Source organism: Tamandua tetradactyla, chromosome 6 (genome assembly GCF_023851605.1).
Source record: "Tamandua tetradactyla isolate mTamTet1 chromosome 6, mTamTet1.pri, whole genome shotgun sequence".
Lineage (NCBI taxonomy): Eukaryota > Metazoa > Chordata > Mammalia > Pilosa > Myrmecophagidae > Tamandua > Tamandua tetradactyla.
Genome location: NC_135332.1, coordinates 133,003,651 through 133,075,739, shown reverse-complemented (window position 1 = coordinate 133,075,739; position 72,089 = coordinate 133,003,651). Strand labels below are relative to the sequence as shown.

Below are 72,089 nucleotides of genomic sequence, written 5' to 3'. Positions count from 1 at the left end.
CTTTTCATTAAATTACCTCCACAGAGATGTGACACACCCAATTGTGGGTGTGACCTTTGATTAGATGGAGATGTGAGCCCACCTATTCCAGATGGGTCTTGACTAGTTTACTGGAATCGTTTAAGAGGAAACATTTTGGAGAGAGTCAGAAATGACAGAAATAAGAGAGCCAACAGAGAGAGCGCCAACAGAAAGTTCAGAGTTGACAGAAGAGCAGAGACACATATGTGATGCTTGGGGCCCAGCAGATGTTGCCATGACGTGTTAAGGAAGCCAGAACCTAGAGAGAGCCAAAGGAAGCCAAGAGGTGAAAACCAGTCCCAGAGAAGCAAGTGAGGAACCCCCACAGGAATAGAGGCTGAAAACACAGAGTTTAGGAGCAAGGGACCAGCAGATGCCAGCCACATGACTTCCCAGCTGACAGAGCTGTTCCAGACCCATCAGCCTTTCTTGAATTAAGGTATCTTGCCTGGATGCCTTAGTTTGGAAATTTTTATAGGCTTAGAGCTGTAAACTTGTAACTTATTAAATTCCCTTTTTAAAAAGCCATTCCTGTTCTGGTATATCGCATTCCAGCAGCTTGCAAACTAGAACAATTCCCATTTTTAAGATGGGAAAATTAAGATGTAAAGTATTGCAAGTAAGTGGTAAGTGACAGAATTGGAAGTTAAACCAGATCATCCCATTCATGTTCATTGCATTAACAAGAGATCCTTTGTTAATTTAGTCTGTGATAGAGTATCTTAGAGTCACTGTAAAACTCTAACCAAAAGTTAGAGGCAAATATCTTAACTTTGCAGGTTTTCATATATTTTCTCTGGGATGAAGGGTAGATTCATTAGAATAAAAGTATGTTTCTATTTAGTGAGTACTCAAATGTATTATACATCTGAATTAAATATTTGAGGTAATATCTCAATCACTAAGCATCTTACATTAGAGACATGTCAGAGTATACATACGTATATGCACACAAATATTTAACAGAAAAACTGTAAAGAGATTTATTAACATTCATTTTAGCGTGAGAAGGGTTTCTTGGGAGGTAGTGAATGAGAAATTGAATTGGCAGTATTTTATAGGATGTAGATGATTGGGAAAAACTTCTGTAAGGAGGTGGAATGAGAGGACCACTTTGGTTTTGCAGATAGGAGGAAAGTTGTTTCCAGAGCCCACATGGTACATTTAGAGAGGAATACAAAATGCGAGGATGAGAGCTATGTCTCTCTGGTTCACCAGGGGGCCTGCATAGCTACAAAGGAGCAGTGACCATAGTGAATCAAGTTTGCACCCTGCTACACTCTGGAGCAATAAAATGTTTTTAGTTGAGCAACATATTATAATTTTTGTGGTTTATTATCCATAATTGGATAAGTGGGCCAGGAATGAAAATCAGCATAGCGTTTGTGTAACCTTTAGCAGACATGTGAGAAACAAATAAATATATTAACAGGACTGTGTACAATTTCAAGTCGTCTCTAATTTTCGCACCCATATTACCCATCCTTGCTGAATCTCAGTTTCCTCATTTCTAAGGGTTGTGGGAGAAGTGAATGAGATGACACATATGGAAGGGCTCTGTGAACTGTGACATAATTTTCGTTTTGAATCCTGGCTCTGCTCTAAGATTTTCTTTATTGCAGTTTAGTGTCATTTGAAGGCTAACACCATACTAGGCACATGTAGACAAACAGGGTGTTTCCTGCTTTTCAGTCGTCCCAACATTTGTCAGAGGCTTGATAATTAGTCCATTCTTGGATGTTTTCCTGTTCAAATAGTTTATAACATTACTCACCTGTGAGAACTCAATAAATAGTTCTCCACTGACTAACACTTGACAGGCATATCAGGTATTTGGATGTGACACTTTCATTCACATGATACAGCGTATGATTTTACACATGGAAATTGGCAAAATATGTAGTCACCAGACTGACTTTCAGGAGTTATCTGTGTCAGTCTGTTTTGGTTTATTACTTGCCCTATACCTGCTGAGACTCGTGTTTGTTTATATCATCATATGTATAAACTCTTTTAGCAACTTTAACACCCTGGCTTTGAATGCAGTTAAGTCACAATATGATTAAGGTATCTTTTCTTGGTCAATTCTTTGCCTCAATCTCAAAATATTTAGAGAATTCTAAAGCCTTCCATTTGTCTCAGTTACTGCTAGTAATGCTGACCCCCCAGGTTGGCTGCCTAGGTGTTATGGAGTACTTACTTTGATGGTTCGGCCTTCCAGTACTACAAATATAGTGAAACAGTGGTAAAGCATAGATTAGCCAGAAAGTGCAAAGGTTGGACATATTCCCACAAAACGACTAAGTTATCTCATTAGTTAGCTCTGAAAAACAGCAACAAGAAAAAACTAGATAAAAATAGGATGTCTGTTGATCTCTGAGTTAAAAAATTCCTTTGCATTGCCCACTCTTTTGCAAAGATAGACATTGATGCCTATATGCTAGTGGCCAGTTGGAGCCTGAGGTTCAGAGGTTGGGCCAGGACCCTGGACTCGAGTGGTTGGGGTGTATAGGCCTTGTGACTCTATTATTAATCATGAATCCTGTGGGCAAATCACAGCACCCCGTGAATCACAGCACCCCGTGAATCAGTTTTGACATAGATTCTCATCCAAATTGTGCAAACATAAAAGTAGTATAAGATGTCTGGGTACATGCCTTCTGGGAGCTAATCCTTTAAACAAGGTGGATAGGTTTAGGCCTAAGGAGAATTTTTTAAGCCAATGCTTAATTTTTTAGGCAGAATAGGTGTGTAGTAGTTTATCCTGTGTTCTTAAGATTACCCACCAAGAGCAGATGCCTGGTTTTATTTTATGGCACATTAGGCCAGTAAAGATAGTCTATTTATATGTACAGCTCATACATACGTGTTTGTATACTACCAGCTCATACATGCACAATGTATAAAATTTAGAAGACACAAAAGGAGATGCAGTAAAAAGTTAGTTTCTACTGCCTTCCTGTCTCCCAACCATCCAATTTCCCTCCTGAAAGGTGACTATTATTACCAGTTTCTCACCTCCTTTTTCTCCTTTTTTGGGTACTAAGACCAGTTAATCTGTGTGAGCCCACACATTACTGCCCAGAAGTTTCCATACTCTGTATTTTCCTCTCTGGTTATATTTAACTTTACTAACTTGTCTTTTCAAACCTCAATGCTTTATTTATTCTCCTTTAATTAATCTCTTTTTCCAGTTCTTCCTAACGAGTTTCCTGTGTTTTATCCCTATATGTACTTGTTCTTATTTCTCAGACATCATTCATATTCTTAGCTTTTCTCTAGTTTATCAGAATTTTCTGATTACTTTGAGATTGAGGTCAGACCTCATTTCTCCTGCCTGCTCCACTCTCATCAACTTCCTTCTTCTCTGAACTAGTTAATCATTTCAACCTGGGACGGTTCTTTACGCATCTTCAAAGATGATTGTGGGAGTCCCTGTTTTCAGTATTCCATAATGAACCCTAAATATGTTAAGTACAATTTAAAGTTGTGTTATTTGGGCTGTAACTATGTAAGTTCAAAATAGGCAAAGTGGTTAGTGCAAGCTGTCAGATGCCACAATTAAAAGTTAAATATGTCTTTGGTTGATTAAACGGTTTTGTTGATATATAGAATCTTTCAAAATAGGGTCCTTGGAGGGAAAAATGTAAAAGAGTTTATGAAGGGGTAAAGTTGTAAATCATTAATGTACATATATTTGGTACTTAGTTATGTTTAGTAAAACGTTTGAGAGCGTGATCTTTCAAGTCAGGCAGACCTGGGTTTGCCCCTTTCTATCTGTGCATAGAAAAATGCAGTCGCATTTTGCGTGATTTTTTGAAATCTTGGTTTCTCATCAAGGAAGTGAGTCAAGGCAAGTAAAGCACTGAGCACGATGCCTGCCATATGGTATGTGATCAATGAATATAATGTGTTAACATTTTTGTTGTTTTATTTTATATACTGTTTTGTGTGATTTGCCTCTTGTGTTGGCAGAATACTGCCTTTCTCCCCCAAAAAGATATCTGCATTCTAATCCCTGGAACCTGTGAATATGCAAATTTACATGGTACAAAGGACTTTGCAGATGCTAATAATTTTAAGTTTCTTAAAATAGGGAGATTATCCTGGATTATCAGGATGGGCCCAGTGGGATTGGAAGAGTCCTTAAAAGATGGAAGAGGGATATAGAAGAGTCAGAGAAGATGTTACATGAACTCCATCCCAGAGTAGGAGTAATTCGATGTGAGAAGGATTTATCTGCCATTTCTGGCTTTGAAAGTGGAGGAAAGGGGCCATGATCTGGATAATGCAGGTAGCTTCTAGAAGCTGGGAAAGGCAAAAAAATGAATTTTCCCTTAGAACGTCTAGAAAGGAACGTAGCCCTGCCGACACTTTGATTTTAGCCCAGTGAGACCCATTTTAGACTTCTGACCTTGTAAAATAATACTTTTTTTTTTTCAGTTTAAGCCACTATGTTTATGGTAATTTGTTGTTGCAGCTACAGGAAACTGATACATCTCTCTAGCTGGAACCCTTTTTGTACAGCTCATACTATCCAGCAGTGTGACTAGGAAACATAGATCGATAAACACTGGATTTCCTGGGATTTCTGGCAGAATGGCATAGCAACTTATCAACTGCCCCTTAACAGTGAGGAGAAAGCTAGAATTAACCACAAGTCAGCTCTCTTTCTCAATGTGGATTTCCATTACAGCACAAGTTAAAAATAGTGGGGAAATTCCCCATTTCACTGCCAAGGATGGATTCTCACTGGTAATAAATCCATCTATAGCCCAATGAGAGTTTTCCTTTTAGTGTCTCTGCCTTGGGCAATTATAGATAGTTTACAAGGTCAATAATAACAACTGTCGTGTGTTGAACACACCATGTGTTCCAGGCATCGTGCTAAATGTTCTGCTTTCATGATCTTATTCTCACAAAATACTAATGGTGGTGAAAAAGACATGAGGCATTGTTTTACAGACTTCAAGTCATGACTCTCAGTGGATTTCAGAAATCAGTTTGGTGGAGGGTGAACGACAGTTTTTAACCAGTAAAATAGACTAGAAAATATCAGTACATTGCTACACTGCATGAAGGTAAGAGTAGGTACATAATTTCATAAACCTGTTTTCAATTATATACATGTATATTCTGGGTTGTGTTTTAAAACATATTTCTTATTATGGGTAATAGCAAAAATATTTCTCACAGTGGGTCATAGTAAACATTTTGGAAAAACATCACTAAAGTGGGTAAAAGTACAGGCTCTAGAAATAGGGCTACCTAAATTTAATCTTAATTTGTTTTCTTACCAGCAATGTGATCTTGAGCATTGTTACTTATTTCCTCTCTCAGTTTCCTGGTTTTAAAAGGGGCTGATATTACTTGCCATCTCATAGGATCATTTTGAGGATTAAATCAATGAAATGATGTTGAAAGCATTTTAAACAGCGTCTTAGTCATACTTAGTTAGTGTTACTTTCCCAGCATTGCAATGTTAGTAAGTGACAAAACAGGGCAAATTCCTGTTCTATCTGATAACAAACTATATTATATATTCAACTGCATGCATTTGAAATCTAATGGAATTTCATTCTAACTTAGATGTCTCCACCAGAACAAACACAACGCAAGATAACACAAGTCACTTTTTTCAATAAGTGCTACCAGCAAGTCAAAAATACTGAGACTCTCCTCTTCTCAGGATATTGTTCTTTGTTGGCGTAGTCTTTTCTCTGAGGGGACACAGGTTTTGAAATTTGTGCTGCTTCAGAATTTTAAGACAAAAATCAAAGTCACTGGATTGTGAAGTTGCACATATAGAACAAACCGATGATTCAGTCAAGCCTCGTTAGTAGGGGTCCCATATAAATTATTACATCTTAAGGAAACCAGGTCAAGGAAGAAATCCAGCAAAAATCTGGAGGGAGGACTGTGGTCTAAAAGCTTACTAGGTGACTGGGGTTTTGACTTTTTTGCTGTTGTTCCTTGTTTGTTTTGTCTTTTGCTTTTATTTTTGTCCTGCTCTATTTGTTCCCCTATGGTCCATCCAGCAACTTAGGCATTTTATCACTCTCCAAAAGCATGTTTTGGCTCTACCTGGTACCAAGTGATTTGAATATTGGTAGAGTATGTATAAATACATCAAGTTAGGCTGCATTGCTCTTGCAGTCTGAAAACTTAAGAACCTGAGGACCGTCTCTGGACTATTAAGCTGTTGATTTTAATATTCAGCTAAAATCCAATTGTAAAAAATGTTCTTTTATGAATTATAACAAATGTACCATACTAATGAAAGGTATTAAAGTTACAGTGGTATATGGAAGCTCTGTATTTTATGTACGACTTTTCTCCAAACTTACAACTTTTCCAACAACAATAAAAATTCTATACCACTTTCAACTTGCATGTCTACAGAGTAATTTTGTGGCTAATTAATGAATGTATTGCTGGGAATCAAATTTCTAGGCTCTAAAATTTGGGAAGCATGTGAACCAAACCCCTGCACAGGGGTCTGGCAATTAGATTTCAGTAAAGAAGGGATAGGACGGTGATATATTCAGCATCCCTACCCTCACATCAATGCACCCATTTCCTCATCCTAACAGTGTAACTTTTCATTTATTTTGTTTGAATGTTGTTTGTGTCACATGATCTGTACCTTAAGTACTCTAAGAAGGAAAACAATGTCAATAGAAGTATGCTTTGAAGAGACCCACCCTTCTCTCTTTTTAAGTCTATGCACAATCGTTGAGGTCCGTGGCTGTCACTTAGTGGGTATGTCTTTGCAAGCAGCTGCCTTGAATATTTAGGTATTCAGTTTCAGCAGGTGATTCCAGATTTCTGCAACCACATCCAAGAAGTATTTGTGAAAGGCCTTGAGGAAATGAACTGTTTGTCTCATTGGTCTCAGGTGGGTGGGTACACAGAAATCCCAGCAGGAACTGGGGAAGAGGTCTCACAAGGAATCACATTGAGGTCTCTGATCCTCTGAAACACACTGATCACCAATGGCTTTGTGAAAACAAATAAAATCAACTTAGGCAGATATTTTGTACACCAATGTTCATAGCAACATTATTCATACTACCCAAAAGGTGGAAGCAGCCCAAGTGTCCATTTGTAGAAGAATGGATAAATAAAATGTGATATACACAGGACAGGCCACGGTGGCTCACTGGCAGAGTTCTTGCCTGCCATGCCAGAGACCCGGATTCGATTCCCGGTGCCTGCCCAGGCAAAAAACAAACAAACAAAAATGTGATATAAACATGCAGTGGAATATTGCTCTGCTGTAAAAAAATGGAGTTCTGCAACATGCGACAACATAGATTTACATTGAGAATGTCATGTTGAATGAAATAAGCGAGACAGAAAAGTACAGATCTTATATGATTTTAAGTTATATGAAATAAGTAGGATTTGCAAATTTATAGAGATGGAAAATAGATTACAGGTTACCAGGGGTGAGGGGTGGGGGGAATGGAAAGCCAATGCTTAGTAGTTAAAGGGTTTTTGTTTGGGATGTTGGAAAAGTTTTGATAATGGATGGTAGTAGTATTAGTACAGCATTGTGAATATAATTCATGCCACTGAATTGTATGCTTGAAGTTGGTTAAATTGGGAAGTTTTATGTTGTATATATGTTACCACAATAAAACAAATAGACAAGCAAAAACAATGAAGAAGCAGAAGTATGTTGGCTTCCAGGGAGAGCTCAGTGTTCCTTTCTGACAAACATGATAGCCCTTCACACCTCTCAGGACAGGGGTATTTTATTGAGCTGCAGATACTCTGACAGGAAAAGAGTTATCTGAGCCCATCTTTGGGGTCACTCTTCCTGCTGTGATCTTAGAGAGGTAAGTGAGAAGGCTGCAGTGATTTCATTGGATAGATGCTCTTTACTCATGGATGTTAAAGAGTAGTAGAAACCTGTACTCTACTTAGTGTTGCTTTTAAAAACCAAATAGTTTTTTAATAAAGCAAAGTTTTAAAAATAAAAATCTGGGAGTTTAAGGTTAACCAATAAACAGTATCTTTCTTTCCCTCTTGAACTTGGGGCCAGGTGAGAGAGGAACTCAATAGTCAGCAGATAAAGATCAAATGCCAGCTGTAGTGCTGGTCAGCCCTGGATTGGAGAACATGCCCTAGGAGGGCAGGCACAAGGGCCTTGTAAAACTGATTTCATCTCTGAATTGGATGTATGAACTGGCTCAGTCACTAGCATGGCCAGACAAGTGCCATGTGATGAAGGCCAGGTGGTAGAGAGCAGATAGAATATATTAACTTGTTTAAAAAGTATTGATTCATTGAACACCTAGCATGTGCTAATTAAGCACTGTTCCATGTTGCTAGAAATAGCAGCACTGAACAAAAGAGAAGTCCTTGCTGTCTTGGGGTTTTACATTCTTTTGCTTTGGGACTTGGGGACAAGGCCAATAAAGACAATACATATATGCTGTAGCTCTTTTCAGAGAAAAAGAGCTTTCTTTCTTTGAGAAAGGCCTGAGCTCAGGTATCTTGGATCTTTGTCCTAATCTAGCTATTGGATAATTCCTACAGCATAGCCCATAAGGGAAGACAGACACTGGAGGAATATTAGTATAGTCCTTTTAAGGAAGCATAAGGCAGGGGAAAGGAGGTTCTATCCAATAAAAAGTAATGTACATGAAATTCATCAGATGTGGATAATGTGAAAAGTGAAAGCCTTCCCTAATTCTCCCTGTGTCCCTCCTTCCATCCCCATAAAATAACCACGGTGAACATTTTGTTTTTCATCCCTAACTTTTTCTGTGAACATAAAACACACACAGTATGCATATTTAATTATATAAAATATTTGCTAGGTCAAAACGTAGAAATTTAAAGTAGAAAAAGATTAAACAAATAAAGGAGCGGGGCGTCTACGTGCCCTTTATCACTATTCTCCTTAGCATGGACTTTTCTTTCAAAACATTTTTATTTTTCTTGCATCTACTGTCCTTCTGGGCCTTGGAAAGTCTTGAGTCCATATCTTATTCATCAGCTATTGATTAAATTCCCACTAGTCACCAGACACTGTGCAAGGGACCAGAGATGGAAAGATTAATAAAGGTGAATGTTCTTTTTTAAAAAAATACTTTTATTGAGATACTGTCACACACCAAACAGTTCATCCAAAGAATACAATCAGTGACTGACAATATCATCACATAGTTGTGTATTCATCACCATGATCATTTTCAGAACTTTTGCATCACTCCAGAAATAGAAATAAAGAAAAAAAAGAAAAATCCCACATATCCCGTCTACTCAATTTTTTTTTTTTACCCATTATTCCCCCTTATTATTTATTTATTTCTTCTTTCAAATTTTTCAGAGCTACATAGTCCATAGCCTGGGTAAAGGGGGCATCAGCCATTTCACAATAACGTGGTCACCTTGTAAAACCTATGCGGTTTTTCAGTTGTCTTCAAGATTCAAGGCTACTGGAATACAGTTCATCAGTTTCAGGTACTTCTTTCTAGCCACTCCAATACACCATAAACTAAGAATAGATATCTAATGCACATAATGTATAAGAATAAATGCAAATAATGTATAACAATAATCTCCAGAATAACCTCTCAACTCTGTTTGAAATCTCTCAGCCACTGAAACTTTGTTTTGTCTCATTTCTCTCTTCCCCCTTTTGGTCAAGAAGGCTTTCTCAATCCATGATGCCAAGTCCTGGCTCACCCTTGGGAATCCTGTCCCACATTGCCAGGGAAATGTACACCCCTGGGAGTCATATCCTATGTAGGTGGGAGGGCAGTGAGTTCACCTGCTGAGTTGGCTTACAGAGCCCACATCTGAGCAACAAAAGAGATTCTCTGGAGGTAACTCTTAGGCATAATTATTAGTAGGCTTAGCTTCTCCTTTGCAAGAATAAGTTTCATGAGGGCAAGCCCCAAGATCAAGGGCTCAGCCTATTAAGTCTCCTTTTAAAGCTCAAGTTCTGTCTTGTCTGTGCTTCCAGGACAATTGCTCTCAGCTGGGCTGCTGAGACCCCTTTCAGGGTGCTTTCCTGTGTTCCGTGTGCACTGAGAGCCCTTCCTGGAGGGCTGTCCTCACATTCCTGTTGCTGAATTCCAGTAGTTATCTGACACTTCTCTCAGTACAAGTGCTTACAGCTCTCCAAGAAGGATTCATGTCACATCTCCTCTACTCCATGTTCTATCAAACCTTCTCTTATTCTCCTAGACAGAAGAATGGTGAAAATATCTTGCCATGTTAACTCTTCCTTTCTTTATAAGATCTGCAGGACTTTGCTCTTTTCATCAAGAAGAAGTTGTGTATCAGAAATATTGTGCTATCTTACCTCTTTCAGTTGAATTGTTTAAATTAGATGAAAGGTTATTATGCATGGAACAACTAAAAATTGCTCTTTAAGTGGTTTTCAAAACATTCCAGATTTTGACATAAGATGTTTTTAAATTCACTAAAGCTTGTGATTTTTTTCACAACAGATGATTAAAATAAGACTCATTCAAATCTTGTGTCTTTTTCTTTCCAGTGCTAAATGTGGGCTTTGTGTTGAGAGGAAAACTCAGTTTTACCTGTGGAAAATTCAGGAAGAACTGTAAGGAATTGGAGAGACAGACAAGAAAGTTTTTTTTGTTTTTTTTTTTTTTTTTTTTGTCAGCACTAATGAAGAGTAGAAGAGAGGTTCTTTACAAACTCTGGAAAGGTACCTATGATTTAGCCAGTATGGTACAGTTGTGGCTGTACAGCTAGGACTAAATGTACATTCTTTGGTTTCTGAAAACTGAACAAAGTTGAAGCAGGGAAACAGTAGAGGCAAAAAGAAACTATCCAGTATGACCAGTTTGCTTAGATGGAGTCCCTTGGAATGTGGACTAAGAATATTTTTTCTTTCCTTAGGAAAGACTCGTCTCTTTTCCTAAAGACTCATGCCGATTCTGCCTTCATTTTGTGACTTATTTTCTGCCCCCACTCCCATCTCCTTGTGCTGCCTGACAGTTTTTGGAATTTATATTTTTGTCTTTAGTTTCTTATTCCAGCTCATTTCTTGGATAGTTTTCATTCTCTCCATTTGTTTTGGTACCTCATCCTCAGAATTTCATTTTCCTGCTTCCATAAAAGATTAATTTAAAGATTTCTAAAACAGTAAATAAATATTATTTATTTATTTATTTTTGATATTTAGTTAAATGTGTCCAGTGTTATATGCTATGGATACTCATGAGAATACCAGTGAGAGTGCATCTACTCAGACCACATTTTTTTGTTGTTGTTGTTGTTGTTTGTTTGTTTGTTTTTTCATATTCACTGAGACTCTTCTGATCTTCTGTTTTTGCACTCCTGAAAATGTGGAACAGGGACCAGCAACATGCCATCATCTGGGAGCTTGTTAGAACTGTAGGATCACAACCCCACACAGACCAATTGAATAACAATTCCTGGGTGATTTACAAGCATAGTAAAAATTAAGAAGTGCTATTTTAGAGGATTTACCAAAAGCCCTGGGACTTTTCTTCTCCAGGGTTTCAACATGGTCCAGAATTTCATAACTAAATGCCACTAATTCAGTACATTAGAGCACAGAACCAAAGGTTACCTTAGTAGCTTCAAAGTATTAATATCTTGCAGTGTAAGCTACCACCTAAGACAGTGACTTAGAAGCAAGTGAAAATAGAACATGTTAAATGTTTGGGGATATTTTTTGGGGTGAAGGGACATTAATATTTCTATATTTTAAAAGGGTATCTGTTTTTACAGCCCTGCATAATGTTAGAAAACAAGTATTGTATTTTCTTCATCTTTAATGTCTGACTGGTTGGAGAAGCTAGACATGTCTAACCAGTTTTGTCTTAGCAATCAGGGTCAGAAAACAGTATGTAAACTTCCACCTAGTTCCTTTTCTCTGTGAGGCCTCCTGTGAGCTTGGTAATGGTGCAAACTTAAAGAAACTGGTATGAGTCCAAAATTCTTTGGGTGCCTCTTTGAATCACTTTACCTGATCATATCTGTACCTTCATATAATAATGGCTTTTAACATTGAGGAATATTGGGGGATGAAAAGATTTGAGTAACTGAGCCTATTAAATTCTAGGTTGATATCTTTTATGAAGATTTACTTTCCTGGTACAACATGTTTTCATTACTGTTTTTTATTTGATTTAAATTTTGGCTTAGATTTTTGAGCCCTCTATTCATGAAAAGTCAAGCATAATTCTTTACATATGCTGCTTTGTAATTAGGAATGCAATGTGATGCCAGTTATTCAGCCACATCCCTGTGCAGGCCATGCATGATTCGGGTGATTTAAGCTTTATTTTCAAGTAACTTGATCGAAAGGTTATGGTTTGATTAGGGAATTGTATTCACAAATAAGATCCTGTGGAAACATGGAGGGAGCCAAAAATGCAAAGACATTGCATCAATCTTCTTTTTTTTGGGTGCATGGTCCAGGAATTGAACCTGGGTCTCCCACATGGAAGGCTACCACTGAACCACCCATGCACCTCATTGCATCAGTCTTTAAAGAACTTCGTATAGAACCAGAACAATGAAGAATAGGGAAACCTCTTTTAAGGAAACGTACAAGCTTCCTTTATTAACAAGCAGTTTGACTTTCCATGTTCAGCAAAGGAATGAGTACCTGCCTGGGAAGGGGCAACTGGACCTTGCACCCAGGGCTTCTGACCTCTGCCCTTTGGAGATCTGACTGCTGTGACTAATGACCATCACCATGCTGTCTCCAGGGAGCACAGTTGTATCTCAATTTTTAGCACCTAGGTGTAGTTGTGGCCACACAACCCTTCCCTGAATTCCCCTCAGTGCACCTGACCATGCTGTATCCCTTAAGGAAAGATTACCAGTGGTTCAGGGATAGCAATAGAGAATTATAAAATAATGAGTAACGAACAGCCATCTCATCTACTCACCAGATATGGCCTGTTTTTCCAAGCACAGAGACCCCATCCTCACTTGACAGGAGTATTTGGAGGAGCATAGCAATTTGAGAAGATCCCAGTTTTAGTCTTCCCAAAAAGCTGTCCTTGTCTGTTTTTAGCTCTTTCCTCTCCTCTCATTTGGAGGAGGTGGGTCCCTGATGGTATACATTCACAGCCTTGCACTCAGAGGCTTATATGGGGAGAGAAGCATAATAAAAACTGCATTGTATGAAGTGATGAAATAAAATATTTAGCGACTTTAGAGAGGCTCCTACCACTGCCACTCTCAAAGGGGAAGCTCAGTAGGCTGCTATATTTAAAAAGCACATTAACAAGCAAATCAACAAACACCACAAGTCCAGAATAATTTGCATGCTAGTGCTTTCACATGCTAAAATTTCATAATTAAAAAAAATTCTCAGGACATGTTTTCTTATATGGTGTTATTGGTGGGGGATGGTGATAGTAGTCGTGGTGTACACTGCTTTTTTCTCTATTCATTTTCCTCCAAATTTTACTTGTCTTTTATCCTTTCTCCACTGTGAACTAAAGGTGTGTATGCTGGGTTGTATAACTTTTTCATTCATATTAGTAGGTTCAGTTGTGCATTTTTATGTTCGGTATTATGCATGCCACCTTCTGGTCATTATTGAGAATGTACTTAAAATGAAATTGAAAGACAGGAAAATCAGTGAGAGCAGTTTTATCTTGGAGAAGTCCTTTCCAAAGCCTGATTCTTCATCCACAAGAGTGAATTTTTTTGGGTGATAGAAATGTTTTATATCTTGTTTGTGTCGGTGGTTATGTGGCTGTATTAACTTGTCAGAATTTCAAGAAGGAGTCGATATATTTGTCAGATACTGTTGATAAGGAATAAATAAATAAAGAAATATGAGGAATAAATGTTTACTTTTGGATATTTGGAATTCATATTTGCCCTTGTCAAGAGCACTTTGGCTGGGACAGCATGGAAATGGTTCAAAAGAGAATGAGTACACATAGAATGGTGAATATAGACAACTCCAAATTAGTAGTTTTGTTATAAAGGGAAGGAGTATAATGGATGGGTAGTGAGATAATAAGAGAGTTTATTTTTCAGATGATAGCAATGTTAGCATGTTTTATGCTTATGGGAAAGAGTCGTAGAGAGAAGAATTTATGGTATAGGAGAAAGAGGATATTTGCTGGGGCATTATCCCTGAGAAGGGAAAATTTGATGGAATCTAGTAGACCAGTTGAAACCTGGGCTTTGAATAGGAATATGAACAGTTCATGCATGTTAAAAGGAGAATTTTCAATGTATGGGAGCATATATATAATGAGGTGGTACAAGTTGTAAGGGGAGGCTTTGGGGGTTCTCTTCCGCTTGCTTTGATAGAGCAAGCAAGATCATCAGCTGAAAATGAGGACGAAAGAGAAGTTGGAGGTTTGAGGAGAAAGTAGAAGATATGAAACAGTCATCTAGGGTGAGAGTATGAACAAACTAGAGAAAGAGAGTGTGATTTGGGCAGCATTAAAGGCCCACTTGAGCAGCCTGACCATCACTTTAGAGAGACTAGTCACCATGGCAGAGTCATTCAGCTACAGAGATGCAGGCATAGAGTACATGGAGAGATGAATTTACCCAATTGTAGAGTTTTGCCAGGAAAGGGTGATGAGATGAGAGAGAGGCAAAGGAGTTGAAAATATTTATAAGGGAATAATTATAATGACTGTGATACATAAGTTGTGAAAGGAATGGGGACACGAGAGGCATAAAGAGCAGTGGAAAGGTGATAGGATCAGTGGATTTTAGGGTCCAATAGGGTATAAGATTTGTTTAAGTCAGGATACTGGATGGAATAAGTTAGAAACATGGGAGGCAGATATAAAATCTGATCATTTTATATGATCAATAAATGTCTTAAAATTGCAAGATGGGAAGGGGTAATGACAAAGGTAGAGTTTGACTATGAGAGTGAGTTCTGTGATAGAGAACTCGATCATTGGAAGACAGGAGGTTGTAGCTGATAGCTTTCAGGTCTTGGGTCACTTCTTGTATAATTTGAAATGGCCAAAAGAGAATGGGTATACATACGATAGGAATAGTGAATATGGTCAACTCCAAATTAAAGTTATGTGTACCCCAGAAAAGCATGCTCCTAGAGCTAATCCATTCCTGTGGGTGTGGATCTATCGTAGGATCTTTTGATGAGTAGGATGTCAAGTGGAGATATGACCTATCACATTCAGGGTGGATCTTAATCTTCTTACTGGAGTCCTTTATAAGAGGGTAAAAGAGAGAAATAAGGGCCAGAAAAAGGCCCCAGAGAAGCTGAGACAGAAGCAGCCAGAAGTGGGAAAAAAATGAAGCCCAGGAGGGAGAAGAGAGACCGGCAAACGTCACCATGGGCCTGGCCATGTGGCAGAGGAGCTGACAACTGCTAATAGCAGTTTTTTAAGAGAGCGTATCATCTGTTGGTGTCTTGAGTTAAACATCTTCATGGCCTAAGAAATGTAAGCTTGTAAATTAATGAATCCCTGTTGTGAAAGCCAACCCATTTCTGGTATATTGCATTTCATCAACTTTAGCAAACGGAAACATTTCCCCTTAGTCCACCTCTCATTGGAGCTGCAGCTGTGGAGGTTACTTCCCTGAGCACCAACTTTGTCCCTGCTTTTTTTCCTTCTGTGAAGGCTCGAGATCCCCTCAGTTCATGTGTGCTGGTTTGAAAGGATGTATGTACCCTAGAAAAACCATGTTTTAATCAAAATCCTATTTCATAAAGGTAGAATAATCGCTATTCAATACTGTATTTTTGAAACTGTAATCAGATCATCTCCCTGGAGATCTGATTTAATCAAGAGTAGTTGTTAAGCTGGATTAGGTGACATGTCTACCCATATGGGTGGGTCTTGATAAGTTTCTGGAGTCCTATAAAAGAGGAAACATTTTGGAGAATGAAGGAGATTCAGAGAGAGCAGAGAATGCTGCAGCACCATGAAGCAGAGAATCCACTAGCCAGTTCTTTGGAGATGAAGAAGGAAAATGCCTTCCAGGAAGCTTCATGAAACAGGAAGCCAGGAGAGAAAGCTAACAGATGACTCTGTGTTCACCATGTGCCCTTCCAGCCAAGAGAGAAACCATGGCTGTGTTCACCATATGCCTTCTCACTTGAGAGAGAAACCCTGAACTTTATCAGCCTTCTTGAACCAGGGTATCTTTCCCTGGATGCCTTTGATTGGACATTTCTATAGACTTGTTTTAATTGGGACATTTTCTTGGCCTTAGAATGGCAAACTAGCAACTTATTAAATTCCCTTTGTAAAATGTCATTCCATTTCTGGTATATTGCATTCCAGCAGCTAGCAAACTAGAACACCATGCAAAGTCACCTGGAAGCATGAGGGAGTTTATATTTGACAACAGTTCTCAACCAATTTCAAACAGGAGTTGATGGATGAATGCCTCAAGTCCCTTCCTTTGAAAGGGCAGTTCAGTTTCACATGGTTCCTTAGGGGGTTTTCAGCAAGAGTGAGTGCCTATGGCCTATTGTGGAAGGTAATCTGCTAACATACACTTTCTCTGTCTCACTCTTCCTGCTCCTTCACGGTGACTTCTGGTGATCATTTCTCAAACTACCTGCATTCAAGTGCTTGTCTGGAACTCTGCTTTGGAGAAAACAAAGTTAAGGACCTGGGAAGCTAGGTTACTCAAAGGGCCATTCAAATAGATGTTTGAAAGATAATAATCATGTTGGAGAGCATGAAGTAAGGTAGGAGTTACAGTTTGAGGGGGAGAAATGAAGGGGAGCATTATTCAACACATAGCCTAGTGCTTGGCATTTAGTAATGATTCAGTAAACATTTGCTAATGAACGATGCATGGACCACACTGGTCCTTCACAGTCCCATTTTTGGGCATTTCAGTTTTCCTACCAAAGGAGCTCCTTGAAGAGTCTTTTTGATGCTCACTGTGTCACATCCGTACCACAGCAACCTGACAAATTAGGAAAAGTGAGACAGGTCCAAAGGCTGAGGCCAGAAACTACCACTAAATGGGGAGGTCAGTCATGCTGCTTTGAATTTTCTGTGGAAGAAAAGGTCGATATATTTACTGAAAACTGTTAAATTAGAGCCAGTCTGTATAACTTGGGAAACTACAGCCAAATTCCCCTAGCCAAGTCATGATACCATCATCTTTCTTACCTTTGTCTTCAAACTGTACCCAGAAAACCTCTTTTTGGGTGTAGTTACTTTCACAGGAGTGTTTTTATTGTTGTACTTCTTTTGTATCAAAGAACTCTAAATTAATGGAATGTAACTATAAATTCATTAAGAAATAGGTTTACAGCTTTAATCTTAGTGTTCCCTAATATGACCTACATGGTTCCTGAAAGTCAAAAATGGTCTAGGCAGTTGATTAACTTTAAACATGATCTCTAAATGAAACGTAACATAGTTATAGGGGAAGACTTGATTAATGTTGAACAGGAAAATGAAAGAAACTGATGGAAATATTCACCAAGGAGTTATACCTGAGATACTGAGTTTCTAAATGTAATGCCTTTTCTTATCTATATAATGAAAATTGTCATTTAGAAGATGGCAATAGGTTGTTATCATTGGTAATGAAATAAGACATGAAACACTGGAGTGTATATTCATAAAAGTGCATTCATTCATAGAAGGGAAAATGGTCTCATTTATGTTTTAGTGAAAGACTAACTTATTTGCTAAACAGAGAAGATTCTGGTATATTATTCTAATACTTTTAAGCATATGTATAGAGTAGACCATTTGCTATCAATTGTTGAATACCATGAAAGAGAATACTTTGCAGTTAAAATTTTGGTTTTATAGTTTCATAACTTACAAAATGGTACAGACCCATAAATATGTAATTGGTACATCTGTCTATTTAATTGTTACCTTCTATATCTGTCTATCTATCATCATTACTGTTATTATTATTGTCATCATCTACGTATCTATTATTTATATCTATGGAGATATATCCCTGGTATCTCAATTTATTCATTGTAGAAAACATGGAAAATACAGGTAAATAATGTTGAAAAAATTATACCCACGTAAAATTCTGCTCCAGAGATCATTACTATTATCAGAATATCATATTTTGGGGGATCAATTTGAAAATTTGTATCAAAGCCAACTTGAAGCAAAAGATATACCTAGTACTTGACTCAGAAAGATATTTACCTTAATAAAATTGTTATGGATAATTATTGCATGTGTCTTATAATAGTTTAGAACTTGAAATATCAAATACAAAGTTATTTGTTAAGTTCATCATGGTCTATGTGCAGGTTTGAAACTGTCGTGTTCCCCAGACAAGCAATGTTCTTTAATCCTCATTTGGTATTGCTGGGTGGGGTCTTTTAGATTGTTTCCATGGAGATGTGACCCATCTAATTGTGGGTCATAACTTTTGACTAGATGGTTTCCATGGAGAGGTGTCGCCACTGTTCAGGGTAGGGTAGGTTTACTGGAGCCCACAGTGCTGACAGAGCCAGACAAGCCAGAAATCTTTGGAGATGCAGAAGGAAAATGTCCTGGGGGAAGACTTATGAAATGAGGAGAGAAAACCAGCCGAGGTTACCATGTGTCTTCCCAACTGAGAGAAGTGTCCAGAGGCCAAAGACCCCAGCACATGCCAGCCGTGTGCTTTCTCAGCTGACAGAGGTGTTCTGGATGGTATCAGCCTTTCTTGAGTGAAGGTAACCTCTTATTGGTGCCTTAATTTGGACATTTTCATGGCGTTAGAACTGTAAATTTGTACCTTAATAAATTCCCTTTTTAAAAGCCATTCCATTTCTGCTATATTGCATTCCGGCAGCTTAACAAACTAAAGCTGTCTGGCTAGGCAATCATACACTAAATAGACAATACAAATGGAATTGTAGAAGAATATTTAATGGCTTAGAAAGATCTTCACTATATGTGGTTATGTGAAAACAGTAGTGTCTAAAATAAATGTGATATATATCTGTGTGTACATACACACACAATTGTGTTTGGAAAAAGACTATAGTTATACCCACGTTTTCATAGTGATTGTCTCTGAAATCTCTGGGCAGCTGGCATTTCATTTTGTTTTTGCTTTCTGTATTTTCAAATTTTTCTACAACAAACACACTTCTTATAAAAAAGGAAACACACCTTTTTCACAACAGGTTTCTGCCAGAACACAGGTGTCGTGAAAATCGTTGCTATATCTTAAGCCAAATTGGGAAAGGAAAAGACTCATATCAACATGTCATTATTGGACACATAGATTTGGGCAAGCCTACCATGACTGGCCATCTGATCTACAAATGTGGTGGAATTGACAAAAGAACCATTGAAAAATTTGAGAAGGATGCTGCTGAGATGGGAAAGGAGTCCTTCAAGTATGCCTGGGTCTTGGATACACTAAAAGCTGAATGTAAGTGTGATATCACCATTGATATTTCCCTGTGGAAATTTGAGACCAGCAAGTATTACGTGACCATCATTGATGCTCCAGGACACAGAGACTTTATTAAAAACATGATTACAGGCACATCTCAGGCTGACTGTGCTGTCCTGATTGTTGCTGCTGGTGTTGGTGAATTTGAAGCTGGTATATCCAAGAATGGGGATACCTTAGAGGGTGCCCTTCTGGCTTACCCACTGGGTGTGAAACAACTAATAGTTGATGTTAACAAAATGGATTCCACTAAGCCACCTTACAATCAGAAGAGATATAAGGAAATCAGCACCTACATCAAGAAAATTGGCTACAACCCTGATACAGTAGCGTTTGTGCCAATTTCTGGTTGGAATGGTGACAACATGCTGGAGCCAAGTGCTGATATGCCTTGGTTGAAGGGGTGGAAAGTCACTCGTAAGCATTGCAATGCCAGTGGAACCACACTGCTTGAAGCTCAGGATTGCATCCTGTCACCTACTCGTCCAACTGACAAGCCCTTGCTTCTGCCTCTTCAGGATGTCTACAAAACTGGTAGTATTGGTACTGTGCCTGTGGGCTGAGAGGAGACTGGTGTTCCCAAACCGGGCATGGTGGTCACCTTTGCTCCAGTAGACTTTACAACTGAAGTCAAGTCTGTTGAAATGCACCATGAAGCTTTGAGTGAAGCTCTTCCTGGGGTCAATGTGGGCTTCAATGTCAAGAACGTGCCTGTAAAAGATGTTTGTCATGGCAGTGTGGCTGGTGACAGCAAAAATGACCCACCTATGGAAGCAGCTGGCTTCACTGCTCAGGTGATTATCCTGAAGCATCCAGGCCTAATCAGTGTTGGCTCTGCACCTATGCTGGATTGTCACACAGCTCACGTTTCTTACAGGTTTGCTGAACTGAAGGAGAAGATTGATCACTGTTCTGGCAAGAAGTTGGAAGATGGCCCCAAATTCCTGAAATCTGGTGATATGGTTCCTGGCCAGCCCATGTGTGTTGAGAGTTTCTTTGACTATCCTTCTCTGGGTTGTTTTGCTATTCGTGATATGAGACAGACAATTGCTGTGGGTGTCATCAAGGCAGTGGACAAGAAGGCCACTGGAGCTGGCAAGGTCACAAGTCTGCCCAGAAAGCTCAGAAAGCTGAATGAATAGTACCTGTAACACCTGCCACCCCATAACACCTGCCACCCCAGTCTTAATCAGTGGTGGAAGAACATCTCAGAACTGTTTGTCTCAATTGGCCGTTTAAGTTTAATAGTAAAAGACTACTAATGGAAACAATGCATTGTAAACCTTCAGAAGGAAGGGAATGTTTTGTGGACCATTCGTTTTCATATGGCAGTTTTAAGTTATTACGTTTTAAAATCAGTACTTTTTAAATGGAAATGACAACCAAAAATCTGTCACAGAATTTTGAGACCCATTAAAACAAAGTTTAATGAGAAAAAAAAACCAAAATCACAGACATTTTTGAGTAAGAAAACACAGCGCACACAAAGAGAAATTTGAGGAAGATTTATTCTATTTATTTATTACACATTTATTGAAGGTTTGATTATTTTATAAAAAATGTTAATCATGAAATATAACACAATATCTGAATATTTCTGCTAAAATCTTGGCTCAGAAACTGCAGAACTACACCTGGGAATAGGAGAAGGGCTCAGAAAAGAAGGTGTGGGGATAAGCAAAACAATATAATTAAAAATAGTATTAAAACTAGACCTAATTTTCTTATCCTTTTCACAGACAACTGATAGAAAGTGGCTCCCTTTTAGAAATGGGTTTCAACAGTTATGAGTGACTCTGGCTCCCTGTCCCCTCCACTGTTCTTCTCCAGAGAGTCTGATAGAGGCTGGGAAGACACTAACAGGGCTGATGGAGCTATAAACAAATTAGTTTTCTTCAGTTATTATTTCTTTACTTGAATTTCTTTAATAAGCTCCTCTCTTAGAGACAGAGGGATTGAATTTAATAGACAATCAGAATTTACCATGAAATACTTGATCATATAATCTGTTGTCTGCTTTTACTTAAAATAGATGAAAATGAGTGTTTTATGTGAGAAAGTGAGTGAACAGAGCAGTGTAAGGGGCTGACAATGGTGATGGGAGCAGCAGGGGCCTTTGTCAGCCGCAGGAGCAATTTGACACCTGGGGTCAAGGAGAGAGGATACCAAAAATTGAGAGAGAGTACAGCCTGGATTGGCAAATATTTTCTGTAAAAGTCCAGATAATAAATATTTTAGTCTTTGCAGACCATGTGGTCTCTGTCAAAATGACTTGGCTCTGTGACTATAACACAAAAGCATCTGTGGACAATGTGTAGACAAATGAGCATGGCTGTGTTCCAATGAAACTCTATTTACAAAAATAGGTGTCAGGCCAGATTTCACCTGCAGACTGTAGCTTGTTGACCCCTAGTCTAGTCTTAAGAAAGTGATGGTGAAAATGTTAGTAATGCAGATTAACCCCCAAAAGTTGTCTGTACTCTTTATAGAGTGACTAGCACACAGAATTGAGAAAGTATTCTTTTAGTGCTTGGAAAATATTATCTCATTCAGCAAAGAAATGTTTCTCATTATTGATAAATCAGTAAAGCTCCAATGTAAATCTCAGTTGTTTCATTTTTTAATATTATTTTTATTAGAGAAGTTACAGTCTTACAGAAAAATTATGAAGAAAATGCAGAGTTCACATATACACCCCCTCCATTATTAACACCTTGCATTAATTTGTGTACATGTAACAAATGATAATTGTGTAATAAACAGTTATTTGCTACAGTTGTGAAAGAATGTTATTATAATTGCACTTTTAGCTATAGCCCATGGTTTACATTAGAGTTTATTGTATTGTACAGTCCTATGTGGGGTTTTTTTTTTTTTTTATGTACTGAATGGTGGGGTCACATTTCATTCTTTTTCCATGTGAGTATCCCGTTATTGCAGAAACATTTGTCAAATTTTTTGTTGTTTTTGTTTGTTTATTTTGCTTGTTTGCTTTTCGGGAAGTGCATGGGCTGGGAATTGAACATGGGTCTCACACATGGCAGGTGAGAATTCTACCACTGAACTACCTTTGCAATCCCTCCATGTGGTTTTTTAAAAAAATTTATTCTAGTAATATATTAGGTTGTTTATATGTTTTTTCATTTTTGTCTTGGTCATTAATGTAAAAAGAAATATCAATAAAGCTAAATGTACTAACATTTACTCATAAATATAAATAGAAAGATTGGTCAACGTTTATACCTTGGAAAGCCAGCACCGCTGTTTTTCCCTTCCTCTCATGCCTTTTACTCTGACCTGCGCTGACAGCTCTGATTGCCAAGCAGGAGAGGGCTGTTTTCTAAAATGAGACTTTTAAGAGCTGCTCCAGGGTGATTTTCCTTTTCTGACTATTGAGAGTATGGCTGATGGTTTCTTTCGTTGAAGAAATAAAGTTTAATTTCTGATAGTTCAGCCTACTATATCTAGGTATACATGAGGAGAAAATGATGGTGTCAGAATTCCTTTAGGAAGAGTCTTTTATTTGAAAAAATCACTTTGAGGAGCCACTTGTGTTACCATCTGAAAACACAGTCCTAAATACTCAGGCCTGCCTGACCCTGCATCAAACAGAGAAACAAGTCTCTTCATCTTGGTGAGAAGGTGAGTTAATTAAAGGTTCATCACCAAGGAGCTGGAGGAAGAACTTTCCAAGACTTTCCAAACAAAAATGTTTGGAGTGGGAAGGGTGGTTTGGGCTTTTAAAACCCTAGACAAAGAAATGGCCAGGATCCAGAAGAAAGCAGAAGAGAAAAAACAAACAAAAAACAGAAGAGGAAAAACTGTTTGGTCAACATGTCCTGTTTATCTCGTAGGCTCCTCTTGTTGACTATTTGGGTTTTTGATCTTGTCTTTTGAAAGGGTGGAAGGTGCTGATATTAGTTCATATCATGTCTCATTCCTGCAAGCAGAGGAAGGGAGAGTTTCTGGGAACAGAGAGTAAGTTTTTGAAATTAAACCAACAGCAAACTATTTCAACAAGGGCTCTTCATGTTTAGAATAACTTCAAGTCTGCTTGAGTGAAGTGATCATAAGAAAAACATTTTTCTAGCTACTGAAGACTATACCAAGTATTTTTATCTAGAGGGTTATATTGAATATTTTCTATTTATTCAGCTATCACTTGAGTGTGAAAAGATGGGGCTCGGGGCATGGTACGGTAGGAGAGAATAGAAAAGGATGGACTGAACTGCTTTGAATGAGTAAATGAGAGAATTTTGTGGCTACTTCATGCCAGATGCTGTTCTAGCCATTGGGGATTCAGTAGGGAGCAGGACATAAAGGACTCCTGCTTCTAAGTAGCTTATTTTCTAATCTAGTTAGAATGAGAGTGAAGGATAGCTGCAGGTGCAGAGAACCAGAGAGAACTCAGCAGAGTCAGGATGTTATAACAAGAGGTGAATATGATAAATTTAAGCACTACAAGGATCATTTGGAAATATGGGTAGATGGAAGAGATCCTAGAGGTACTGCATTTCCTAACCTATGGGGCTGGGGGCTTGAGCTAATTTTCTAACAAAAAAGGGTATCCCAGAAGATAAGAAAACATGAAGACAACTGACATTGGGCTATGCACATCAATGCAAGACAGCTGTTATATATGTGTGTGTGTGTGTGTGTGTGTGTGTGTATGTGTGTGTGTTAGATTCAGTTGTCAACTTGGCCAGGTGAGCATACCTAGTTCTGTTGCTGCGGACGCAAGCCAATGGTACCTGAACCTCATCTGTTGCTAATTACATCTGCAGTCGGCTAGGAAGCGTGTCTGCTGCAATGAGTGACGTTTGACTTAATTGGCTGGTGCTTAAATGAGAGAGCGCAATGTAGCACAGCCTAGCAGCTCGGCATTCCTCATCTCAGCACTTGCAGCTCAGCCCAGGCCTTTGGAGATGGAGAAAGAAGTCACCCCGGGGAAAGTTGTTGGAACCCAGGGGCCTGGAGAGAAGACCAGCAGAGACCGTCCCGTGCCTTCCACGTAAGAAAGAACCTCAGTGGAAAGTTAGCTGCCTTTCCTCTGAAGAACCAACAAAATAAATCCCCTTTTATTAAAAGCCAATCCATCTCTAGTGTGTTGCATTCCGACAGCTAGCAAACTAGAACAATATGTTTTATATATATATATATATATATATGTTATTTATGTGCAGATAAAAGAGACTACTTACAGTAGTCTTTTCCCCCTAACCAAATAGCACAGTATCAGATACTGTATAGAAATTGATTTAATATTGGAAAGATTCCACCAGTGGTGATTATGTTACATATGACTGAAATGAGAAACTCTTGACTGGGACCACACTTACCCGATTTAGTGTCACTTTTATACTAATGTGTTGGGAATAGGATAGGAACAATGATGCAGCATCTACAACAGTACACACACACACATGCACATTCGTAATTGGGCCAAGGAATAAGCTTGTTTCCTTCAGGCTTGAAATTTAGTTCTTCATAGATAAGAAACTTTGTGCTATGAAATTTCTTCCTGAAATGAATGTGTGTACCTGCCAACTTAAAAATGTACATAATGCAAGGAACCATGGAATAGTGCCAACTGTGTGCTGGGGTTATATATGGTCAGCCCCTACAAACTGCATTAATTCTTTATTGCTAAAGCGCCCGACTATTTTTGTTTATTCATTTTAAAGAAAAATACCTAATGCTGCTGTATAGAATCTAAAGCACAGAAACACATAAACATATAGTATAAACTCTAGGTAGAAAAATGAAGCAAACAAAATAAATGATTAAACATTTTTCTCTGTTTTATAGATAAACTGAAACAGTAGTATAAAAGTCATTTATTAATAAGTCTAAATGTTTCAATTTAAATGATGAATTCAATAACTGCATACTGAAGAAGATATGCCTTCACTTCCAGTTTGAATTTATGTGCTGAATCTCTGTAGTTTAATACATATACTTATGATGAACAAATACACTGTGGTTTGACTGATCTTAAGAGCTCAGCTCTTTTTCTTTACTCAACCCTTTTTATATATACTAGAGCTGACTTTTGGAAATATTAGGGGCAGAAATCCTCATTTTTGTAAAAGTATTTGCACAAATTTTTTTTTTCCTGAAAAATGTACTTCAACAGGGTAGCCACTGGATGTCGTTGTTGCAACACATAGATGGAAACAAATACATTTGATTCTTATTAGGAGTTAGAGCTGAGGAAGGTTTGGATATGATAGCTTCAATCCTGTAGAAACACATCTGCTCAAATAATAAATTCAGATAAAAGAGACTGACTAGTGCAATCCAATGACAGTCCTCTTTTCTATAGTTTAAGAACTTGGGGTCAGAAATGTGCATTTTGGGAATTCTCATTTGGGTTATTTTAATAAATATTACTCATTTGTTTTCCTAAAAATTTGTCTGTAAAACATAAGTACTTTCTTTTTGGTTCCTGTTATATTTATTTTTAAGAACTTCCCAATATATATTTTGTGAGACTTGTATTTTTCAAAAGTTAATATTCACAATAAGTTGGACTATCAAGAGTGGTAGTATCCCCTGGGAGCAAGATAACAGCTATGTAAATTGCTTAGACATCTGAAGGCTAGAGCTTGGACAATCATAAACCATTAATGGGACATTTCTTTGCAGGTTTATGTGTCAACGGAAGAAAGGAGGCACTTTCGTTGTCTCCTTGTTACCGACTTCCACCTCACCCCCAGTAACTCTTTATGTAGCATTGGTTGGTTCTTTTCTCTAGTTGGGTTTTTTTTTTTTTTTTTTTAATATTCTTCAACTGGTTAGTTTATTTAATTTTTTCACTTTAAAGACACGACCAAAATCAAAACCTTTGAACTTAGAATTTTTAACTTGAGAGAATCAAAGAATGGCTATAATTTAAAATAGTATCAATAAAGAAAATATTCCTATGAGCATTAATGGATGATACTGCAACAGGATAAAGTATGACATCTTATTTCATTCTTAATTTGAAGTTGCCAATGAAATCAATTACAAATATTTATTCTGAAAAGATGCTACTATGAAGGCTGCACATTCAAATATTGATAATGACTGTTCCAAATTAAATTTATATAATATCTAGAAAATGGGTTTAACTGGAACTTCAGGAAGATTTATATAGTATTTGTTAGCAATGATTTTGTAAAGATTTAGAAGGCCATTGTTTTATATAAATTAGCTTTGAAATCATCTCACTTAAGCGTTTCAATTGTCACATGGCCATAAACCAAAGAACCAAATAACTTCAAATGATCACTGATACTATTTAGGGAAAAATTCTTATGTGTCAGTAATTTTAATGTTATGTACATCAAATTATAGTAAAAAGATTAAACCAGATACAGCCACTATTTTCATTTAAAGCACAACTGTATTACAGTAAATCAAGTTGATACTCAACTATCGAGTGTGGTTCTCCCATTACTTCACTTTGTGGTGGGTCATTAAGAATATCTTCAAATCCAAATAGTTTCATCATTACCCCTCAAATATCCAGTGTAAGGTGTAAGCTTGGAAGAAATGGAAACCCCTGAGCCTGCTGCACTGCATTGAATTCCATCTGTAATTTTAGTCAAGCCAAACAGACCCTGGATGTTTCTCAGTGTGAAAAAATTCATTTTATCTTGGTTGAGCCAGAAGTTCTTTTCTGATGATTCAAGAGGATGACTGGGCAAAAGTTCATTTTTCACATACGGAAAACCTTTCTGAAGAAGACTTTGTTTCTCAAAAGGGCCATTGCTGAAGTTCAGTAACTAGAATGCTGTTCTTTAGCTGAGATCCAAGTCCTTTGGCCTTCCTCTTCGGTTCTGCTCTTGGCAGGGGTGTTGTATGCTTCATGCGTCATGACAGGGACATGATGGTAACCTGTGACTCCTCACTTCTCTGAATGGCACATTAAGAGGTATGTCTCAGCTGCTATCCTGTAGTTATCCAGGACTCATTCTCTGGAGTAAATAATCTTGTGTTCTATCTTGGATATGCTACTTCGTGTGACCTTGAATAGCTAACTTAATCTCTCCTGCCTTTGTTTTTCCCATTTGTAAGATAGATATTATCATTCCCATCTGGTGGGTTTGTTGTGAAAATTAAATGGAATAAAAGTGTGTAAAGTGCTTAGCATAGTGCCTGGTGCCCTTTAATTTTTAATAGAAAGAATATTGTTAATATTACCTGAAATGTGCAGGCACTGCAGTTATAACTTCAAGTTTTAAGACAGAATTAAACAGTAAACGAGGGATGGCTTCTGTCTCCTTCTATGTTCAAAGAATATACATCCCAGGTATATAAGGAATAATTGTAAACAAGTTCATTTTTGGTAAATATCTAAAATCATTGCCATAATTGTGGCCAAGAAGCCTGATTTTAACATCTGTCCTAGATTTTGTATTTAAAGGGTAAATGTACAGTTCATGACTTGTGAGTCTTTATAATATACTGTAGTTAAAGCACTTTTATAAATATAAAGGAAAAACACATTTAGTTGATAATCAGAGACAAAATTTTCATGAAATATTATCTTGCCTAGCATCACCTACCATATGCTGGGTATTCAATAAATGTTAGTACATGCAATTAAAATAGCATGTATAGAAGTAAGGAAATAGAATATACTATATAGAAATTGACCAGATGCTCACGGTAATCACCCTATATCTTTTAAAGACAAACTGTTTATATTATTTCAGTGGAATCTGTTATGATATTGTGTGTCAGATCATGATTGGGGCATGAAATCAGGTGGTATAATTAATTAATCTCTACTTTGTCATATTGGAAGACCATGCTGTTTTGAGTACCTGATTATGAGGGATCATTATTTGCATAGCTTATCAACAAAATGCTGGTGCTTCTCAGATTTAATTTTGTACATAAATGAAAACATTTCCTCATTCTGGATAAAATAATGGATATTTATAAGTCTAGAATCCTAATTGCAATTCTTATCAATGCACCTGAGGGAAGAAATATACAATTTGTCTCTCAGTCTTTGAGGGTACAAATATGAAATGGTTTTAGTTTTCTTGAGCCACTTCTTTCACCCGTGTTCTGTCCAATCTACAGTTCTTATCCTTTAGTAACAGTTCAGGCAGAGACCTGTGCACCCACACAGCCACATCCTCCCTGCTGCTGGGCACCCATACTCATAGGCACCAGCATAGTATTCCCAACCTGCACCTGTACTTGTGCAACCACACATCACTGCACTGTGGTGCCCCATCCCATGCCCTGCATCTTGCTCCATGTCCATCCCACAAATACAAAGCCTTAGGCAACTGAAGGAAACCAACTTTCAAAGTAAACCAATCAAGATGTTTAGATACCATAAAGACAGCAGAAGATCACTGAGCATATCATGATGCAGAAAGATATAACCCAGCCTAATGACTAAATTAAAACACCAGAGGAGACACAGACATTGGAACAACTAATCAAAGATGTTCATATAATTCTACTAAATAAAGGGGATGGCTAATGACATAAAGGAGATCAAGAAGACACTAGAAGAGCATAAAGAGGAATTTGTAAGAATAAATAGAAAAATAGATATCACAGAGATTAAAGATGCTGTAGACCAAATAAAAAATATATTACAGACACACAACAGCAGATTGGAAGAGTTAGAAAAAAGAATAAGTGAACGAGAGGACAGGACAACTGATTTCAAACACTCAGAATAGCAAATGGCAAAAAAGTTGGAAAATTTTAAAATTAGATCTCAAGGAAATGATGGGCAAAACAAAGTGCACAAATTAAGAATCATTGGTATCCCAGAAGGAGAAGAGAAAAGTAAATGGCTAGGAAGATTAGTTGAGGATATAATGGGGGAAAACTTCCCATCCCTTATAAAGGACATAAATATGCAAGTCAAAGAAGCTCAATGAACTCTAAATAGAATAAATCCAAATAGGCCTTCCCCCAAACACAAACCAATCAGTCTGTCAAATGTTGAAGAGAATCAGAAAATCTTGAAAGTGGTGGGAGAAAAACAATCTACTACATACAAGGGTAACCATATAGGACTGGCACTATGGAAGCAAGAAAGCGATGGCATGATATACTCAAGATCCTGAAAGAAAAGACTTCCAGCCAAGAATTCTTTACCCAGCCAAATTGCCCTTCAAAACTGAGAGAGAGATTAAAGTTTTCACAGACAAAGAAGTCCTGAAAGAATTTGTCAACAAGAGACTGGCCCTAAAGGAAATACTAAAGGGAGTTTTCTGCCAGTTGGGAAAAAAAAAAAAAGACAGGAGAGAGAGTGGTCTGGAGGAGGGCACAGAATTGAAGAGTACCAGTAAGGGTAACTTAAAGGATAAAAAGAGAAAGAGGGAAAAGACTATAAATCTGAGAAATAAAATCCAAAAGATAATATGGTGGCTCAAGAAATGCCTTTTCAGTAGTAACTTTGAATGGTAATGGACTAAATTACCAATTAAAAGATACAGATTGGAAAAATGGATTAAGAAAAATAATCCAGCTATATGCTGCTTACAAGAGACTCATCTTAGACACAAGGATACAAATGGAAGGTGAAAGGATGGAAAAAGTTGTTCCATACAAGTTGTAGCCAAAAGAAAACAGGAGTAACTATAATAATATCAGACAAAATAGACCTTAAATGTAAAGACATCATAAGAGACAAAGAAAGACACTATATATTAATAAAAAGGACAATTCACCAGGAAGAAATAATAATCATAAATGTTTATGCTCCCAATCAAGGAGTTCCAAAGTGCATAAGACAGACATTGGCAAAACTGAAGGGAGTAATAGACATTTCAAAAATAATCATAGGAGATTTCAATACACTACTCTCCTCTATAGATAGAACAAACAGACAGAAGATCAACTAGAAAATAGAGAAGTTAAACAACTTGATACATGAATTAAATCTGAAGATGTTTATAGGTCATTACACCCCGAAGCACCAGGATATGCATTCTTCTTCAGTGCTCATGGAACATTCTCCAGGATAGATCATATGCTGGGGCACAAAACAGGTCTTTATAAATTTAAAAACATTGAAATTATTCAAAGCACTTTCTCTGATCACAATGGAATGAAGTTGGATGTCAATAACCACCAAAGAACAAGAACTTTCACAAATATATGGAGATTAAATAGCACACTCTTAATCCACCAGTGATTCAAAGAAGAAATTGCTAGAGAAATCAGTAGTTATATGGAGATGAATGAAAATGAGAGTAGAACATATTAGAACTTATGGGATATGGCAAAGGCTGTGCTGAGAGAGAAATTTATTGCCCTAAATACCTATATTAAGAAACAAGAAAGAGCAAAAATCCAGGACTAAACTGCTCACCTGGAGGAACTTGAAAAAGTAGCAAACTAACCCCAAAGAAATAGAAGAAGAGAAATAACAAAGATTAAAGCAGAGTTAAATGAATGGGAGTACAAAAGAACAATGGAAAGAATCAATAAAACCAAGTTTTAAAAAAGCAATAAAATTGATGGGACACTAGCAAGACTGACAAAGAAGAAAGGAGAGAGGATGCAAATAAACAAAATCAGAAATGAGAATGGGTGCATTACCACTGATCCTGAAGAAGTAAAAGAAATCGTAAGATGATACTATGAACAACTATACACCAACAAACTAGACAACTTAGATGAAATGGACAAATTCCTGGAAACACACAAACAAGCTACAATGACTCAGGAAGAAATAGAAGATCTCAACAAACCAATCACAAGTAAAGAGATTCAATCAGTCATCAAAAATCTTCATACAAAGAAAAGCCCAGGACCAGATGGTTTCACAGGGGAATTTTATTAAACACTCCAAAAAGAACTAACACCAATCCAGCTCAAACTTTTCCAAAAAATTGAGGAAAAAGGAAAACTACCTAACTCATTTTATGAAGCTAATTTCATACTAATACCAAAACTTTGTAAAGATGCTATAAGAAAGGAAAACTACAGGCCAGTCTCCCTAATGAACATAGATGCAAAAACTCTCAATAAAATGCTAGCAAATCGAATCCAGCAACACATTAAAAGAATTATAGACTATGACCAAGTGTGGTTTATACCAGGAGTGCAAGGATGGTTCAACACAAGAAAATCAATTAATGTAATACAGTGCATTAACAAATCGAAAGGGAAAAATCACATGATCATCTCAATTGATGCTGCAAAAGCCTTTGAAAAAATTCAACAACCTTTTCTGATAATAGTACTTCAAAACATAGGAATCAAAGTAATTTCCTCAATATGATAAAGGGCATATATGAAAAAGCTAGAGCCAGCATCTTACTCAATGGAGAGAGACTGAAAGCTTTCCCCCTAATTTCAGGAACAAAGCAAGGATGCCTCTGTCAGCACTATTATTCAACATTGTATTAGAAGTTCTAGCTAGAGCAATCAGGCAGGTCAAAGAAATAAAAGGTATCCAAAGTGGAAAGGAAGAAGTAAAACTTTCATTATTTGCAGATGATATGATACTATACTTGGAAGATCCTGAGAAATCTACAACAAAGTTACTTGAGCTAATAAACAAATTCAGCAAGGTGACAGGATATTAAATTAATGTGTAAAAATCAGTAATGTTTCTATACACAAACAATGTGTATAATTAACTGAGTGGTCACTTAAGGAAAAAATTCTATTCAAAATAGCAACTGAAAGAATCAAGTACCTAGGAGTGAACTTAACTAGGGATGTAAAGGACTTGAGCACAGAAAATTACATAACATTGCTAAAAGAAATCAAAGAAGGTCTAAATAGGTGGAAAGACATTCCCTGCTTATGGATAGGAAGGTTAAATATAGTTAAGATGTCACTTCTACGCAAATTGACCTACAAATTCAAAGCAGTACTGATCAGAGTTCCAACAACCTACTTTGAAGACTTGAAAAGTTAGTTGCCAAATTCATCTGGAAGGAAAAGAGACCCCAAATAACTAAAAGCATCCTAAAAAAGAGAAATTAAGTGTGAGGATTAACACTCCCTGACTTTAAAACTTATTATAAAGCCATAGTGGTCAAAACAGCATGTTACTGGCACAAAGATAGAAGTATTGACCAATGGAATCAAATTGATCATGCAGAAATAGACCACCAAATCTATGGTCAACTGATTTTTGACAAGGCCACCAAATCCACTGAACTGGGACAAAGTAGTCTTTTCAATAAATAGGTGTGGGACAACTAGATATCAATAACCAAAAGAATGAAAGAGGACCCTTACCTTACATCCTATACAAAAATTAACTCAAAATGGATCAAACACCTAAATATAAGAACTAGCACCATAAAGCTTCTAGAAGAAAATATAGGGAAACATCATCAAGACCTAGTAAATAGGAGGTAGCTTCATAAACTTTACACCCAAAGCACAAGCAACAAAATAAAAAAATAGATAGAAAATCAAATGTTTCTGCACCTCAAAAGACTTTGTCAAAAAGGTGATGAGGCAGCCAACACAATGGGAGAAAATATTTGGAAATCACACATTGGACAAAGGTTTGATATGCATACAGAAATCATACAACTCAACAACAAAAGAACAAACAATCCAATTATAAAATGGGCTAAAGATATGAATAGCCATTTTCTGAAAAGCAAATACAGATGGCTCAAAAGCAGATGAAGAGATGTTCATTTTCATTGGCTAAAAGGGAAATGCAGATCAAGACTACAATGAGATACCACCTCACACCTATAGGAATGGTTGCTATTAAACAAACAAGAAACTACAAATTTTGGAGAGGATGTGGAGAAATTGGGACACTTATGCATTGCTGGTGGGAATGTCTAATGGTATTGCGGCTATGGAAGACAGTTTGGTGGTTCCTTAGGAAACTAAATATTGAGTTGCTCTGTGACCCAGGAGTAGTACTATTTGGTGTACCAGAAGAACTGAAAGCAATGGCACAAACAGACATTTGCACACTGATGTTCATAGCAGAATTATTTACAATTGCCAAAAGATGGAAACAATCCAAATGCCCATGAACAGAAGACTGCATAAACAAAATGTGTATATACATACAATGGAATATTATGCAGCAGTAAGACAAAATGATGTCCCAAAGCACATGACAAGATGGATGAGCATTGAGGACATAATGCTGAGTGAAATAAGCCATTCACAAAAGGATACTGTATGACCCCACTTTTATAACTATTGAAAAGGTAAAATTGGAGGCTTATAATACAGACTATAAGGGTCTTAGAGATACATAGAAGGTAGAGAAGGGTGAACGATTAGCTGATGAGGTTGAACTCAAATATGAGGAAATAGAAGTGAAGGTGGTTCTCTAGTGGGTCTATAAGTAACATTACCATATTAAAGGTAAATATGATTGAAAGGGGTTGTATAGACCTGTGTGCCCCACTGATTAGCACTAGAAATATTTATTAATAAGTTCTTGCAAGAACTACTTCAAAGGTAGGATTCACGTACAAAGAGTGTTTAAGCCCAGGGTCCAGGGGGCAAACTGCTATTGCATGCTATGGGCTATGTTTAACAGGAGGTCATCAGCAGTATCACAGCAGCATGAGGGATAAATAATGGGGTGAGGGACAAGATTTAAGGAGAGGTTTAGATCTCCTATTTGGGAAGGGTGTGTTTATTGGTTATCTTTCTCTGGGGAACAATGAAATTATCTAAAATTGAGAGTGTGTTGGACTGTGGACTTTGGGCATTATACATGATGCCTAATAAATGTAGGTGGCTGAAGGATGCACTGAGTGAGTGGTAGATTGGTGAACAATGGTGTATACTTATGATGAAATACAGTGTGGCTACAAAAAGGAATGAAGTCATGAGGCATGCAACAATTGAATGAACCTGTGGGACAGTTGGTGAGGCAAAATAAGCCAGAAATAAAGGAACAAGTATTTTATGGTCTCCTTTAGAAAATGTTTATAAGAAAATAGGGGCCTAGATTGTAAGCTCTTATAGAAGACACATTTAGTCCAGAGTAGTAATTATTATTTCTGGATTTTTAGAGGCTGTTTTACATACATATAACGTGGTATTTAGAGATAAGAATGACACTGATCATGTTGAAATTAATGTAATTCAGAACACAGGGTAAGGAAGACATTGTCTACATTTCCAAACCACACCTACTCTTTGAAACCAAAGGAATAAAGATTTATTTTGTCCAGAATCTAAATTTTCTGTAGCATGTAATCTAACTCAATTTATCTGGATAGCTCATTTGAGCAATCAAAACGTGGAGCCCAGAATAAGAATGAGGACCTTTAATTCTGAACAGTTTAATGTAATGCCTGGATACATCCTAAAATATATTAAGCAGATATTGATCCCCCGAGGGATGGGAGAAAGAATATGGAACTATTAAAGCATACCATCAGGGAATCCCCTGATACTGTGTCAAACATTAGGGACACCAAAATCAATAGGCCAAGCCCTTGATCTTGAGGTTTATTCTTGTGCAGATTATGTAGGTTGTGGAGTAGCTTAGCCTACCTATAGGTATGCCTAAGAGTTACTTCTGGAGGACCTCTTTTGTTGCTCAGATGTGGCCTCATTCTCTCTAAGCCCAATTCTGCAAGTGAAATCATTGCCCTCACCCTTACATGGGACATGATATCCAGGCATGAAAGTGTACCTTGTGGTATGGGAGATGACTCTCTGGGATGAGTTCAGCCTTGGTACCATGGGGTCAACAATACCATCCTGACCAAAAGAGGGAAAAGAAGTGTGACTAATGAAGTATCAGTGGCTGAGAGAGTTCAAATAGAGTTGAGAGGCGACTCTGGAGGTCACTCTTATGAAAACTTCAGTTAGATGTTGCTACCTATTGCAACTTGCCAAATCCCAATCAAAACCATTCCAGCCAATCATAAGGAACAGTAAGGGCAATATATAAGATTCTACAAAATTCCATGCACTAGGGTAACTTTCCAGAAGCCTACAACCTCCAGATGGGTCCCTGGACCAGATAAGTCCTGAAATCTAGAGGGACCAGCCTTTCCAGAACATCAGCTAGTTCCATCTTTCTACCCCATATTATTGACAGCCCCTTCCAACTTGAAAAAATTAGAATGCCATAGCCCAAACACCCCTAAAGAGTGAGATATAAAGATCAAAGGTGATGGTGGCATTATACAGAGAAGGTAGGATTTAACAATGAATATGATTGCTGAATCATTAAATTGATATTTCTTTTAGTCTCCAGTATCTTAGCACAGCTAGAAGTAAAAACTTAAAATTGTGGAAATGTAACCCATACCAAACTCTGAAATCTGATTTTCAATTAATTGTTGTGCTGTGCTTTGAAATTTATTGCTTTTTTTGTATATATGTTATTTTTTACCAAAAAGAAAAAAAAAGTCAACTGTGTTGATAAAAAAGTTATTCCTTCTGCCTACCTATTTTCTGGAGCAACTAGAAGGGAAAATATGAGATGATGGTATGGTAGCCCATGACAGACTCTGGGATCTGTCCTGTAAGTACTTTGTTGAAGAGTGCTTTGAAAACGGTTGCTATTTTCTTTCTTTGCTTTGTATATATGTTATATTATACAATAAAAAAAAAAGTTAAAAAAAAAGTTCAGGCAGATACTATAACTTTTGGGTTAGTTATACCTATTAAAACTCAGTCAGGTTCACTTTCAAGCTTTCATACTCGGCAAAGCTCCATATCAGTGGTTCTCAAACTTTAGCATCTATCACAATCACATGAGGGCTTGTTAAAAAACACAAATTGTTGGGCCTTAGCCCCAGTTTCTGATTCAGTAGGTCTGTGGAACATGTGTTTCTAACAAGTTCCAAGGTGATATTGATGCTGCTCTCTGTGACCACTATTTGTGAACCATTCCTGTATATGTTTCTGCTTGTATTGCCTAAGCTCTAGTACTCCAGCTCCCAGTGTGCTGGAGGAGAGAGGAGAGGGATAGGGTAAACTTCTTATTTATCTGACCATGAATACAGTCCTCTCTTGAATTGTTACTGCTCTCTGGACCCACTAACAGATGTTGATGTCAACCATTTCTGTGGCAATATCCAAATGCTGGCTCTCTTGGCACATCCACTCTGTGGGTTCCTGAGGAGTATGTCTCTCCCCAATGCAAATTTCCTGATTCATTAGATTCTGCTCTCATTTGATGCCTTCTACCTTTGTCCCCACCACTAGAGGTCTTGTATGACCCTGCAAGCCAGGTGCTACAGGCTTCTAGTGCAATCTTTTAAGAGCCTAAATTGGATCATCTTCTTCATAGTGTCCCCCACTCCTACTCCCCTCCCAACCTCTGCTTAAAATCTTTTGATGGCTTCATAAAATCTTAACTCTTTAATGTTGACCCCAAGAGTCTCAACAATCTGACCTCTGCCTCCCTGATCACAGTAAAGTATTTGAGCCCCTGCCTCATGGTGCCTCCATTCTAGAGCTCTTCGCTGCCTAGGACTTCCCATGCTGTCCCTTTGTATGAATTGCCCTTTCCCAAATCTTCCCATGACTGACACATTCTCTTCTTTAGTCTTAGCTTAAACAATGCCCCTATTATACTCTCTCATGACACTGTTTTTCCTTTCCTGAGGCTTTTTGCAATTTGTAGTTATATGTTTATGTTTTTTTAATGTATTTCCCCCAACAGATTATAAACTGCATTAGAGCAGAATCCTTGCCTGTTTGTGCTTCACTGCACACTCAAGGCTTAGCACAGTACTTTTTACATAGTAGGTACTCAATAAACATTGAACAAATGAATAAATAGACCAAAGGAAAGAAGGGAGGAACATCTGAGCTGATCTTAAAGTTCTGGCCAGATCCTCACTCAGATCAAGTGTTGGTGTTGAGACAAATAGAGAGGAGGAAATGGTCTGGATTTGGGGCAGGCAGCCACAAGAATAACTTGTTTTCTTTGGAGTTTTATATCTGTGCTAAAAATAAGAAAGTGTGCCATAAAGTTACAAATGTTGCTTGGCAGGTAGTACAATGGCAGGTATTACAATGTTATAGTAGTTTTCCAGGGCTCCTGTAACAATTACACAAATGTAGTTTAAAAGAAGGAAAATTTATTCTGGAGGCTAGAAATCTGCATTCAAGGTGCCAGCAGGAGCATGCTATTCCTGAAGGCTCTAGGGGAGGAATTATTTTCCTCTTCCTAGCTTCTGGTGGGGGTTGGCAATCTTTGGCATTTCATGCCTTGTTGCTTTGTGCTGGTTTGAATCTATTATGTATCTCAGAAAAGCCATGTTTTGATCCTGATCCAATCTTGAAGGAGCAGCTCTTTCTTTTAATCCTGATTCAATATTGTAGGGCAGTAACTTTTTATTAGATTATCTCCACAGTCATGTGGGTGTGACCTTTTGGTTAGGTGGAGATCTGACTCCTCCCATTCAGGGTGGGTCTTGGTTAGTTTTCTGGAGTCCTTTAAAAGAGGAAACCTTTTGGAGAAAGAGCAGATGTAGACACTTAGAGAACAGTTGCTTCAGAGAACAGAGACACAGATGTTTGGAGATGCTTGGAGCCCAGCAAATGTTACTGTGTGTCTTCCCATGAGATGTTAAGCAAGCCAGAACCTGAGAGAGCCAAAGGAAGCCAAGAGATGAAAATCAGCTCTGGAGAAGTAAAATGAGGAACCCTCACAGGAACAGAGGCTGGAAGCAACAGAGCCCAAGATCAAGGGACTAGCAGATTCTAGCCACCTGCTTTCCAACTGACAGAGGTGTTCCAGATCCATTAACCTTTTTTGAATTAAGGTATCTTTTACTGGATGTGTTAGTTTGGACATTTTCATAGGCTTAGAACTATAAACTTGTAACTTATTAAATTCCTTTTATAAAAGCTGTTCCATTTCTGGTGTATTGCATTCTGACTGTTTAACAAACTGAAACAAGCTGTAAGTCTTGCCTCCATCATCGCAAGTCTTCTGTCCTGTGTGTTTGTCTTCACATAGTGTTCTCCTCTCTCTGTGTCTCTGTGTATGACCTCATCTTAACTAATTACACCTGCAATGCCCTATTTCCAAATAAGGTCATATTCTGAGAGACTAGGGTTAGGACTTCATTATATCTTTTGGGGGGACACAGTGCAACCTATAACAAATGTATAATATATGTTCAGACATTTAGCTTAGTATGTTGTGTGGGTCCTCTGAGAAGTAGATGGGATTAAAAGTGCAGGAAATATTAGGGCTAACACTGTAAGGGGAACTGGGGAAAGAGCCAGAGGAGGTGGGGTGAAGAGAACCCTTAGACAACAGTGCAGGTCTGACTCCTGTGAAGGAGAGATGGAAGGAAGGCAAATCAGATAAGAAGAGTCTTAGACTGCCGTGAAGTTCTAAGATAGTTTGGCCAGGTTTATGTTAAGTTCTCAAGTGTAAAGGGACCGTTGGGGGTATGCTGCAGCTCCCAAGAATGGGCCTGCTTTAGTATCCTGGCTTCACTGGGTCATTGGCTGGAAGCAGGTCATGAAAGTATGGCCTTAGGGCAGACACACTGTCAGATTCAGAGCACAGTTGCTGGTGCTATGATTCGGTCACCTTCTCTTCAGTAGGAGACCTGAAAGGAGCATTTTGAAGGCTAGCAGAGCTAGATATGTTTGTATTAAGTAATTATTAATAATAGCAGTCTTAGATTTAGAATTCTTCCTGTTTATTTTATTAGAACAAGACACTAATCTGCATTTTCCATTGTATTACATTCCCACTCCATTTAAATTTCCTAGCCACTGAATTTATTTTCTTTCTACTCAAATTATTAAATGATACATAAATATGTACTTATCATAGATTATGTAAACAGTAGCAATCAGATTGAGTAAAAAATAAAAGTTTCCTTTTGTTTCCCCTCCCCATATCACCAGTCTTACCTTCTTAAGCCATAACCACATATATTAGTTTGCTAAATGCCACCGGAATGTAATATACCAGAAACTTAACAGTTTTTAAAAAGGGAATTTATTAAGTTTCAAGTTTACAGTTCTAGGGCCATAAAAAAATGCCCAAACTAAGGCATCCAGAAATAGATGCCTTGAGTCAAGCAAGGAAGGCTGATGTCTCTCACATGGGCAGGCGCTTGGCTGGTGTCTGGTGTTCCTTGTTTCCAGTTCTGTTGCTTCCAGCTTCTGATGTCAGTGGTCTCCTCTTAAAGCATCTGGGGGCCTTGATTTAGCTCCTCAGGGACACAACTCTGGGTTCTGGCTTGCCTGGCATCTCATGGAAGGGCACATGGTGATGTCTGCTGGGCTCTGTATCTCCAGCCATCCATCTGCTTTCTCTGTCAGCACTCCAAGCATCTTCAAATGTCTGTGTCTCTGTTGGCTCTGAAGCAACTATGTTTTCCCCAAAATGTTTCCCCTTTTAAAGGACTCCAGTAAACTAATCAAGACCTAACTTGAATGGGTGGAGTCACATTGCCATCTAATTAAAAAGGCCACACCTACAATTGGGCACATCACATCTCCAAGGAAGTAATCTAATCAAAAGGTCACACCCACAATTGAGTGGGTCAATCTCCATGGAAACAATCTAATCAAAAGTTTCCACCCTATAATATTGAATTAGGGTTAAAGGACATGGCTTTTCTGGGGTACACAGCACTTTCAAAACAGCACACCACTTTAACCATTTGGTGTACTGCTTTTTGGACTTTTTCATATCATTTGTTTATAGTCATGCATATACTTATCAAAATACACATATTTATACAGACAAGCATGCATACACTTACATATACATTCGTACAGTTTTGTTTTTATAAAAACAGACTTGTGTTATATATATTCTATATTTTGCTTTTTTTTGACAGTTTAATTAGGAGAATGTTTCCTGTTGGGAGTGAATGGCTCTTAATAATAGTGCTTCTCAAACTTTAATGAGTAAGAGTCAGCTGAAGTTCTAATTAAAAATATAAATCGCATGAATTCAGTATAGGTCTGGGATGAGACTCAGGAATCTACATGTTAAAATTACATGTTAAAAACCTCAGGTGATAATGCTGGTGATCCTTGGGTCATAGTTTGAAATGAGCTATACCTCATTCTTTTTAAGACTATATTATCTTTAATAGTTTGTTTCATGACTTAACTTTTCCTTTTTTGATAAACAGGTTGTTTTCAATTTTTTCACCTTTACAGGTGAAGATTACAGTGTATACTTACTTTCTAGTAGTATCAAGTAAACAATGTAACATTATACATAAAAACTCATGCATAAGAGTTTATATATTTGGTCTTGCAATTGATGCTTAAGATTGGTTTGATCACTTTCTTAATTTTCTATAGTGCAAATTGGTATATTATTGTCAAAGTGTTAATTTAGAGCATATTATGAATGCAAAAACTGGCATTTTGAAGATTTCTGATTACCTATAAGGTTCATGTCAAATGATTCTGTTGTTATAGCCTTGCACAACATCATTGAAGACTATCTGATTTTGCTAGTTATTTTAATAATGAAAACATTTTCCCTAAAACTGACCTAAGGAGGAACAAAACATAAAAGGAAATGTTCTTTACAATTCCAGTTTGCTTTCAGGATGGTCTGCTTCTTGGAAATGATTGCTAATGAAGGTTGATACAAAAAGAGGTTAAATCAGTGCTTCATGGAATGTGTTGAAATCATCACTTTTCTTTTCAATTGGCTGTTTTCTTTCCTGCTTTAATACAAGAAATTCAAGTTTTGCAGTGGTAGGCAAAACAGTAAACTGTTTTTCTTACCAAAAATAAATTCTCATACACTGGATTCTAGTTATAAGGGAGTTCTATGTCATAGAAACCTGATTTTTCCCTGAGGCTGCTGATGCCCCTACAGCCTTTCTAACCATTTAAGGTGCGGGAGATGGCTTCTTTGGTCATTGTTTCTATGTCTAGGCCATTCTTCCTCCCTCTTCCCTAAACTGCTCCCCTAGCTCCCAGCTTTGAATTTCACACACCAGATGGTAATGCTCATTATCCGTCTTTATTACAGTTATCTACAGACTCGTGGGTCATGACTCATTTTTCTTTAAAAATATTGGTTACTGGCCTACTGTCACTTTCCTGTCTTACTGTTGTCATAAATCTTGGTTATTTCAGTATCTACAGGATGATGATCTTCCAATACCCTGATACTGTCCACCTTAGCCACCCAACTTTTGGTTGCATTCTAGGCCTTGCCCAGTAACATTTTCTAACTTCATTATTATCTCAATGTTAATCTCCCATTCTCACTAACGCTTTTTTTTTCCAGTTAAAATATTATAGGTTTATTTAAAATGCTATTCACACCTTGAGTGTGCAAAATACAAACTCCATTTACAAATTAATGCACACCTGAAACCACAGTGTTTAAACAGACTGTCTGCATAATAAATGTTAAAAGTAAACCAGGTGTATTTACCTGACTTAGGTCAAAAGTGTAGATTGGAAGAAAAAAATAGATTTTCTTTGTCAAAATATCAGCAGTTTAAGAATTTTGGCTACCTCATTTCTCGCATGACTTCTCTCACTCCACTTTAGCCACACAACTTTTGGACATACTCTAGGCCTTGCCAGTAACATTTTTCAACTTTATCATTATCACAATGTTAATCTCCCATTCTCTCCAACTCTGATCTTTCCAGTTTACTCCTTTTAGCAATATGATGCCAACCATCCTTCAATCTCATGTATTTCTGGAGTCCAGGCACAAGGCTTAGCTGGGTCTTCAGCAAGGCTTCCATCCATGTGTCAGCTGGGGCTGTGGTTTCATCTGATGATTGGCTGAGGATGGATCTGCTTCCTGTTCACATGGCTGTTGGCAATACTCAGTTTCTTGTAGGTTATCAGCCTCAGGACCTCAGTTTTTTGTTGGCTATCAACTAAAGGCTGCCCTTGGCCCCTTACCATGTGGCTATCTCCATAGACTGCTCATAACATGACAAGATGCTTCTTCACAACAGAGAATCACCTCAATACAAGCATTATGATCTTATATAATGAATTCATGTACATGCAATCATGCCATACCCTAGTGTCCAGAAGCAAGTCATATACTCTGTCTATACCCAAGGGAAGGAGATTATAAGGGTATAAATACCTGGAGACAAGAATCACATAGGCCACTTTATAATCTGTCCACCACAGACCTGTTGTGTATCTGTCTTGTCATTCCCTCCCCCATTCACATAGAATGCTACTGCTCTTTGTATTATCATCCAACTAAAAGGACAACATTCTGAAGTTAGGAGATCTGAGTCTCCTGGATCACAGTACTACAAATTCCTTTTAAATGAAGTATTCTTCTTAAAATTAATTCAATGCTTTCTATTTATAAGAAAAAAATTATTTTGGAATGTACATGCAAGGATGTGTGAACATACACATATACACGTAGTTTAAATAATAAAATAATTATCCACATCTCCACCATCCAAGTTAGGAAATATGGTTATTGCCTTAGATGTCTCCCAATGCCCCTTTCCGATCACTTTCTTCTCCCCTCTCAGAGCTTATCTTGCTTCTGAATTTTCTGTTAATCATTCTTTTGTATTTCTTTATTATTTTGCCAAGTAAATTTATGTCTTTATACTAAATATTGGTTATTTTGTATCTTTTAAAAAACTTTATACACTATATGTGTATGTTATGAAGTTTTTTTATTGTTTATATATACCTGTATGTTTGTGATCTGCTTCATTCACTTACTATTAATTGCATATAACATACTGATGTGTGGCTGTGGTCCATTCATTTTCACTGTCATATAGTATCCAATATTTGAAGATATTGAATTTGTGCATGTCTTCCTCTTTTATTGATTTTTGGGTGTTGCTAATTTCTTTTGTCATAAGCATTGAAGCCGAGAGCTTTCTTATAGATGTCTCCTGGTATACATGTACAAGAGTTTCTCTGTGCCATTTAGGAGTAGGATTACTGGGCTATAAACTATGCGTATAGTTGACTTTGCCCATTGTTTTAGTTTTCTGATGCTGCCAGAATGCAATACACCAAAAATGGGCTGGTTTTTATAAACAGATTTACTAATTTGGGAAGGCACGAGGTGACATCTGCTGGATACTCTCCAGCTTCTGGGTTCATATGACTTTCCTAACATGGTTCCTTTCTGCATCTCCAGATGTCTGGGTCTGACTCCTCCTTTTAAGCTTCATTCTTTGCAGAAGGCACTCTCCTTAGCTGACCACGGCTGTAATCAGCCATAGATGAATTTCACATGCTGATGATATAAGTCCATAGCAAGAGCACAACTGGGCACCATCACCTGGCCAAGCTGATACTTGAACCTAAACTACTCCCAGTAATTCAGTTACACCGAGTAATACAAATGGTTGTACCAATTACACTTGCACCAGCAGCGGAAGAGTGTTTCTTATTACAGCAGAGGTTTTCCAAGAGCCAGCTTTAAAAGACTTTCCTTCCTCAGAGGGATGATGATCAAATCAGTCACTTCAAATGAAAAACCTGAGAGTATGAAAACTGACAGCTTGAGTAAATCTTTCTAGCAAGTGAGTAAATTTACAATAAATGTGTTTTAAGAATATAAACCTTGAGAAAGTTTAGTTAAAGTCTAGAGGAGATTACAGCACTAATATTTATAAACAAAAATTCTCCTTTCATATCAAATACTAATTAATTCTTCTCTTCCATTTCCAATCTATCAGCTTTCTTCTACTATTTTGATAGTTTGATAGTTGATAGTGCTGCTACAATTTTGTATTCGGGAGTTAAGTTAAACCCAAGGGAATACATTTAGCAAGTAATAAATAAATAAAAGTGAAGCCTAGTTTCTTCTCACATTAATCAGTAGAATTTCTAAGCCCATTATGGGTAATGAATTGGGAGATGGGGAGAGTTTGAATCTATGGAAAAAAGAATAACCTAAAATTAAAAAAAGTATATAGTATATTTATCAAGAAGGTCATGATATATTTCCTTATTTTCTTCCAAAGAACACAATACACTTTAAATCTAAGTACCAAAAGTTAGGGTAGATGTTATGTATAATTTGAGCATTTTTGGAAAAACTGTCTCAAAGTTGTCCTCTCCATACTTTTGATACTAATGGGTATATTAACATGAATTGTATTGGAAATAACTTGGATTTAAACATTTTATTTCCCTGGTTTAGATGTATGTGAAAATGTTTTCATTACTTTTTTTTTTTTTTTAGCTATTTAGCTCTTCATTCTAAACATTCACACTCATTGGCTAAATTTAAAATAAGACTTCTTTTTATCACCTCTTGTTTGACTGTATTGAGATCTTTTTTTGTGTTGGTATGAGAAGTGGGGGTGAGGGAGGTTTAGGTAAGAGGTCGGGATGAGCGATCAGTGGTGATAATGAATAATAAAAGTTTCTTAACACAGCTAAAAAAGACTAAGATCCCTCCAGCCTGTGTAAAAATGAGCCTGCTTTTCCCTGGAGGACAGGCAGGGTCAGGATCATTCATTGATATCTGTCTTGTCCTAATTTCCCTAGAAAAAACCAGGGGAAAATTGTACAGAGATTGACAATATGCATCTTCCCTTCTGTTGCTTGAAACACTCTCTCAAATATAAGAATTTGATATTTGTTTTGGGGGAAGGTGGTGCCTGAATATCTTAAGAAATCAGCATTGTGTATCTCAAAAACACATGGAATTTCTGTTTGGATTCTGTGCGGCTGATATTGTTTTAAAAGAATACTCATCATCTTTTTTTTTCAGTTTTGCTTATGATGCCAAAAGATTATTTCCTCATCCCTCTGAATATATTTGATAGAAATAACTTTGTCAGAACCCCAATCAGCTATTTTCATTTGAAGGATAAAAATTTTGTTTGAGTAAAGACTCCATGACTTGGGGTGGGGGTGGGGCAAATATTTTTTATACTTTTTTAAAGCTCATTCAACAAATTACACCACATTATTTACAAACTATTTTTGTTCTTGATTGAATTCTATCAAAGACATTAAATGTTTTCTTTTGAAGAAAGAAAATTATTCCTTGAAAAACCTGGCTGACACCCTGGGGTCCGTTAAGGAATCACTTCTTTTCTGACTAAACTGGAATAGAATTATATTTTTTAAAAAGATGATGAGAACACAGAATTAGAGACAGGAGACTTATAAATCTATGTCCAGTTCCACTGTGTTTTCTACCTTCCCCATGTTCCCAAACTCCATTTTAGTAGCAGTTTCTTGCAAAAGTTTTCCATCTCTAGTGTGTGCCTTTCTTGCAGAGACACATCTTTCCTCTGGCAGCTGTTTTGCTCTGCTCTAGTGCTCTCTTCATCTTTTATCTGTTCTCTCTCTTCTTAGATCACAGCCAGTGATAGACAGAGAAGCTTAGAAACCAACAGAGTGGCAAAAATAGAGCAGCTGTTGTGGGAACAGAGCATGACATTTGGGAGATAAGAGAAGTGAAAAACAAACAATCTGAATACCTCTTGAGGTAAGAACATTTGACCCAGAAATATTTAGATATGCAACCAGTTCTGGAGAGTGGCCGATCTGTCTGGTTTGGCAGAATGGACACTGCCTGTGATATTTTTTCTCTCCATTACTCACCCTCATATCCATTAGTGAAGAAAAAGGGCCCATGCTTAGACTAAAAACAGAAATATTACTTTTAATGACTTTTGGAGATTGAACATCATCAGAATATTTTGTGATTATCCATTTTATCAAATTGTAAAGGGGTGGGGAGAGGTCATGATACAAGTTGATCCTTTTAAACTTTTGCCTCTAAGTAATTAAATTCACTGCCTTCTGTGTTACTTGATTGAATTTTTTGAGATTCACATTCCTTGTGATTTTTTTTGTATGCATATAATGCTTTTATTATTATAATTATGGCTGTTAGAATATAACAGATAGCTAAAAAGTTTTCATTCTTTTATTTATTTATTTATTTATTTTTGCATGGGCAGGCAGTGGGAATCGAACGTGGGTCTCTGGCATGGCAGATGAGAAATCTGCCGCTGACCCACCATCACACAGACCTAAAAAGGTTTCAAACAATAGAAAATATATTTGGATAAGTTAAGACACAATTTTTTGAGTACTTAGACAATAAAAATGTTATTATATTTTTGTACTAATTAAAAACATAAAGTTAAACAATGAATAAAATCAGGGATACTAAAAGTTAAAAAGGGCCTCAAAATTTTAGACAAAGGAGTTGAGAATAGAAGGGGGAAAATCCAACATATACACCATGATAATAGTCCTTTTTCAAAAAATTACTTCTAATTTTGACTCTTTTCTAAAAGCATCATGGACACTGAAACCCTTATTGCAGATTATATATCATCTCTTTGGCTTTGAGGTGTGTAGTTTTGTTAGCTAGAGACATGAATGAGTTCAGTTTCTGAGACTAGTCATTTAGTAAATTATTTTGATCACTGGGTCTGTGGAAGTTGATAATTCCTGCCAGTCTGTCTACTTTAGCAAAGATAGTCTTGTTAACTACTCAAGTTGAGAGAAAAGCCTCTGATTCATCAACGGATAATCCAGATATTGTACCATCCTCTTCATTGTTATCCTCATATAATACTTGGCCATTATTCTAATATTATGTTCAAAAACTCTGTTCTTTAAGTCTTTTCACCTTTTTCACCTCCCTTATATAATCAAAAACATCAGTTGCAGGACTCTAGAGAGAACATTTCCTTAATTCTGTTCCATAACCTTCAACAAGTGTGGACCGATGCATAAACTCCATTGTGGTAAAAAGCTTGAAAAGATCCTTGTACATAGAAATTTCTTCTAACTTCTTGTCACTGTTTATTTGGTGAACCAAATTTGATTGTTCATTGTCAAAAGAAGTCAAGATAACATAGAGAACAACACTTTTCAGAGCCTATTGCCACTTCTCACTTTCTGCCTGTGTACAGGGAGTATCATATATTGCTCTGTAGTGCTTACAAATAGACTAAATAGGATCTCTCATGCTGCTGATAATTTGTGTATGAATTTTTGTGTCTCTCACAGCTAGGCAGAGCCTCATTTGCTCCAAAATAAACTCCATTCACTCTTTCTTTTCCATTGACCCATAGGTTTCCACCTGTAAGTCATAAAATGAAAGCTGCCTCTTTCACATCACCTCTTTGTTCTTTTATAGTTGCTAATGGGATAGTCAGTTGAGCATATTCAATTTCAACATAAATCTTTCCTTCTGTAACCATTGGTAGAGTATCATTTAATCGAAGTTTGACAGGGAGGTCTGTTATTTCTTTAGCATAAGTACTGCACTGTTGAACCATTTTTGCAACAGCATAACTGACTCAGCCTTTTTGACAAAAGCATAATGTTTTCATCAAACAAATCCCATTCTTTTAGCCTCATAGCACATCTTCACTACGGCAACTAAGATACAGGATGTAGACACCATATCAGAAGCAGTATGGGTCTGTTTTTCCAAAGAGAAGGGTTTCAGTGACTTCGTGAAGTCTTCCTTCCTCGGCGAGCTTCTTGCACTCAGCATACACTGATCCACAGTGGTGCTATAGTCCACCTCCATCTTGACCATGCGCCTATCAGCTGGCTTCTAGCCGCCATCCACTGTGGTCCCTGCCTGAATGTCCCCGGATGACCCCCTCCTTCGGCCACAACTCATCGCCCATACTGGAAGCACCTGTGCACCCATTCCTTTATGATATTTTAGAGCTTTAATAATTTAACTTTGTCTATTTTCTCCAGTGTACACTTAAAACAGTTGTATTTATTTGTTGGGATATCAGCCAGAGACGTTTGGCATTAATAAAATCACCTTAATCTAGTCTTCTTTCTTCTGAATTGTCATATTTGCTTCAGATAAGGATGCCCCTCTAGGAGTTCTTCTCATCTGTACCTTTTATATTCACTTTTATGCATTGCTGGCATTTTGGGCAATTCCATGGAGAACTATATGATTAATAACTATAAGAGTGTAAGGGCCAGGGTTATGCCATCCTCTTTAGTTTACAGATAATGAATCTGAGTCTCAGAGAGGAAAAGAAATGTAACATCCAAGTGCTTCTAGCTTGTTAGTGCAAAATAGGGGTTAAATAAGCCCAGCACACATTTCACTGTACAACCAGCCTTTTATCATTTTGAAAGACACTTTTGGTTTTTCATCTGTGAGTTATTGCTTTATACAAATGCATTATACAAGGAAATAACATTTATTATTTTGATCGGTAAAATAAGCCTTTAAAAAAAACGTTTAAAGGGCAGTGCAACTGTGGCTCAGTGGCAAGAATTCTTGCCTGCCGAGCTGGAGACCCAGGTTCAATTCCTGGAGCCTGCCCATGCCAAAAACAGAACAACAATAACAAAAATTTAATTAATTAAAAAAATTCAGTTGTGCCATTAATTTTAGATAAAAAATGACACAAATTATAAGCCAAGGAACCAAAATACCCAATGTTTACACCTACTTTTTTTTATTTTAACAAAAGTTTTTTAATTTTTAAAAATAATTTTTAAATTAAAAAAAATTACAGGAAAGAAAAACAAACACTCTTAATATTCCATTCTACATATATAATCAGTAATTCACAATATCATCACATAGTTGCATATTCATCATCATGAACATTTCTTAGAACATTTGCATCAATTCAGAAAAAGAAATAAAAAGACAACAGAAAAATAAAACGAAAACAGAAAAAAAATTATACATACCATACCCCTTACCCCTCCCTTTCATTGATCACTAGCATTTCAAACTAAATTTATTTTAACATATGTTCCCCCTATTATTTATTTTTATTCCGTATGGTCTACTCATCTGTTGACAAGGTAGATAAAAGGAACATCAGACAAGGTTTTCACAACCACACAGTCACATTGTGAAAGCTATATCATTATACAATCATCATCAAGAAACATGGCTACTGGAACACAGCTCTACATTTTCAGGCAGTTCCCTCCAGCCTCTCCATTTCCTCTTGGATAACAAGGTGATGTCTATTTAATGCATAAGAATAACCTCCAGGATAACCTCTCGACTCTGTTTGGACTCTCTCAGCCATTGACACTTGTCTCATTTTACTCTTCCCCCTTTTGGTCGAGAGGGTTTTCTCAATCCCTTGATGCTGGGTCTCAGCTCATTCTAAGATTTCTGTCCCACTTTGCCAGGAAGGTTCACACCCCTGGGAGTCATGTCCCACGTAGACAGGGAGAGGGTGATGAGTTTGCTTGTTGTGTTGGCTAGAGAGAGAGGCCACATCTGAGCAACAAAAGAGGCTCTCTTGGGGGTGACTCTTAGGCCTAATTTTAAGTAGGTTTGACCTATCCTTTGTGGGGGTAAGCCCCAAGACTGGGGGCTCAGCCTATAGCTTTGGTTGTCCACACTGCTTGTGACAATATCAAGAATTCAACTTGGGGAGGTTGACTTTTCCCCCGTTCTCACCATTCCTCAAAGGGGACTTTGCAAATGCTTTTCCACTCACTGATCAAATCACTCTGGGATTCATCGGGGCATCACTCTGGACAAACTAACAAAATTTCATGTCCTACCCAAGGTTCCTTGTACTTATGTTGTTCAACCAAGCTATCTACATAAGTTATATTAGGAAATGCACTAGTCAAAAAATAAATTTTGTACCAAATAAGCATTTTTTGCTTTAGTCTTACACATAAGTTGAAAATTTAAAATGTTAATTCCATCTATTTTCCGCACCTTTCAGTAATGACATTCCTTTGTTCTTCCTCATGCAAAAAAACATTTTTAAAATTTGTACATTTAGTCACTGTCATTATATACTCTAGGCAATCCTAGATTATACCATCTCAATCTTTATTGTTTATCTTTCTTTCTGATTTCATTTGTTTCCTCAGCCCTCCTCCCTCTATCATTCTCATATGCAGCTTCATTCAGTGTTTTAACATAGTTGTATTACAGATAGGTAGTATTGTGCTGTCCATTTCTGAGTTTTTACATTCAGCCCTGTTGCACAATCTGTATCCCTTCAATACAGCTCCAATTACCCAATATCTTACTCTATTTCTATCTCCTGATGGTCTCTGTTACTACTGAAATTCTCCAAGTTTATTCACAAATGTCAGCTCATGTCAGTGGGACCATACTGTATTTGTCCTTTTGTTTCTGGCTAATCTCACTCAGCATAATGTCTTTAAGGTCCATCCATGTTGTTACATACTTCATAACTTTATTCTGTCTTACAGCTGCATAATATTCCATCGTATGTATATGCCACAGTTTGTTTAGCCACCCATCTGTTGATGGACATTTTGACTGCTTCCATCTCTTGGTAATTGTAAATAATGCTACTATAAACACTGTTGTGCAAATGTCCATTTGTGTCCTTGCCCTCATGTCCTTTCAGTAGAGACAGCATATAGATGGGTCCCATTTCCTAATCCATTCTGCCAGTCCATGTGCCCTGATTGGGAAGCGTAATCCATCAACATTCAGTGTTATTACTGCATGGGCAGTACCCTCCTCTACCATTTTGCCTTTTGGCTTTTATATGTCCTTCTAATTTTCCTTCTTTTTACCTTTACTCATAGTCTTCCCTTCTACACTCTTTTCCACACCTCTCTCTTCTTCCTTCATATCTGTCTCTAGTGCTCCCTTTAGTATTTCTTGCAGAGCTGGTCTCTTGGTCGCAAATTCTCTCAGTGATTTTTTTTTTCCAAAAATGTTTTAATTTCTCCCTCATTTTTGAAGGACAGTTTTTCTGGATATAGAATTCTTGGTTGGAAGTTTTTCTCTTTTAATAATTCAAATATATCATCCCCCTATCTTCTCGCCTCCATGGTTTCTGCTGAGAAATCTATGCAGAGGCTTATTGGACTTCCCTTGTGTATTAGTTAGGGTTCTCTAGAGAAACAGAATCAACAGGGAACACTTGCAAATATAAAACTCATAAAAGTGTCTCATGTGACCGCAGGAACGCAGAGTCCAAAATCCACAGGGCAGGCTGTGAAGCTGATGACTCCGATGGAGGGTCTGGATGAACTCTGCAGGAGAGGTTCACCAGCCGAAGCAGGAATGGGGCCTGTCTCCTCTGAGTCCTCCTTAAAAGGCTTCCCATGATTAGATTTAGCATCACTAATTGTAGAAGACACTCCCCTTTGGCTGATTACAAATGGAATCAGCTGTGGATGCAGCTGACGTGATCATGACCTAATCCTATGAAATGTCCTCATTGCAACAGACAGGCCAGTACTTGCCCAATCACATAAACAGCTACCACAGCTTGGCCAAGTTGACACATGTACCTAACCATGACACCTTGTATGTGATGGATTGCGTTTCTCTTGCTGCTTTCAAGAATCTCTCTTTCTCTTTGACCTCTGACATTCTGATTAGTAAATGCCTTGAAGTACATCTATTTGAATATATTCTCTTTGGGGTATGCTACACTTCTTGGATCTTTAATTTTAAGTCTTTCATAAGAGTTGGGAAATTTTCAGTGATAATTTCCTCCATTAGTTTTTCTCCTCCTTTTTCCTTCTCTTCTCCTTCTGGGACACCCAGAACACATATATTCATGCGCTTCATATTGTCCTTCAATTCCCTGAGTCCCTGCTCATATTTTTCCATTTTTTCCCTATATTTTCTTTTTCTTGTTGGATTTCAGATGTTCTGTCCTTCAGTTCAGTAATCCTATGTTCTGCCTCTCAAAATCTACCACTGTAGGTTTCCATTGTTTTTTTCATCTCTTCTACCGTGCCTTTCATTCCCATAAGTTCTGTGATTTGTTTTTTTACACTTTTGATTTCTTCTTTTTGTTCATTCCTTGCCTTCTTTATATCCTCCCTCAATTAATTGATTTGGTTTTTGATGAGGTTTTCCATGTCTGTTCGTATATTCTGAATTAATTGTTTCAGCTCCTGTATCTCATTTGAACTATTGGTTTGTTCCTTTGCCTGGGCCATATCTTCAATTTTCCTAGTGTGATTTGTTATTTTTTGCTGGCGTCTAGGCATTTAATTACCTTAATTAGCTTATTCTGGAGATTGCTTTCACTTCCTTTATCTAGAGTTTTCTTGCTGGATGAATTTGTTGTCTCTGTTCTTTGACATTCAGTTCAGCTTTTTCTGGACCTCTAGCTTAGGTTTTGTTTAACAGAGGAGAATTTTTCAGTTCTTGTTTTCTTGTTTCTTCCCCTGCTTGTATGGTGCCTTTCCCCCCCCACCCTTAGGAGGGTCTACATAGGTATTATAGACCCCAGCTGGATTTTCCCAGACTAAACTGACCTCCTATCAGGAGGAAAGAGCCACCTGCTTTGGTTTTCCCTGAGAGTGAGACCCAGCACGTTGAAAGGCTTTCCTGTGAAGTCTCTGGGCTCTGTTTTTCTTATCCTGCCCAGTATGTGGTGCTTGTCTGCCTGCAGGTCCCACTAGCATTAGATGATATGGTATCTAACTTTGGCAGACTCTCCCTACTGGAGGCATGGTAGAGACAGAGTGGAGGTTGTAGGCTGGTTTTAATGGCTTCAAATTACCAAGCCCTGGTGTCTGAATTCTTTGAGGGAGGGATTCCATCTGAGTTGGGCTTCACCTCTCCCCAGGGGAAGGCACAGGCTCTAGACAAGCCCTCAAACAAGCTTGTTTCTGCCTACGCCTGGGGCAGTTGCAGCCTGAGAAGTCCTGCTGCTGTATCCAAAGGCAGTCAAGCCTTTGTAGAAACACAGCCACAAAAACCTCTGCTTCCTTTTTTCCATTAGCCCTGACCCCTTGGCACCGGGGCAAAAAATGAGCGCCCTCCGCTTTGATCAGGTTCACCTGAGCTGGGGGCCTATTTTTAGTAGTCAGAATTTGTTAATTAATTCCACAATTGGCTTTTGGTTGGGCTCAGCCCCTGCTTCTGGTAAAGTCTCTTTCCTTTCCCCTCTGGGAAGCAGCCTGTGGGGGAGGGGTGCCAGCCACCATGGCTTGGGGAACTCATGGTTCTGGGGGGGCTCGCAGCCGGTCCAGCTGGTCCAGACTGGGGTACGTTGTGTTTCCGGTCACTGACGTGGCCCCAGGAGCTGTTCTGTATTGTTTCTGGTTATTTAGTAGTTGTTCTGGAGGACGAACTAAAACATGCACATTGCTAAGCCGCCATCTTGGCCCGAAGTCTCAACCTACTTTTTTTGCTTCTGACTTTGGAATTAGAAATGTTACTTTTATTTACTCTTTTATTTATTTACTAAATAGCATTTATGAATATTGGCTATTATGTAGCAAACTGTACTAGGTTATGTGCAGATACAAAGGTAATTAAGTCTGTTTTGGAAAAGTTCACTGTCAAATGAGCTCAGACAGACCTGTGTATATCCACAGCATGACCAATTCTATTATGGAGGAAGGTCTAGAGTCCTGTGAAAATGTGGAAGAAGAAAGATTAACTGCTAGGAAAGCTTCCGTGAGGAGATGGCATTTAATTATTTTTTGAATAATGAATATATATTTATCAGGTGGTAAAAAGAGTTGGGTATACATGAAAATCCTCAGCAGATGAAACAGCATCTGAAAAGGCACAAAGTTTTGAGAAAGAATAAAACGCCTTTAGTGAATTTGTGAGCAATACAGAATATGAACAGAAGAATGGAAAGAAACAGGCTAGAAAATAGATTATTGTCAGTTCATTATGTATGAGCACAAAGAGCTCATCCTTACCTTAGCCCCACCGAAACAGGGAGTTTGTCTTATTTGCTGCTTTACCTACAATGCTAGAATGATACTGGATATACACAAATAAGGATGTGTCACTGTTTGTGAAAAGCAACTCCAGGGTTGTTTGATTAGAGCTAAGGAGAATATCTAAGAAGCTTTCAGAATATCCCATGCAAGAGATTATGGATCTAAACTAAAGGATTAATGGTGGACATTAAGACAATTTGAAAGATTTAAGAGAGAGAACTGAGAGGGCTTGGTGCCTGAGGGTTGTGCAGGAGTGAGAATGATCAAGGAGAATTCCTAGATTGTCTATCAGGAAAGCACAGGTAAATAATGATGTTGTTAACTAGATCAGAAGATGGTGAAGAACTTGGGGGTAGGGTAATAAGTGGTTTTAGACTAAGACTCTAAATGACAATATTCAGTAGCAGTGTAAATTATACATCTGGAGATTAGATAAAATATAGTAATATAGATTTGGAAATTGGAGTCATAAATGTGACAATTGAGGCCATGGTAATGGTGGATAAGGTTACTTACAGTGAGAAGGAAAAGAGAAGAAACCTAGAGATGGAATAATGGGAAGAATCAATAACTATGATCAGGTAGAGAAGAGGCAGCAGAGAAGATGATGGGGAGAGATAGACATTTGAGAGGGGTATCATGGTTTTACCCATGGCAATGGGAGAGGGAGCTTCAAGGAGACAACATATTAAATACTACAGAGAGATCAAATAAGATAATGATTATAGAGTATTTATTGGAATTGGCTGTTTGGAAGACATACTTGACCTCAGCCTGAGCAGTTTCAATGAAATTTTAAGGATAGAAGCTGGATTTTAATGGTCTAAAAATAATGAGATGAAAGCAGACAAATAAAAAAGAGTGTGCACTATTCTTTTGAGACCATGATGGAAAAAACATTAACTGATGCTCAAAAGATTCTTGCTTTTTTTTCTCTTTTTTTTTCTGGATATATGTTATAGAGGGAGTTCTGTTCTGCCACCTTCTAACCTCTAGCGTCTGGACCACTAACTCTGCTTAGGGAGATCACCATCCCCAAACCTGCTTTTCCTCTGGTACCCTTTGTGCTGCTTCATGTTCTTTTTTCTTCTTCTACTTTCAAGATTTGTCATAAAATTGTTTAAATAGTACATGAAAGATTAAGTCTTCCTAATGGTTTAATGACATTCCAGAGGTTGAGATTTCATTCATGACATTTAGATTGGGTAAGTGTGGAGGTTTTTCTCTGCCTCAAACCTCTTCATTGATTTAGGCAGCTGCCTTGGCTACATAAGGTAGATTTTTCTTGTGAAGCCACATATAGCCCTGTTTCAATACCTAAGAGGGCAGGAAAGTGATGCTTCCAGAAGCTATGATCCATGGAGATGTGGAGATGTTGGATGCCATTTGCTTTTCTCTGTATATCTGTCCTTGGTGAACAGCTGATGTGTGCCCCCCAAGAGATCCAGAAAAAGGAGCAGCTAACTGGTCCCATCACATTTTCCTGTAGGAAAAGAACTTGATCATGAACGACAGGCCCCATATCCATGCAGGGAAATTGTGGGATGCTCAATTTAATTTTTCCACAATGTAGGAATTGAAATAGGAAAAAGAAATTGTCAACTTTTGTGTCTCTCCTAGCTTCTATTATTCTTGGAGCAATGATTATCCCATTTAAGATAATGACTTAGAAATTCCCTATAATTACTCTCTTTTAGGTTAGAATGTGTCTTGATGGGGCTATTGGTATTTTAAATATCTTGCTATGACTCACAAAAGGCCTAAGGTCACTATAATGATTCTGTGGAGTATGATAAGCATTAGGATAAAAAAAGATGTTAAAGCATAGCTACCTTAATAGTCATTATTCATCCATTCAACAACTATTCTACTAAATTCTAGACACTATATTAGGGACTAAAGATACAAAGATGACAAATATATGGCCTCTGTTCTCAAAGAGCTTATAATCTAATATAGACAGATATAATCTAATATAGATAGGTAAGAGGAATAGAATTTAGCATGGTAGCGCAGGTGAGTGCTATGTAAAGGGGGGGGCTAAGGAAGAACTGAAAACAGACTTCTTTCTAAGAAAGATTTCAGGGATGGAGTTGTAAAGGAGATGGGAGACAGATTGGGGATAAAAGCAGATAGTTTCTTTGAGAGTGATAAGAGAGATGATCTGAGTCCTGAAGGATTATAAGGTGATATCCAGGTGATAGGTGTGGTTTATGTGTATATGTGTGTGTTTATGGATGTGAAGTATCTGATTCTGGGACATGTCTTCTCTTCCTTTTTCAAGACCTAACTCCTTTGATGTTGGGGTTAAGAGTTAATAGGGAAAGGACAAATATCTCATTTTTAACTGCCTATGGTTTGAGCCTTTGCTTCCCTAGTGAATGCCAATTGACCATCGAGGGCTTCTTTGGGGCAGGTCTCCAAATGCTGACTCGCTCATGGGCACTTACAGTTTGAGGTTTTGGAAGAGTACCATTGAAACTTTTCCACTATATAAAATCCCTCTTTCTGGGGGGTTGCTTCACCTGACTGTTAAGAGCATTCATTGCTGTGTATAAGACAAGTAAAAGAGTCATCAGATTTGAATTCTGTGACTGAAAAAGTACATTCTTCATGTGAATTCCTAATTTTATACCTTTATTATGTAGAACTGCTAATTGTATTTCATAATGCCAAGAATTGTTTGGCATGATGCACAGGTTAAGCTTACTATTCAGTATATCTGTTTAAAAGGTAGGAAATCTTAAGTTGATCAAAATCACTTACAATAGTAAGGTGTGCGTCTTAGTTCCTCCTCCAGAACAACTACTAAATAACTAGAAACAGTACAGAACAGCTCCCGGAGCCATGACAGAGACAGGACACACAGTGTACCCAAGTCTGGACCGGCTAGACTGACTGCGAGACTCCGCTGTGGTGAGGTCCCCGAGCAGCTCACACGTCCCTGGGCCGCGGCGGCTGGTGGCCGGCGCCCCTCCCTCCCTCCTTCCCGGTCTGGCTGAGAGACTCGGAGAGGCGAGTTCCCCAAGCCGCGGCGGCTGGTGGCTGGCAGCTGGCACCCCTCCCTCACGGGCGGCTTCCCGGGCTGGCTGGGAGCTTTGGATCAGCGGTTCCCCAAGCCGTGGTGGCTGGCGACCGGCGCCCCTCCCACACGTGCGACTTCCCGGGCCAGCCGGAAGCCTCGGATCAGCGGTTCCCCAAGCTGCGGTGGTCGGCGACTGGCGCCCCTCCCACACACGCAGCTTCCCGGGCCGGCTGGGAGCCTCGGATCAGCGGTTCCCCAAGCCACGGCGGCCGGTGACCGGCGCCCCTCCCACACACGTGGCTTCCTGGAGGGAAAGGAAAGAGTCTCCAACAATAGTAGAGACTGAGTCCAACCTAACACCAATAGTGGCATTAATGAACAACTTCTGACTACTAAAAATAGGCCCTCAGCTCAGGCGAAACTGATCAAGGTGGAAGTCGCCTATTGGGCTAACTGAAAAAGAGGAAAGGGGGTGAAATAGAGCCTTCTGCGGCTGTTTCTACGGAGCCTTGGTTGCCTCTGGGCTCAGCGCTGGGATTACACAGGTTGCAACTGCCCCGAATGCAGAAACAGGCTGCTTTCAGGGCTCTCTACCACCTGAACCTTCCCCGCGGGAGGGGTGAAACGCAACTCAGGTGGAATCCCTCTCTCAAGGAATTCAGATCCCAGGACTTCACAATTTTAAGATTAAAACCAGCCTACAACCTTTCCTCTGTCTCCACCACACACCCAGCAGTGAGAGTCTTCCAAAGTTAAAGGAGCCACAACATCTTTTGCTGGTGGGACCCGTAGACAGACAAGCACCACATATTGGACAGAATAAGAAAAACAGAGCTCAGAGACTTCAAAGGAAAGTCTTTCAACCTGCTGGGTCCCACACTCAGGGAAATCTGATTAAATGTCCAGACACCAGCAAAAAATAACAAATCACACCAGGAAAATTGAAGATATGGCCCAGTCAAAGGAACAAACCAATAGCTCAAATGAGATACAGGAGCTGAGACAACTAATTCTGAATATACGAACAGAAATGGAAAACCTCTTCCAAAACCAAATCAATAAATTGAGGGAGGACATGAAGAAGGCAAGGGATGAACAAAAAGAAGAAATGGAAAGTCTGAAAAAACAAATCACAGAACTTATGGGAATGAAAGATACGTAGAAGAGATGAAAAAACAATGGAAACCTACAATGGTAGATTTCAAGAGATGGAGGTTAGAATTAGTGAACTGGAGGATGGAACATCTGAAATCCAAAAAGAAACAGAAACTATAGGGAAAAGAATGGAAAAATTTGAGCAGGGGCTTAGGAAATTGAACGATAATATGAAGCACACAAATATATGTGTTGTGGGTGTCCCAGAATGAACAGAGAAGGGAAAAGGAGGAGAAAAACTAATGGGAGAAATTATCACTGAAAATTTCCCAACTCTTATGAAAAACCTAAAATTACAGATCCAAGAAGTGCAGCGCACCCCAAAGAGAATAGATCCAAATAGGCGTTCTCCAAGACACTTACTAGTTAAAATGTCAGAGGTCAAAGAGAAAGAGAGGATCTTGAAAGCGGCAAGAGAAAAACAATCCATCATATACAAGAGAAACCCAATAAGACTATGTGTAGATTTCTCAGCAGAAACCATGGAAGCAAGAAGACAGTGGGACGATATATTTAAATTACTAAAAGAGAAAAACTGCCAACCAAGACTTCTATATCCAACAAAATTTTCCTTCAAAAATGAGGGAGAAATTAAAACATTTTCAGACAAAAAGTCACTGAGAGAATTTGTGACCAAGAGACCAGCTCTGCAAGAAATACTAAAGGGAGCACTAGAGTCAGATACGAAAAGACAGAAGAGAGAGGTATGGAGAAGAGTGTAGAAAGAAGGAAAATCAGATATGATATATATAATACAAAAGGCAAAATGGTAGAGGAAAGTATTACCCAAACAGTAATAACACTAAATGTTAATGGACTGAATTCCGCAATCAAAAGACATAGACTGGCAGAATGGATTAAAAAACAGGATCCTTCTATATGCTGTCTACAGGAAACACATCTTAGACCCAAAGATAAACATAGGTTGAAAGTGAAAGGTTGGGAAAAGATATTTCATGCAAATAACAACCAGAAAAGAGCAGGAGTAACTATACTAATATCCAACAAATTAGACTTCAAATGTAAAACACTTAAAAGAGACAAAGAAGGATAATATCTACTAATAAAAGGAACAATTAAACAAGAAGACACAACAATCATAAATATTTATGCACCGAATCAGAATGCCCAAAAATACGTGAGGAATACACTGCAATTACTGAAAAGGGAAATAGACACATCTACCATAATAGTTGGAGACTTCAATTCACCACTCTCATCAATGGACAGAACATCTAGACAGAGGATCAATAAAGAAACAGAGAATTTGAATATTACAGTAAATGAGCTAGACTTAACAGACATTTATAGGACATTACACCCCACAACAGCAGGATACACCTTTTTCTCAAGTGCTCATGGATCATTCTCAAAGATAGACCATAAGCTGGGTCACAAAGCAAGTCTCAACAAATTTAAAAAGATTGAAATCATACACAACACTTTCTCAGATCATAAAGGAATGAAGTTGGAAATCAATAATAGGCAGAGTGCCAGAAAATTTAGAAATACGTGGAGGCTCAACAACACACTCTTAAACAACCAGTGGGTCAGGGAAGAAATTACAAGAGAAATTAGTAAATATCTCGAGGTGTATGAAAAAGAAAACACAACATATCAAAACTTATGGGACGCAGCAAAGGCAGTGCTAAGAGGGAAATTTATTGCCCTAAATGCCTATATCAGAAAAGAAGAAAGGGCAAAAATTCGGGAATTAACTGTCCACTTGGAAGAACTGGAGAAAGAACAGCAAGCTAACCCCAAAGCAAGCAAAAGGAAAGAACTAACAAAGATTAGAGCAGAAATAAATGAAATTGAAAACATGAAAACAATAGAGAAAATCAATAAGACCAGAAGTTGGTTCTATGAGAAAATCAACAAGATTGATGGGCCCTAGCAAGATTGACAAAAAGAAGAAGAGAGAGGTGCAAATAAATAAGATCAGAAATGGAAGAGGAGACATAACCACTGACCTCACAGAAATAAAGGAGGTAATAACAGGATACTATGAGCAACTTTATGCTAATAAATACAACAATGTAGATGAAATAGACAAGTTCCTAGAAAGGCATGAACAACCAACTTTGACTCAAGAAGAAATAGATGACCTCAACAAACCAATCACAAGTAAAGAAATTGAATCAGTCATTCAAAAGCTTCCCAAAAAGAAAAGTCCAGGACCAGATAGCTTCACATGTGAATTCTACCAAATATTCCAGAAAGAATTTGTACCAACTCTGCTCGAACTCTTCAAAAAAATTGAAGTGGAGGGAAAGCTACCTAATTCATTCTATGAAGCCAACATAACCCTCATACCAAAACCAGGCAAAGATATTACAAAAAAAGAAAACTACAGACCAATCTCCCTAATGAATATAGATGCAAAAATCCTCAACAAAATTCTAGCAAATCGAATCCAGCAACATATTAAAAGAATTATACATCATGACCAAGTAGGATTCATCCCAGCTATGCAAGGATGGTTCAACATAAGAAAATCAATTAATGTAATACACCGTATCAACAAATCAAAGCAGAAAAATCACATGATCATCTCAATTGATGCAGAGAAGGCATTTGACAAGATTCAACATCCTTTCCTGTTGAAAACACTTCAAAGGATAGGAATACAAGGGAACTTCCTTAAAATTATAGAGGGAATATATGAAAAACCCACAGCTAATATCATCCTCAATGGAGAAAAATTGAAAACTTTCCCCCTAAGATCAGGAACAAGACAAGAATGTCCATTATCACCACTATTATTCAACATCATGTTGGAGGTTCTAGCCAGAGCAATTAGACAAGAAAAAGAAATACAAGGCATCAAAATTGGAAAGGAATGGGCGGGCCGCGGTGGCTCAGCGGGCAAAGTGCTTGCCTGCTATGCCGGAGGACCTCGGTTCGATTCCCGGCCCGAGCCCATGTAACAAAAAACGGAAAAACAAAGTACAATAAAAACAAGAAAATGTTTAAAGATGTTTCCCTTTCTTCCTTCCTTCCTTCCTTCTATCCTTCCTTCCTTCTCTCTGTCTTTCCTTTAAAAAAAAAAAAAAAAAAAAAAAAAAAAAAAAAATTGGAAAGGAAGAAGTAAAACTAACACTGTTTGCAGATGATATGATACTATACGTTGAAAACCCGGAAAAATCCACAATAAAACTACTAGAGCTAATAAATGAGTACAGCAAAGTAGCAGGTTACAAGATCAACATTCAAAAATCTGTAGTGTTTCTATACACTAGTAATGAACAAGGTGAGGGGGAAATCAAGAAATGAATTCCATTTACAATTGCAACTAAAAGAATAAAATACTTAGGAATAAATTTAACTAAAGAGACAAAAGACCTATACAAAGAAAACTACAAAAAACTGTTAAAAGAAATCACAGAAGACCTAAATAGATGAAGGGCATACCGTGTTCATGGATTGGAAGACTAAATATAGTTAAGATGTCAATCCTACCTAAATTGATTTACAGATTCAATGCAATACCAATCAAAATCCCAACAACTTACTTTTCAGAAATAGAAAAACCAATAAGCAAATTTATCTGGAAGGGCAGGGTGCCCCGAATTGCAAAAAGTATCTTGAGGAAAAAAACGAAGTGGAGGTCTCACGCTGCCTGACTTTAAGGCATATTATGAAGCCACAGTGGTCAAAACAGCATGGTATTGACATAAAGATAGATATATCGACCAATGGAATCGAATAGAGTGCTCAGATATAGACCCTCTCATCTATGGACATTTGATCTTTGATAAGGCAGTCAAGCCAACTCACCTGGGACAGAACAGTCTCTTCAATAAATGGTGCCTAGAGAACTGGATATCCATATGCAAAAGAATGAAAGAGAACCTGTATCTCATACCCTATACAAAAGTTAACTCAAAATGGATCAAAGATCTAAACATTAGGTCTAAGACCATAAAACAGTTAGAGGAAAATGTAGGGAGATATCTTATGAATCTTACAATTGGAGGCGGTTTTATGGACCTTAAACCTAAAGGAAGAGCACTGAAGAAATAAATAATAAATGGGAGCTCCTCAAAATTAAACACTTTTGTGCATCAAAGAACTTCATCAAGAAAGTAGAAAGACAGCCTACACAATGGGAGACAATATTTGGAACGACATATCAGATAAAGGTCTAGTATTCAGAATTTATAAAGAGATTGTTCAACTCAACAACAAAAAGACAGCCAACCCAATTACAAAATGGGAAAAAGACTTGAACAGACACCTTTCAGAAGAGGAAATGCAAGTGGCCAAAAGGCACATGAAGAGATGCTCAATGTCCCTGGCCATTAAAGAAATGCAAGTCAAAACCACAATGAGATATCATCTCACACCCACCAGAATGGCCATTATCAACAAAACAGAAAATGACAAGTGCTGGAGAGGATGTGGAGAAAGAGGCACACTTATCCACTGTTGGTGGGAATGTCAAATGGTGCAACTACTGTGGAAGGCAGTTTGGCGGTTCCTCAAAAAGCTGAATATAGAATTGCCATACGACCCAGCAATACCATTGCTAGGTATCTACTCAAAGGACTTAAGGGCAAAGACACAAACGGACATTTGCACACCAATGTTTATAGCAGCATTATTTACAATTGCAAAGAGATGGAAACAGCCAAAATGTCCATCAACAGATGAGTGGCTAAACATACTGTGGTATATACATACGATGGAATATTATGCAGCTTTAAGACAGAATAAACTTATGAAGCATGTAATAACATGGATGGACCTAGAGAACATTATACTGAGTGAGGCTAGCCAAAAACTAAAGGACAAATACTATATGGTCCCACTGATGTGAACTGACATTAGAGAATAAACTTGGAATATGTCATTGGTAACAGAGACCATCAGGAGTTAGAAATAGGGTAAGATAATGGGTAATTGGAACTGAAGGGATACAGACTGTGCAACAGGACTGGATACAAAAACTCAAAAATGAACAGCACAATACTACCTAATTGTAATGTAATTATGTTAAAACACTGAATGAAGCTGCATCTGAGCTATAGTTTGTTTTTTGTTGTTGTTTTGTTTTGTTTTATATATATATTTTTATTTTTTCTCTCTATTATCATTTTATTTTTTCTGTTGTCTTGCTATTTCTTTTTCTAAATTGATGCAAATGTACTAAGAAATGATGATTATACATCTATGTGATGATATTAAGAATTACCGATTGTATATGTAGAATGGAATGATTTCTAAATATTGTGCTAGTTAATTTTTTTTAATTAATAAAAAAAAAATCACTTACAAAACACTTCCAGAACTCATAGGCCAGCAAATATTGCTGCAGCATAAATATATGCTCTCTTAAGTAGAAATAGTCTATAAAATTTTGCACACAAACAAGGAACCAAGTGTTGATTCAGTTTTAGTACTTGTGGCATCATTTTTATGTTAATAAATCATAAACAAGAGAAAGTGCAGTTCTAGATCAAATACTACCAACTCATGTTATGAAATGGTTTTGACTGAAATATTTTTTTCATAGAAAAATTTGCAGCGAAAATCGTTAAGTTCTATTTTCATATGATATTGTGCCCATTTGAAAGTATATGAACCCCAGAAAAGCCATGTTTTAATTCTGCTTCATTCTTGTGGAGGCAGCTGTTTCTTTTAATCCTGATTCAGTAATGTAGTTTGGAATCCTTTGATTAAATTTATCTCCATGGAGATGTGACACCCTCAGTGTGTTAACTTTTGTTTACATGGAGATGTGACATCACCCATTCCAAGTGGGTCTTGATTAGTTTACTGGAATCCTTTAAAAGAGAAACAGTTTGGAGAGAGTCAGAAATGACAGATGTACCTCAGAGCTGACATAGAGAGCAAATGTAGACACCTGGAGAACATTAGTTCTGAGAACAGAGACACAGATGTTTGGAGATTCTTCGAGCCCAGCAGACATCACCATGAGATCTTAAGCAAGCCAGAACCTGGAGAGAACCAAGGGAAGCCAAGAAATGAAAGCTAGCCCCAGAGAAGCAAAGTGAGGAGCCCCATGGAACAGAGACTGAAAGCAATGGAACCCAGGAGCAAGGAGCTACCAGCTGACAGAGGTGTTCCTGACCTGTTGGCCATTCTTGAATGAAAGTATCCTTGTTGGTGCCTTAATTTGAACACTTCCACTTCCTTAAAACTGCAATCTCGTAACTTATTAAATTCCCCTTTTAAAAATCCTTTCCAGTTCTGGTATAATACATTCTAGCAGCTTGCAAACTGACACAGGCATCAACCACCAGAGATATAACTCATAAAGTTCATTGCAAAACTGATAACACTCATTTGGTTAGATGTGATTTGACTTTAGTTTTACTACTGAGAGGCACCAAAGCTAATCAAATAAGCTACTGTGAGATTACATGGGATAATCCATGTAGTTAGTGCTTAACATAGAGCCTGTACTTAGTAAGCACTCAATCATAGTTGCGCTAATACAGCCTAAAGTAGTTGTCCTAAAGATTATTATGATGGGTCAGATTTTTATCTCATGCAGTTTTATGATAATGAGTGAGCTCCCTTGAGAAATTATTTTTGAAATCTATAAAGATTATCAAGTGGGTTCAAACAGAAGCGACCCAATGAGCTTGTAATGTATAAACATTTTATTTTTGAAAGCATGGAAATGGTGGGAATAGAGCTTCCTCAAGTTTGTTGAGGGATAGATACTGAACAAAAGGGAAATACTTAGTTGAAGTGTAAGATGGATTATGAGTCTTACTGGGTTGGGGATAATAAGTGAAAAAAAGAGCAGGTGGGGTGGGGTGAGGTGGGGTGTATAAACTTTACAGTTTTGTCAGGGATCACCCATTATCACTTATCAAAATAGGAAACTATTCAACTTGCCTTTCTAGCAACACCTGAGCGTATAAATGCAGATGTATGCTATTGTTTATACTTTCTTGTTTTTCGTAGCACTGTTAACAAAATAATATCACACTGGCAAGTGTGTATTTTCCTTAGTAAACATTTCTCCATTGAGGAAAAAAAACTCAGAGAAACTATGAGTCAATATGTTTTAGCCATATGTCCAGCACTATCCTAGGTACTAAGCTTCAATAGTGAACATGACTGGGTTTACAGTTTAAAGAGGACGTCAGAAGATTAGTTAATCACAAAGAAGAATGATAAATGATATATGGGAGGATAAGTGGTATATGGGAGCATAAATGGTATATGGGGGCATATAGAGAGATATTGGAATGTATGGGACAGGGGCCTTTAGTCTTGTCTCAGAAGTCAGAAAGGCTTCTGGAGAAGGCCTTGTGTCCTGAAGTAGAAGTAGGTGCTAGCCAAATGAATTGAAAAGAAGGGGGGAAGAGAGGGAGGAACAAATGTTGTAGGCAGAGAAAAAGCATATGCAATGACCTGACAATAAAAAAGAGGACACGTGAAGGATTGAAAATAATATTCACTCTCATAAGCCTGGAGACACAAAATGAGTAAGAGAAGCCACATGACTTGAAGAGGAAAACAGAACTAATGTATTTTGAGTGTAAGGTGAATAGAATATCTTATATCCAGACAGCCACCTAGATGATCCACTGCCCTGATATTTTGCTTCAACAAGTTGAGGAAGTCATGTCAAGTCATCTTTTGGTGATAGGATGTGCTATTCCTGGTAACCAAAATATTGAGAGTATTCACATTTTAAAGAATGATGGGATATAAAGTTACTGTATAGATGTAAGCAATATATGGTCCTCATTTTAAGATGTTAGTAAATAATTAACACTGCTCAATACAGTTGAAAAGAAACATTTTCAGGAATTATAATATCTAAGAAATAATGGTTGTTTGTCTATCATTTCTCATTTATATGACTCTTTTATTTTAGATACAGAACACAAAAAGAAGGTTTGAAATTGCTTACTTTAATAGACTTACTTCCTTCAATAGAACAAAATTCACTAGGTTGAATATAGCTTACCATTTGTTTCTTGGGTAGGATTCAAATATGGTTAGGTTAATCAGATGATCCTGGAGCTCAAATAGCAAGTGTATTGTGTTGAAAATATCGGAGAGATTTGTAGAGATAAGGAGTAGGTAAATGTATCTTTGGATGGTTGGTATGTATGTGTTTGCACATAGTATATACTAAATGTTTAGAAGAGTCAATGAATTAAGGGAAAATGACTTCACGCTCCTATGAATGGGTGACAAGTTTTGATGCCTAGGCATACAGGAAACACACTCTAAACCCTCACTTTCTTACAGCTGACAAAATCCATTGCTTTTATGGACTTTGCTATGGTGGACAAAAGTATATACAGCAGCAATAATACAGAATCATATAAGTGAAAGGATTCACAAGACTCCCAAAATATACTTACATAAGGCTTTAATAAAGACAAAGGTACAAGGAGTAGGAGGAAAAAGATAGTATAGGTAAACGACAAGGAGATTGAGAGATTAAGGTGTGGCTTCCAGGGTCTTCTCTCACTTGCACAGGACGCCCTTTTTCATGAATTATGAACCCCCAGGATATGTAAAGCCAAGCATAAACTTATTAAAGAATCATTTATACTTCTCTAGTCATGTAGCTAAAATAAGGCTGTGTAACCAGGAAAATCAGTTGTAAAACATCAGTTTGCAGATTTTCAATAAATGGTATAGACAAGCTGGTAGAGGGTACTTCCAGGGGACTTCTAAACTTTTAAGAGTACAATGTAAATCACCAGCTAGTATGTTTCATCTCTGTCTAGTCAAGGATCAGATCCATGGTTCCTGGAGTCCCTGGAGAGAACGTTAGAATTGTCACGAGCTAACTGCAAGTTAACCCTTTGTTTACACATATACAAACCAGGGGAAAGACTAAAAATGTTTTTCTTTGTGTTCAGAAAAAAACAACTATATTGAGTTTTCCCAACCCAGCCAGCCCCCAGCAAAATCCAAAAGGAATGAATCCATTTGCTGGTGATTTTTTAATTCTTGTTTTCAGTTGAACTCTGGAGTGGAATAAAGAGCTCTCCATTTAATTAAATGTCTGGCAAGTTAATGAAGATAGGGAAATCAGCAATCTTTGACACTTTGGAGTGAAGCTCTGCAACTCTAGGCAAAAGTCCAATTTCATTTTGTTCTGTAGAGGTACTGTAGAGATAAAGAGACATCCTCAGGCAACCATGATAGAGCACGGTGCAGAACAAAGCAATTTTTCCTTTTGGCTTTCAGCTTGAGATGCAGGAACCTTCATGATTCCATAGCCAAATTGCTACCAACAAACCTGGTATCTTGTGATGGCTTTGTCACTTACCCTTGTTTCCTTTGAGCAAGTTACTTGAGCTTTCTTTGCTACAGTTTTCTTATATATAAAACGGTGATAATGATTCTAACCACCAGAGATGTTGCAAAAATTAAATGAGCCCAATATACAAAAAGCATGTAAAAAAGAAGCATGGAGGTCTTAATTACAGTTCCAAAATGTCTTTGCTGGTGAGGTAGGGATTATTTGTCCTTGCAGTACTCTTCTAGCCATGTCAAAAGCTTAAGCAGCTGGTTCTTTTAGAATTATATTAAGTAGTTCAGTAGCTGGTGTGTTGCACCTTTGAAAATAGGGACCCCTTCACTCTGTCCCTCAGACATTTAAAACCTTACTACATTATTTCTATACAGTGCTTCACAGGTAAAACTTCACATACTGTGTTAGTTTCTTATTGCTGCTGTAACAAATTACCACAAATGTAGTGATGTAACAACACAAATTTGTTATTTTAGTTTTGGAGTTCTGAAGGTCAAAATCAGTTTCACTAGACTAAAGTCAAGGTGTCAGAAGGCTTGATTCCTTCTAGAGGCTCCAGGGCAGAATCCTTTTACTTGCCTTTTTCAGCTTCTAGTGGCTGCCCGCATTCCTTGGCTTGAGATCCGTTCCTACGTCGTTGACATGCACACTCCAGGCGCTTCTTACATCATCACTTTGCTGTCTCCTCTGACTCTGATTGCTCCTGTGTCCCTCTTATGAGGACCCTTGTGATTACATCGGGCCCACCCAGATAATCCAGGGTAATTTCCTTAACCTGATCACATCTGCCAAGTCTCTTTTGCCATATAAGTTAACATTCGTAGGTATTAGGGGGTCTGGGGGCCATTATTCAGACTACCAAACATACATCATTTGATTCTATCCTCATTCCATCAGGATAGGACAGGCTGACTCCATTTAAAATGTTCAAGTGTGGCTTTTAAAGAGGTTAAATGTCTCATTTGCAGTCACAGAGCTGATAAGACTTCATTTTATATTTTGTAAATTCAGGAATACTTGATTGAAACATTTGGTTGATACTATTTTTTTTTTACAGTACTTTGCATGACAGCTGGAACCACATAATTTCATTTAGTTTTTAAAACAATCATAAGTTAGGCTTCATTCATCTGGTTTAGGTCATTTATTCGGTATTATTTTTATTGAGTTTCCATAGTAGGCCAGACTCTGTACTAGGTGATGAGGATATTGGAGAGACCGAGACAGGCATGGTCCATATCTTCATGAAGTTTATGTTCTACTGAGAGATCGAAAAAGTACAAATAAATAAAATAAATACAAATTGTGATTAAATGCCACAGGATAACAAATGAGGAAAGGTGAGCTCAGAGTGGTCAAGTGACTCTCACAATGTCATAAATAGGAAGAACCAGGTCTTGAGTTTACCCTTTTTCAAACTTATATTTCTTTATGTTAGATTTTTGCATTTATAAGGTATAACTGCATATATGGTACTTTTATTTTGTATTTTCTTAATTTGGGGTGAGACATAACAGTGTCTGTTAAAAGTATCTGTTCAAGTGGGACCATTGTTCTTAGGGCTTATGATTCAGATAATTTATACTAATAAGTATCAATCTAGGTGATTCCTTATAATAACTGCTTTTCGTGCATCTCAGTGTTCTATTAAAAGCTGAGCAGACTTGGGTAGTATTAAAGTAAGTTTTATTTTCTTTTTAGAATCATGTACACAACAGTGTCTACCTGTCAAAAAGAAGGTCCACAGCTAAATTACAGACATAATGCTCATGTAAGCAAATTTTTATGAATTATGCTTTCAGAATGATTTATTACAGCCTCAAAGCTTTTTGTTTGGCATATTTTATCCACATATAAAATTTTGGTTTAAAATAGTAGCAAGCTGGAATGCATTTCTGGTAAGAGCTGGTAATCGTTTGGCTTGGAAACCAATTTTATAGTGAGTTCTCCATGATGTATTTGCCTTGTTTTTAAAACGGATCTCAGAATGAGTACTAGTTGAGTTCTTTGTGCTTGGGAATGTTGGTGATGAGCTGCTTCTCAGTGCAAACAAGGCTGAACATGGTACATATGGCTGACCATTCTCCCTACACTGTGCACAGCTCTGGGAGCCTTGGGGCTGTGGCTAGGGCCCATTTGCAGAACTTTGCTCTGTCACTGTCATTTTCACATTTTTGTTTGCAAAGAGCTGGTGTTTTTCTGCAGGTTTCTTTCCATACTGCTATGTTTAAAATCTAGATTCACAAAATGTATGTTGAGAAAAGGCAGATGCAGCAGTAGCATGCATAAACTTAGGAAAAGTGATAAAAGAACTGCTTTTGTTGAATGATGATAGGATTCCAGGGACAGTTCCCCAGCCCTCCAAAATACTCTGATACTGTGTTGCCACAGTGAACTCTTAGAAAGGCAATCAGTTTTTAGGATAAAATGGAGGAAATTACATATGCCACATGTCTACTTAAAAAAAATCAATTTCTCTATCATAGAGTTTCTTAAAATGTTCCCTAAGTTCTTCCTAAAAATGAAGGCATGCGGTCAGTTAGGTTTGGGAAATGCTGCATAGCACAATGCATATTACAGCACTGAGAAGCCAGTTTGACTTCATGTAACATGAGGTCTCCCAAACTTTCCAAATCCCACAGAAGGTCCTTCCCCTAGGCCTCATCCTGTGGAAAGAGTGTTCTGCCCTGCTTTTCTCTGTATTTATATTTACTGTTATGTCTTCAATATAACTGACCCTTAGAACCTTCTAAGCAAATTTGGAAATCTTGAGAAAGTAGTTAAAACCCCAATGCTCTTCTATAATGGGTTTCGTTTGACGTTGACATACTTAATCATGATTAATAGGTTCTCTTCTATTCCTACTTTATGGAAAAGTTTTCAACTCAAGTATTTGTTTTGCAAAAAAAAAAAATTCTTACTGAATCATTTGAATTGATTTATATTAATAGAAATATTAATATTTCCTATTATTAAAGCATGTGCCTTTCTGGGATAACACTTACTTGCCTGATTATGTTAATAGATTAGTTTATTGATATTTTACTTAGGATTCTGAAGACCACATGCCTATGGGGGCCTGGACTAAGCAGTGAACCCTGTATATGGCCACTATGCTTAGGCTGAGGAAGTTACTACGCAGGGAGCATCTTTGCTTTTATCTGTTCCAGGAACTGGTCTCCCACATAAAATTTCATGTGAACAAGGTTCCATAGTTGTATAAATTATTCAACAACCACTGGTTACACGTTTTTACTTTTTGTGCTTGTTCAGGATTTGCATTTAGCTACAAAATGTATTGAATAGTTTTTCATATGTTTTAATGCTCAGAAATAGTTGCCATGATATGGGGATCATCTGATTCTTGCAGTTTTAAAGAATGTGACTGGCAAATTCTCTAGTTAAGGAACCATTTGTTAAAAAAATATTTCCTCAAAAACTTTTTGATGTCTCAAGTTTTTTAAAATTCTTTAGTCATTTAGTTATGTATATTCTCCCAGAAATAGCTCCACTTTATTTAAATCAGTGGTTCTCAAAGTCTAGTCCCCGGACAAGCACCATCAGTTCAACTGGAAACTGGTTAGAAATGAGATTTTTTTGGTTCCTCACTCCATGCCTACTGAATCAGAAACTCTGGAGGTGGAATCCAGCAGTCTTTGTTTTAGCGTACTCTGCAGGTGATTCTGATGCATTGTAAAGCTTCAAAACCTTCAAAAATTATTAGATTACATTTTAATTCTTGCCTTATGATTAAAAATTATATAAATCTCTTTCACAATTTTAATTGCATCCTCTTTTTCATTCCTATTTTTTATATTTTCGTGATAAAGTTTATAAGAGTTTAGTCTATTTATTTCCCTTGGTTTTTCAATTAATCAGTTCTTGGATTTACTTATCAACTGGTTGTAGTATGTGACACTACATGGGAGAATCATTAGGATTAAATCAAATTTAATTAAAAAATTAACCTGGGCATTGCAATAATTTTCTATAATTGTGGTAATTAATTCAAATCTATATATTCCGATATATATCTGTTTTCTAATTAATTGATTGTAGCTTTATTATTTCTACTTTCTAGTTTTCCTTAGGGTTCTTTAGTTGTTCATTTTCTAACATCATGAGATAAATGCTCAGTTTATTAATTTTCTTTCTCTGCTTGTATCCTTTAGCATCCTTTTCTTTCTTTTTTTTTTTCAAAAGTGAGATGACTAAATCAAAAGGTAGCATCCTTTTCTTATCCTTGTTGACAATGCATCCCAATCATTTTACTTTTTGAAGTTTTCTTTGAAGTTTAAAACCAAGTCTCCTTTATCCTAAGATTTCCTTTTTTAAAGTTGCTTAATTGAGATATAATTCATAGCATCCATTTCACCCGTTTAAAATGTACAATTCAGTGGCTTTTAGTATATTCCTAGAGTTGTTGTGTCCTAAAATTTGTGAATCCTCAATATGAAGCTTCTTTTTCATGTTTTGCAGCATTTTCCAAAATTGTTTTTGCTATGATTTCTGATTCTTTTAATGGTGGATTTATTTAGATACAGAGTTTCCAATAAACCTCTAAAGGTCTGTGTATTGCTCTTACAGTCTGTGTTCATTTTTGTGTTGGCCACATACCTTCCGTAGGCCAGCGTCTCAGGTCTTCATGCACAGCTGTCAGCCTTATTTCATTATCTAGAAGGCATACATCTAGCA

At 37.5% G+C, this 72,089-nt stretch overlaps 1 long non-coding RNA gene and 2 pseudogenes across 2 annotated transcripts in view; 2 read left to right on the top strand and 1 right to left on the bottom strand.

The window, feature by feature from the left end:
• Positions 1-17,942: 17,942 nt before the first annotated feature.
• Positions 17,943-22,189, top strand: LOC143688819 (elongation factor 1-alpha 1 pseudogene; annotated as a pseudogene). The gene is made up of 2 exons (XR_013178330.1): positions 17,943-18,664; positions 19,121-22,189. The product of XR_013178330.1 is annotated as an elongation factor 1-alpha 1 pseudogene (transcript).
• A 24,411-nt stretch (positions 22,190-46,600) lies between these two features.
• On the bottom strand, positions 46,601-47,863 carry LOC143686366 (26S proteasome non-ATPase regulatory subunit 12 pseudogene; annotated as a pseudogene).
• A 19,694-nt stretch (positions 47,864-67,557) lies between these two features.
• Positions 67,558-72,089, top strand: part of LOC143686365 (uncharacterized) — a 24,267-nt gene continuing 19,735 nt past the window's right edge. The window contains exons 1-2 of the long non-coding RNA XR_013177092.1: positions 67,558-68,155; positions 69,096-69,165. This is a non-coding gene — a long non-coding RNA (uncharacterized LOC143686365). The remainder of the gene's footprint in view (positions 68,156-69,095; positions 69,166-72,089) is intronic.